This window comes from Malus domestica, chromosome 07, assembly GCF_042453785.1.
Source record: "Malus domestica chromosome 07, GDT2T_hap1".
In the NCBI taxonomy this organism is placed as follows: Eukaryota; Viridiplantae; Streptophyta; class Magnoliopsida; order Rosales; family Rosaceae; genus Malus; species Malus domestica.
Window position 1 is genome coordinate 17,578,563 of NC_091667.1, and position 54,764 is coordinate 17,633,326.

General features: G+C 38.6%; 4 protein-coding genes across 4 annotated transcripts; 2 read left to right on the forward strand and 2 right to left on the reverse strand.

Moving 5' to 3' along the window:
* The first annotated feature begins 176 nt into the window (after positions 1-176).
* LOC103439124 (UDP-galactose/UDP-glucose transporter 2-like) lies at positions 177-3,512 on the forward strand. Its single transcript, XM_008377676.4, has 7 exons — positions 177-841; positions 1,412-1,440; positions 1,560-1,761; positions 2,126-2,368; positions 2,487-2,588; positions 2,681-2,788; positions 3,012-3,512. Exons 1-7 carry the CDS (start codon positions 716-718, stop codon positions 3,267-3,269), a joined length of 1,068 nt encoding a protein of 355 aa, XP_008375898.3. The 5' UTR covers positions 177-715; the 3' UTR covers positions 3,270-3,512.
* Positions 3,513-34,675: 31,163 nt separating this feature from the next.
* Positions 34,676-35,356, reverse strand: LOC139197734 (uncharacterized). Its single transcript, XM_070825686.1, has one exon. It carries the CDS (start codon positions 35,354-35,356, stop codon positions 34,676-34,678), a length of 681 nt encoding a protein of 226 aa, XP_070681787.1.
* Positions 35,357-35,372: 16 nt separating this feature from the next.
* On the reverse strand, positions 35,373-36,680 carry LOC139197735 (uncharacterized). The gene is made up of 2 exons (XM_070825687.1): positions 35,922-36,680; positions 35,373-35,783 (listed from the first exon to the last, which is right to left on the reverse strand). Exons 1-2 carry the CDS (start codon positions 36,678-36,680, stop codon positions 35,373-35,375), a joined length of 1,170 nt encoding a protein of 389 aa, XP_070681788.1.
* A 7,587-nt stretch (positions 36,681-44,267) lies between these two features.
* On the forward strand, positions 44,268-48,068 carry LOC114826045 (flap endonuclease GEN-like 1). The gene is made up of 8 exons (XM_029105657.2): positions 44,268-44,656; positions 45,064-45,240; positions 45,595-45,765; positions 45,930-46,111; positions 46,198-46,444; positions 46,629-46,764; positions 46,949-47,424; positions 47,570-48,068. The coding sequence occupies exons 1-8, from the start codon at positions 44,462-44,464 to the stop codon at positions 47,813-47,815; spliced, it is 1,830 nt and encodes a 609-aa protein (XP_028961490.2). The 5' UTR covers positions 44,268-44,461; the 3' UTR covers positions 47,816-48,068.
* Positions 48,069-54,764: the final 6,696 nt, after the last annotated feature.

Consider the following 54,764-nt stretch of genomic DNA (forward strand, 5'->3'; position numbering starts at 1 on the left):
TATTGCTAGTTTATTATGAGGCTACCCCTCCCTGCTTAATGTAGATAATATCGTTTGTCAAGAAAAACCGTCTAAGTAATTTTTCCTATTCCCAATATCATTCCATTTTCGTATTCTTGTTTCGATTCATAAAGTTTTCCCTTACAAATAAAGATACCATAAGAGTCGAGGAAAACGTGAAAGTGAATTAGGATATAGTATATAAATAAGCCTATGGAATTAGTGTAACAGCAACAAAAACAACAATCCCCTTTCTCTCTCTCTCTCTCTCTTTCTCATTCTCAGCCAAGTTGCCGACTCGAAGAGGTAAAGAGTGCAATACAAAGAGCTCCGACCCTGAGTCTACAGAAACCCTCTCTCTCTCTCTCTGGATTTTCCTTGTATTGCATCATTCTTTACAAGTAAATAATAAATAGTTACCCTAATCAACCCGATACCAATTTCCTTATATATATATATATATATATATATATATTCATATACACAAATCAGTTTCCTCTCTCCTTTTTTTCTTTGTGTTGGGATAATCAACATGCAAGTGCATCACCAACTGTAATGAATTCCATATATTCCCGCATTGAGTTTTGGTAAAAATACACCATTTTTCTCTCCCCAATTTCTCCTTTATTTTGAAATTTCTGGGCGTTTTATTGGGTACCCAATACCCGATACAGCCAGTACGCAGCTGGGTCGGTGAGAAAACCGATTGAAATCGATGAAGAACGAAGAGCAAGCTCGGTTCCTTTTTGGGATTTCGCTCTCTGACAGACCCAAATGGCAGCAATTCCTCCTTTGCTCTTCTGGGTTCTTCTTTGGCTACCTTGTTAATGGTATTTGCGAGGTATTTTCTTTCACTCTGTTATATTATTATTATTATTGGTATTCGGTGCCTGTTTGGTTGCCGAGAAACTGAGCCTGGAATGAAGGAAAATTCGTGGCTTAAAGCCTTTTCTTCTGTTCGGTTAGTGGGAAAATTTTATGGACGACATTTTTTTTGGTCACTGGTTATCCCCTTTTTCTGTTTGGTGTCTTAGCAACCAAGCAAAGGATTAACCATTCTCTTCTGAGCAAGGAATTACATTAAAAAAAAAAAAAAGGAATTACTTTCGTTCATAGCAGATTTATGATTTTGGTTTAATAATATTTTACTGTTTTTATCTCTTGTTTGGTTGGTGAGAAAGGTTGAGAAAACAAATATAAAATGAAAACCTTAATCGTCCGTTTGGTTTTGGGACCATTGGGTCTCTTTATTTTATGAGTTTACTTTTTGAGGAATCAAAAGATCAATTTTGAAATAATTTTGGTCTGTGTTTTTTAAAATTTGGAACAGTGTATCTCTAAAGTAATCGAATTTTCGAAATTTTCAACTTTTAATTGCTAGCTGAATCATATTTTTTTGGCTAATTTTCAGGAATATGTGTATAACAGGCTACAATTCAGGTAAGGGAATCAAATGGGATTTTTTTTTTTTTTTTTTTTTTTAATTTTGTAAGTGTTTGAATTCGGGTTTTTCAATTAGGACCTGTTTGTTTATGTTTATTGTGTATTTCTTGTTGCAGCTATGGTTGGTACTTCACATTTGTGCAAGGATTTGTGTATCTATTTCTGATTTACCTGCAAGGCTTCACCACCAAGCAAATGGTGAATCCGTGGAAGACTTATGTGAAGCTTTCTGCTGTTCTTATGGGGTCCCATGGACTTACAAAAGGCTCCTTGGCTTTTCTCAACTATCCAGCGCAGCTCATGTTCAAATCGACAAAGGTAAACGCTAAATTCCATGATATTTAATATGGTAATTTGGTTTTTCAGTTCAAGCAGCTAATTCAGTGTGGATAAAATTTGAGTGTGAAAAAGAGAGGTAAAAACTTTCACTTGTTTAGAGGGGCAGATTTGAGACGATTCTTCTTCTTTTTTTTCGCGGGAGTGGGGTGTGCAGAGTTAAAGAGTTTGATTTGAGTTTTTAGCCAACTACGTAAAACATGTCATTTTTTTAAAGCTAGTTTATACTTTGAGTAATACAATAGTGAAATTTGCCTATAGTCGATTGCTATCAACGGGAATTGGAAGTGCCGTCTACTGTTGCTGTCGATTTTCTGATGTTAGGTTCATGATTTTGGTATTTCAGGTTCTGCCTGTGATGGTAATGGGAGCCTTCATACCAGGTTTGAGACGAAAATACCCACCTCACGAATACGTTTCTGCACTCCTTTTGGTGGTTGGCTTGATCCTATTCACCTTAGCGGATGCGCAAACATCTCCAAACTTCAGCGTGATCGGTGTTGTGATGGTATCGGGTGCTCTAATCATGGATTCCTTTTTGGGTAACTTGCAAGAAGCTATCTTTACCATGAATCCCGAAACCACACAGGTGACATTCATTTCCTTAGATTCTATTTGTGGGTGTTCAAACGTGAACTCGAAACTTGTTCCTAAAAAAAGTGTGACTGCTCATATACTTTTGTGCTTGCTTTTATCCTTATCCATAGATGGAGATGCTGTTTTGCTCAACAGTGGTCGGTCTGCCATTCTTGATTCCACCAATGCTTTTGACAGGGGAATTATTCAGAGCATGGAGCTCATGTTGGCAGGTAACTTACAATCCGAAAATCCTTAGATTCCACCATGTTACACGCCTCATAGAAGCCTCACAGTTTCTAACAAATCTTTTGGTATTGTGCAGCATCCATACGTGTATGGCGTGTTAGTCTTCGAAGCCATGGCCACATTTATCGGCCAAGTCTCCGTCCTTTCCCTCATTGCTCTTTTTGGTGCCGCCACGACAGCCATGGTAAATTCTTGTCTCACGTCTATTTTCACCTAGATGTGTCAATGTATTGTGGTGTACCATGAAATCACATTTATTTTTTAAAATGGCATTTTCAAAGCAAGAGTCTCGTTTCTTAGGCAACATTAAATATCATATGCACAAATACGAACAAACATATGGTACAACGTGAGTTATATAAATTCCTTTTTAAGTATTTTCATTGAATCCCTTGTTTTTATGACAGATCACAACGGCTAGAAAGGCCGTCACGTTACTGCTGTCATACTTGATATTCACAAAGCCATTAACGGAAGAACACGGGACCGGACTTCTGCTCATAGGTATGGGGATCACACTGAAACTCTTGCCTGAAAATCAACCATACCAGAGAGTTTCAACCTCATCTTCCAAGACCAACACTTCAAAACCCGCTCCGACCGAAAACGAAAGAATCCGACTAGAAATTGCCGGAGAAAATGAAGAAAAGAGTCAATTGGTCTGAAATAACAACCTGCTTCATTTGGCTCCTCATTTATCAGCAGCTATTTAGCAAATGTTAATTATGCCAAATAAGAACACTAGGGATTTTTATTTTTAATCGTCATTTTAATTCTTTATATTGTGTCCTTTTTCTTTTTCTTTTTAATTTCTTTATATTTTTGTGTATTAGTTCTTTTCGTGAATGTTTTGGACTCTCAAGCTGAATTTCGTGAATGTTTTCGTCAATTAAGATTTTTAGAAAGTCCACACATGTCTAAGTGTAGTGAAAATGGTAAAGATGTATTAGGATTTTAACGAATGTGAATTCAAGAATTCAACCCTCCCCTCTGACGTCTTTTCACGTCACACTAGAAGATGAACAGTCCATAAGACAGTGGCGATCCCCTCCCGGGCGGGGGCGGGGACTATAGTGCTGTTGCAATTTTATGGACGGTGACCTCGGCCTCCACTAAATGCCATATCAAGCCATGGAAAGTGCCTTTCCAGTCCATACAAATTCATATAAATTTATATAAATCTGTCAAAATTCATACAGAATTGTAAGCCTATTAAAATCTTTTAAAATCAATCACTCAAAAAAGTTAATTAAAATCTTTTGAAATCTAAATTGACTACAGCCAGCCTAGATTAAGGCCTTTCAGATCTTGTTTACTAATTTATGTTGAAAAGTATAATTTCATTTTGCTGCTAGTGACGCAGAAAGTATATTGTATGCTTATACTCTGGGGTTTTTTACTGTTACAGTGATTTAAATCTAACAGTTACAAAACTATGGAGTATAGGATGCCTTTAGAGTATAATAGAATTTTTGCTTTGCTCAACGTTGAAGGAAGGGACAATTTTTTTTTTATTAAATTGATGCTTAGCACAAATGAGAAAAAAAACCATGTAACTATACTTTAGAGTTTTTTTTTTTTCTTTTCAGCAAAACCAAAAATATATTATTGATTAAAATCAAACAAGGACAAAGGATGAAAAATTGAAAGTCAAAAACATACAAATGGAGAAAATTTGAAAAAATAAACGAGTCAAACTACACAAAAGGCTAAATATTTTAGAAAAACGGATGCATCTTTTAAATTTTTTTGAAGAATTAAACAAATCGAACTACACAAAGGCATGAGCTCGTAAGTCATAAGTCGATGTTTGGTACAATTTAGAATCATATAGATTACAGCATAACTTGTTATAGAATAGAAGACCCCTCCCTAATGGTTGACCAGAGAAATTATTCCCACTCATTGTCTATGTAGATTGGGCCCGTTTGGGCCGTTGCCATTAGATTAGGGCACTTCGGACCAAATTTCGATATGATAACTTCTGAAACCTTTTTTTTTTATACAATAACATTGGAGGGTGGGTGTCACAGCCAGTCCCGAAATTTCATATATCGCGAATGTGAAATGATGGAATTGCCCTTAACGGTTGCTAAGGTACATGTGACATGTTATTTGAATATTGCATACTCTCCTAAATTCTTGGAAAATTTTAAGTGGATTAAAAGTTGTATACAATTTGTGTGGCTAGGGACTTCAAGAATTTTGGATTGTGGTTTGTTTTGGGTGGACCACACACACACACACGGGACACGCACACTCACCCTGTGCCCTTTCTCTCCTCCCTCTCAGTTCACTCTCTCTCTCTCTCCCTTTCGAACTTGTACGGACAAGAACCAAACCCCTCAAAACTTCACAGATCGACGTCAAAAAGGTGAGTTCCTTCATCCTTGCAACCTCCTGAATCGATTGGTACTATTTTTAGAACTGGAAACCCTCGAAATCACGTCGAAACCATAACCCAGTTTGATGTCACTGTTCATGCACACGTGAAATGTTGGTTTTCAGGGAATTCTAAGCCTACAGGGAGCTTAGTGAGGTCCCAAGGAAGCTCGGAGTACTTAGTTTGAAGGTTTTGGATGTTGGGATCGTAGGGTTCGAAGTTGGCCGTTTTTTTTTAGCCTTAAATTAGTACATTGTGATTCTACATGCTTAGGGCTTCATTTTGGTGTAAATTGCATAAAAATGGTTGAGAATTGACGGAGAATAAGAAGTTTGAAAAATCCCCAGTTTTCCTGCGCCAGCGAGATTTTCCGGCGTCTGGAGGTAGAAGATGACGCGCGTGGGGGCACGTGCGGCATTGGAAATTTTTTCTAAAAATTTGGTGATGATCCTGGGGTTGTATAGATCACAGTGGTATATTTATATACCCAAATTGAGCATCGTATGAGAAGTTATTACGTATTGTTGGTTGTGTGCTTTAAAATAACGTTTTTATAGTTGTTTCGCATATAGGTGAGACCTATCCCGAGGACAAGCGCGTTCAAGGGCGTCATGGGGGTTACGACCCTTCGACATACCAGTGAGTGGGCAGTTATTTTCTGTTTATACCTATATACTACTAATTTTTCCCAAAAATTGAATTTAAATGGAAGTATGTTTTAAAATGCCATGCATACATAATATATGAATTATATGAATTAGTATTTCATGCATATATGTTAAATGGTGCTGTGGACGCACAGGTGAGTATCAGGTGAGTTTTATGTTGTTCATGTAGTTTATTGTTTGATGTGATTTATGTTGAGAACTCATAACTTGCACCCCTGGTGTTAGTGCTTATATTATTCACCTCGCACCACACGCTCACCTTGGATCCAAGTAGGTGCATGTCGAACAGACCATTAGAGGTGGTTTCGACTTGTAGGTGATTTTATATTATTATACAGCTGTTGATGAGAGAAGCACTAGAGCGTATTCTTACACCATTCTTGTCGTACAGACTACTTCAGGTAGTTTCGATTTATGTGCAGAGTAGTGTCGTACAGGTCATAGTGGTGACTCCGGTTGGGTTGGATATTGAGCTATAGAATTAACCATACAGGACAACTGCAAGGTCTCCGGTTGATTCATTATTTCACCTGTTATATTGATGCATCCTTATCATGTTTGAAGCATTGCATGGCATATTTCTTGAAAAGTGTTAAAGACTTGTGATTTGAGTTTTGCTGTTATATATGGTTATATATATACTATTTTTTTTGGAAAGTATACAGGTTTTACAGTGAGGGGTTAGAAGTGTTGTTAAATGAAATATTTTCAAAAAGCTTTGTTTTACTGACCCACTCAATCTTGTTTTGTGCCCCTCCAGGTTCTAGTTAGCAGTGTTGGTGGCCCACGAGGATTCCCACGACGTACTGACAGACTACTTAAATGTAGGACTCACCTTCGGGTGTTGTAATTTAGTAATGGTCCTACTTGACTGCACTTAGTACTTATGCTCTGAATGTGTGTGTTTCACACTTAAACTCACTCTAGCATGTTAGTTGGATATTATTGCTAGTAGTTGGTTTTTATTCCTTCGTATTTCTTTTATCTTTTGCTTCCGCATCGCACTTTTGGTTACGTCACGCCCACGTGACGACCAGCACACCTTGATTCTAGTATCAGGGTGTGTCAGTGGGGATCAACTTAAATCTTGCAATGAAATAGCAAAAATTGTACTCAAAACTCGTCATTTATGCAAATCAACTTAAACTTACTTATGATAAAAAAAATGAATATTATTAGATCATAGCACTAATAAAGATCGTTTTTTGTTCTTTAAATATTCAAAATTTCGCATACATGAGTTTGGCAAAATTAGCTAGATATGAATTTAGCAAAATTATGGGTGGGCCCAGATTTGGATTGCTTGGTGGTGAAAAGGGTTGGAATTTATGATTATTTTGTTGTTTGAATTTTGGGCTTAGCCTACTAAATTAGGGATTCATTTTCTTCCCTATTAAGATTAGGTTAGTTCTTTATACATATGATGCTTTGTAACTTGTAGAATGATAATGGTCACGATGTAGTCTTTTATAGTCGTTTCAGCATTCATATTTATTTAATAATTTTATTATTATTATATAGTCTTGTTCATCGCACACTCTGATATTCAACTAAGGAGGTGAAGAGATTAGTGTTCAGATTTTTGACTTAAGGAACATAAATAAGTAGGTGAGTATGAGTAAAAAAAAAAAAAAAAAAGAGTTTGCAAAAACCATTTCCATACACACACACATGCTAGTGTGTTTTCTTTTAGTTTCCTGATGATCAAAGATACATGATAACTCATCGTTAAAATTTGATATTAAAAATTAAAAATTAAAAATACATTCAAATATTATTCACTTTTAGTTGATAATGCAACCTAGTGATGGATGCATATTTTCATATATTAGTATCATATATTTCCTTTGGATTTTGTCTATATGAATGGGTCAAATGCACTAATTATTCGTTAGGCAAAGATAAGGGATATTTTGCATATTCGATTCCTTCGATGATTATTGCAGTCTCCGAAATTAACTTCAACACTCAAATTGTCAATGTAGTTGGTATATACTCAAAGATGGCATATGCCAAAAATCACCAATATGCAAGGTTTCGGGATTAGGTAACGAGACAAAATCCTTCGACGGTTAGAAATGTGTCATCACAATTTAACGATTATTTTATTGATTTTTTACAATAACACTCCTCGACCCTAGAAGAATACAATGAATGGACCCAATCATCAATTAAAATATTTACACTAGTGGTTATTGTGGTAACAAAAATCCATTGTCTTCAGCCTTGATGAATTTATACCTACAAAACAATTAAACACCTTTGATCAAAGACTAAAGCCACAAGCCTATGGAATTTTGGGGGGGGGGGGGGGGAGTTTGGCCAATGGATTTTCTATGCTTAAGTCAACTCTTCTGAAAAGAGAAAGAGTTTAGGGCTTAATTGTGTAGCCATCTTGCTCCATGAAAATTGAAAAGACTAAAGTTGTGTCATTCTAGACAGCTTTAGTTTTCATATTTTCATGCTTGACGAGGTTGGCTTCATTTTGATGACGATTATGATAGTGATCAACAACATCGGCATGTGCACTACAGGTGCGAGCCCATTGATCAATTCTACCACATTGGATGAAGATTCGGCTTGTTCTTTGGTTTAGGATGACTGGCCTTATCGTTGTTCCTAGACTTCTTGAGAGGTTGGGATCCTTGGTTCAAACTTTGCTTGTGTCTCCCCTTGTTATTTTTCAGACCTTAGGGCGACTAGCGCTTCTCATTGACTCAATTCCTTTTCTTCCCTTCGAAACATTCATTTTGACTTCTGGAAATGGAATAGCAGTGGAACTAGTAAGTCGAGACTCGAGAGTTAGGTCTTCTCCAACAAGTCAAAATCAGTGAGTTTCTGACCACAAAACTTTAGAATCGACTAGATTTGACGTACTTTGATGACATACTCATCGATAGTCTTAAAGTTTTGGAAGCAAAGATTGTGCCAATAAGCTTCTGGTGATTAAAGTAGTCCACTAGAGCTTCCCATAAAGGATTTCGAGACTACTTCAGCTAGAAATTCAGTTTGCAGGACTTTCGCCATGTGCTTTCCGAATGAAAATGAGGGCCTTAGCTTTCTGGGACTCATTGGTGACAAATAGCTCACTCGCCAGAGATATCAAGCGTAGTGAAACTTGTTCAAGTTTGATATCCTTTCTACATGAAAAGAGGTAGAAAAAGAGGTGGATTAAAACTTCAGGTTTAATCAAAATGAATGTAAAAACCAAATTAAAGATTTGTTTTGCAAGAAAACTTTGGGTTTCTATTTGGTGAGTAAGAGCTTATAAGTGTGAGCTTGGACCAAAGATGCAAACTCATAGTGAGGCATGGTTAGTGTTTCCAATTGGTCTCAGGTTTTGTTGCTTCTTGACTTAGAATTTCTAAAGTCAAGTGAGCTTGAAACTCAAAACTAAACTATTCAATTCATGCCACTTGAATGAATTGTTTGAGCTCTTATTTGTACATTGAACTGGAATATGGAATTGGGCTTTGACTGGAAGCAAATTTAGCTTTCGCCTGGAAAGCAAATTGTGCATTCGACTGGAATATAAGTTTTGTATTCAACTAGAACAGGGGTTAGGCTTGTCAACTGGAAAGCTAATTTGAGCATTCAACTGGAATGCACATGGACATTTCTGGGTGTTGGGTTGGGCTTATTTTTGGTAGCCTAGTAACAACAAAATTGCTAGGGTTTTGCCAATGGGGATTAAGGCATCACTTTAGCCTCTATATGATATAAACATGTTTATAATGAAAACTCACAAACAATCGTTTTCGGTTTAATATGCATAAAATTAGATTAAAAGGGAACATGCATCATGGTGATTTTTTATATCGTGAGGATTTTGCAAAATTGTAAAAATGAAATGATACATGAAAAACAAAAGAAATATCACATAAGCAATAATAAAATATGATAATCAAGTTTATGCTTCATGAGGTTTTTAACCATGTAATTACGGGTTTGGCATGAACTTGAAATCATGAAACGAAATACTTACTTCAAAAATAAAAACTGATTCTACTTCAAAATTGTGGAGCCAAAAATAATCACAAGGCGACACGTGGATTCTTGGGTAAAAGAAGACAAAAATACCCTTGAGGCATACTGGGATTCCTACGCGCGAGCAACAGACAATCATCCCTAAACCAAGTCAAAAGTGCCCAAAGGAAGGTAACAAATTCATAGTTATCTCATCCATCCACATTTTAGGTAGTTACTTCATAACCTACCAATTATTCCACATAAATTGAGATAATTAACAAATTAATGGGATTATTACCTAATAAACTCATTAATTTGTCAATTTAAATTAGCAATTAAACCAAAAAACCAACCCTAATGGCCGGTTATCCTCATCCATAAAGGGGGCCGGCCATTTCCTTTATTTTTTCCACCTTTTCCTTACTCCTTTTTTCCCTTTTTAAGCCAATTATTTAATTATTCATTATAACATTTTCATAACCACAAAAAACATTCCCCTTTGGTTTAATTAGTCAAATAAATGGGCTAATTAAACCAAATTCAAGCCAAAAACCCTAGCTATGGCCGGCCACCTTTGATCCCTATAAATGGGATCCCATTCTCACCAAAAAACGAATTCCAACACTTTGGCAAAAATCCCAAAATTCTCTAAACACTATTTCTCTCTAAATTCTAACTTTGGCATCGGAGGTTCTTCGGCCAAAGCCCCCTCCATTCATCGTGGGCGCGTGAGGCTCTTGGCCTTAACCTAAGGTGTTAATTGTTTTGTAGGTGAAAAATTATCCAAGATCAAGGAGGAAGAAATTTGCATCCACAAATTGGTGCTTTCATTGAGAGTTGAAATCCATACTCGTAGAAGACTCTCGCACAAAAAGGTTTTTTCTTTATTTTCTAGTCCATTTGAATATTTTTCATACGTTCTTATTATTAGAATTTTTTACTTGCAAAGGTTCTTTGATAAAATGTATAAGCAAAATATAATGGCTAGAAATTTAGAAAATTCCACAAGTGAAAATTCTAATGTTCAAGAAATGGGATTGCGGAGATCCGTGAGGCTAAATGCGACAATAAGTGGAGCAGCACCACCACCACGAGTTTCCACCATGGGAACCACCACGGTGGCTACCTCGGTAGCCACCCGTGGCGAGGTCCATGGTGCCTTCACCACGGCTCAAGCCGTGCCATCCAAGGCTCACGACACCAAGGCCATGGCCCAAGTCGTGCCATCCAAGTTTGCACGGGCCCGGGCCCAAGCCTCGCATTCGCTTGCATCACATTCTAAGCAGCCTGCTCCCGCCAAGCAACCTGCTCTCGCGGCCCAGCCTGCTTCCGCCAAGCAACCTGCTCTCGCGGCCCAGCCTGCTCCTGCCAAGCAGCCTGCTCTCGTGACCCAGCCTGCTCCCGACGAGCAGCCCACTCCCGTGGCCCAGCCTGCTCCCGCCAAGCAACCTGCTCTCACGGCCCAGCCTGCTCCTCCCAAGCAGCCTGCTCTCATGACCCAGCCTGCTCTCGACAAGCAGCCCACTCCAGTGGTCCAGCCTGCTTCCGTCGAGCAGCCCACTCCCGTGGCCCAACCTGCTCCTCCCAAGCAGCCTGCTCTCGTGACCCAGCTTGCTCCCGACGAGCAGCCCACTCCCGTTGTCCAGCCAACTCCAGTCGAGCAGCCCACTCCCGTGGCCCAGCCAGCTCTAGTCGAGCAGCCCACTCTCACGGCCCAGCCTGCTCTCGTGGCTTTCCAAGCAGCCCAAGTCGGCCCAAGACTATCTCAACCATCTGGACCTAGCATCGATCCGGGGGCATTCTCACCACATTTTTTTGCGGATTTGACATTTCCCAACTCAAATCTTGCGCCCGGAGTCTACCACTCTTCCACTGCCCAAGGAGGCGCATTCCTTCCAAGCTCTTCCAATCCAAATGGCGAACAACACTTGTCTCGATAAGTCATAAAGTTGACGAGCGCCTTTGCACAACAGACAACCTTGGTGAATCAACTTTTGCAACGCATCGGGATCCAACGTGCCCCGGACGAGGTCTCCCGAAGTAGGACAAGGGCAGACAGACCTTTCCAGTAGCGTCCCGGCAAGCAGCCACTCAACCAGCCACGAGCCGAACGTTTGGGCAGTGTACATTCCCGTCTTAGCACGCGGAGGCGCATGCACTCTCGACTAGGGCGACGGATGAGCATACATTCACGGTTGGGGTCATACTCTGATAGTCAACATGAGCAACCTTCCGGGCAAAGTGTCCATTCGCGGCTAAGCCCACAAGGAGCATCCTCCACCTCACATCAGAGTAGGCAGCACGACGGATGGAGAGAAGCAGTCACTCAATCCCGCTCAAGTTCAACCAGCAGCCTGCGAAGAACTCGCTTGCCTGCTAGGAACACACCACATGCACTGCATCCGCGATATAGACGAGCCAAACACATGGAAGAACAGCCTAGACCAGCAAGTCATGGCTGGGGGCAGCCGAGAGCTCCGCTACCCTAACAAAGGCAAATTCAGGAAGAAGTAGAGAGACTATTGACCAAGCGATTGCATGATTTCGAACGCAACGAGGTCACCGACAAGGCACTACGATGAAACATGACCAACATAAGCAGGTCACCCTTCACGGACGAGATCGAGCAGGCAGAGCCTCCACGCGAGTTCAGCATGCCACATTTCACATCTTTCAAAGGGGATGAAGACCCGGAGAGACATTTAAAGTGTTATCGAACCGCAATGATCCTTTATCGAAACAACGATGATTTCATGTGCAAGATATTCGCCACCACTCTACAAGGCGAAGCGCAAGATTGGTTCTACACCCTGCCGCCACAATCCATCCGAAATTTTTACGAACTTTCTTTTCTTTTCACCAAAGAATATTCATCTTATCGCTCGATCAAAAAAAAGTCTGACTATTTGTTCGACGTCAAGAAGAACCCAAAGGAGTCGCTTCGCGACTATGTGAGGAGGTTCAAAGTAGAGAAGGCAAAAATAGTCGGATGCAATGACTCGATAGCTAGAGGAGCCTTCCAAAAAGGACTTCCAGCAGACCACCCGCTATTCGGAAAATTGATCATGAAAGAAGATCTAACTCTGGCAGACTCTTTTGCTTTGGCAAAGAAGCATGCACTTTGGGATGAGGCTCGCCAATGCACATTCAAGGACTTGAAAAAGTACCCGACATCACCTCCCTAGAAGCAGCGGAGGACTTATTCGCATGTTTAACGGTATCTAAAGTAGCAATAAGCTCTACCATCATGCGAAAAGAGATGGGGGCCCGACTACCTATATTCTACAGTTCATAAGCTCTCCTCGATGCTATTAAAAATTCAAAAGCTAACTTTGGCAATAATTGTTGTAACCCAAAAGCTTAAGTTTTACCTTCAAACGCAAGCAATCATCATCATGACACACTATTCCACCGAATCCAAATCGACGACGATAAAGGCATAGACCCTGGCAGATGCAAAGTTTTCTGACGAATGCAACAACTTGGCCCAACGATGCCCCGAAGGCAGCCGAGCACACTTTAGCCACACCTGCTCCCTTAATGGAGATTTCTGGCGTTTGCATGTCAACGGCGCATCCAACTACGAAGGCTCGTGAGTAGCCGTGGTTCTTGCCACCCCAGACGTTTCAATGCTCAAGCAGGCGATCATTCTAAGCTTCAAAGCATCTAACAACGAAGCAGAGTACGAAGCCCCCACTAGTAGGCCTTTGAATGACAAAAGACTTGGTGGTGAAAAAGCTTTCCATTCATTCCGAGTCCTAGCTAATCACCAGCCAGACTACCATGGGCAAAGGCATGATGATCATGGCAACCGACTACTTCACCAAATAAGTAGAAGCAGAGCCCATGACGATCATGGTTCAGACGGACATAGAGCGCTTCATATGAAGAAGTATCATTTGCTGATTTGGCATCCCTTAATCCATTGTCACCGACAACAACTCGCAATTCGTGGGCAAAGATTTGGCGAAGTTCTTCCAAAAATATGGCATCAAGCAGCACATGTCTACGCCAAGATATCCTCAAGGAAATAGGTGGGCCAAAGCATCCACTAAGATGATCATCGACTGCCGCAAGAAATCCCCCACCAATAAGAAAAGAAAATGGCTAGACGAACTCCAAGGATGTCTATGGGTATATCACACAATCAAAAGACGAGCAACCAAAAGGAGATGGCCACAAGCTTAAATCTAGCAGAAGAGAGGCGCGAACAGACTATCACTCACATTGCAGCCTATTAGCATCAACTCCTCTCAAGCTATAACAAAAGGGCCAAGATCCAGCAGTTCCAGCCCGGAGATCTGGTCATAAGAAAAACCTTCATCACTGCCAGCAAAAAAGGCTCCAAAAATATGGATCCCATATAGGAAAGTCCGTACAAGATCAGCAGAGTATGTGGCAAGAACAATTACACCCTCGCCACCATAAAACGACAAAAAGATCGAAAAACAGTGGAACGCCTACAATATGAGGAAGTACCATGTGTGACATCTAGCTACATCAAAGCCCAAAGACTCAAGCAGCTCAACGGGCACTACCTCACCAGCCGAGGATTATCCAGTTGTTATGCAGTTCTTACCATACATCTAAGTTCTCGTTCGTTTAACTCGTTTTTCAATGAGGAATTCAGAAGTAATCACGACTTGGCTTAGCTGCATGCTTACAACAACTGATCACTCCTGCACTTCAAAAGAAGATCGCGCCCTTCTTAGGGACTTACCGCAGGAATTGCGCCCCCCGAGGGACCAACCATGCTCTCCAGTGCGAGAGGGTAAACTAATTGCTCTCCAACGCGAGAGGGTAAACCAATTCCCCAACACCCACATGGGTCAGCTCTCCAAGAACGGGAGGATAAACTCTACACTCTGAATATCCAGACGTGGATGAGCTGGGCTGCCCTAGTATAACTAGATGCACGATGGCTTGCGCCGGGATTCCTAGAAGTAGCCACATTGGTCTTTTTCAAGGCTTAGCTAACTGAAGGATTTTGGGTCTCTTGGCCTAATCCGTGGGGAACCGGGCCCTAGAGACGGAGAGGGCACATTACGCAGTACATCCGATGCACGGCTGCCCTGGAATCCTAAAGCTGCTACCGAGTGCACTAAGGTAGCCTACGGATTCCGGAAGACTGCCTACGGCTTGCCCTTCAAGCAATAAAGCCGCACTAGACTTATACAACTGCACATTCTTGTGAAAGGTTAAACAAGCTAGCACGCATATACGAAGTTTTATTCACTGCCGACATGTTACGTAGTTGATAAGCTTCACTTCTGCCAAGCGCAGAACAACCTACACCAAGTCCTAAAGTGTTGTGATACTTGCTACGCAACCTACGGAATTGGAGAAAGTCAAGGTCAACAGCCTAGTGGTTACGCGGACTTGTCTACTTCTGTAAGTAAGGCATCCGGCTACCAACCCAATGGCTAACAACTTTGCAAAGTTCTACACCAACACCTACGGCTGCATAGGCTACACGAGCTTGTCTGTTTATAAAAAATAGCATGCTTGCCACTGGTCTATCAAGTCTAAAGGTTAGGGCATGAACAAAAGAAGCAAAAATGAAGAAAAGCTAAGGAAAACATGTTTATAAACGACTAGCAAAGGCCAAAGGAGTTTAAGCAAAACAAGAGCTACAAGGAAAAACAAAGAAAATCTTAAAGGCTACCTAGATGACTACACTTTAGCAGCTTGGTGTTGGAAATGTGCCCTAAAGCCAATCATATGATGATACTTTACGGACATTTCACATGTTAAACTAATCTAGTTTAAATATAAAGGGCAAATATTATTGTTTGAGCCGTCTCATATAAATGTTATATGCTTAAACGATAAAGTCCAAGGAATATGTGATTGGGAGAATGCAATCTAATGAAGTTAGATTCATGAGACCATTCTTTCGTAGACACATCCTAAATGTTCCTGATCATAGGATTGTCAATTGGGCATTGACAGTCCGTCAAGATCGGTACGTGCTATGTCTTCTCTCAGGGAGAGTGACTAGTCTCGAGTCATTGGTGTGTGTGACATCAAGACAAGTAAGTAGGTGCTCAGTAGAGAATGAGTTCACTGAACGCGATCAACGAAGAGTTCTCATACTCATGTCACATGAGAACTCATGGTTGGGATAATGCAAAGTAGTCCTTTGACCTGAGGCATCACAGTTGTCTTGTGGTTAAGTCCTTGATCTTTGATTATGTCAAACGTCATTCCATTGGAGTGTCCACGGCATCGTTGGGGTTAAGCCACTTAGCCATGGAGGCAAGTGAATGCGCAATAAGGGATCTCTAACCTTCAAACCGTTGGGGGAGAATACTCTATGATATGATTTAGAATCTCTGGCCAGAGTATGAATGAGATTTAGGAATGCGTTCCAAATCACATTCAAGGTAATCATATAATCACACGAATCACATTGGATAGTAGACATGAATAAATAAACTATCAAACCAAACAATGTGGTCAAGAGTATTGTATTAGAGAAAGACCGTATTGCATTTGTAATCCCAAACTGAATAGGTTTTCTCTACCTCTTCTGATTAGCTTGGGTAACCATGATATGCTGCAAGGTGTCACTCATGGTTTGTGGAAGCCCTAAACGTGTGTAATCGCTAAAGGGAGAATTGAAATTAAGTTTCAATTCACAATCGATGTAAAATGGTTTTAATCGCCCACTGCCTCGCTAAAAGGAACCTAATGGATCGCACATCGTGTAAGGAGGAGATTGAAGAAACAATGGAGATGAGTAAGAATGATTAAATGGTTTAATCATTTATTTATGGCAAGAATTAATTAATATGTTAATTAATCAAACGAATAAGTTCATTAAAGCCCTCGGGATAGTTTTGGACCTTAAGGCCCAATGGGCTTCGAACGTCAAGCCCATTAACTTAAGTTGTATGACAACTTAATGAATAATGATTCACAAAGGCCCAATTAGTCCAAAATATCCTAATGGCCGGCCATATTGTTTAGGGTAGTGAACTTGGACTTATTTACAAGTTTGCCACTCAAATGAATAAAGGTATAAATATGACTTTATAGCCAAAATTCATTAAGGATTTTTCTTTTGGAGAAAATTGGTGAGAACTTGTCTCTCCATTTCTCTCTAAAGAGGCCGGCCACCTTGGGGGGTGCATCTTGCAATCCCACTACTCCAAGGTCACTCATTTCTTCTCCAATCTCTCCTTGGTGAAGAGACTTAGAGGTTCTCAATTTTGGGAACTTGGAGAAACCTATTCTTCCATCCAAATCCATAGATTTAAGATGCAAGGAATGAAGGCCCTCTCTTTGGGTGATTAGCCTTTGCTTATGCAAAGAGGAATCTACAAAGGTATAAATTTCAACCACTATGTTTTGAGTTGAGTTTTGGTTCACCAATCTACTAGGCTTTGAATTTCATGGTTAAAGTTTTGTTTTTAAGTGCATGCAAGCATGATTCCGCCTTTAATTGTTAATTGCATGCTTGTAGATGTTGCTTAAATGAACATGTTTTCACAAAATCGTCCTTCACTTGGACATCCCACGACTATTCGGTCGCAACATCTTCAGCAACCACGAAGCTCTTAGCAGCGGCATCACCCCCGACTGCTCCAGCCTGGGCACCAACTTTTCCAACTACTTCACCAATACCAACATGGACGCGCTGCAGCTCATCCACTTCTTTCTTCAAACTTTCGTTGATCTTCAGTACACCTTGAAGTTCAAACACTTGGGGTTCAAGCCTATCAACGATTCTCTTGAAGTGGATCACTTGATTATAAGCAGCAATCAACTTTTCATCCTTTGCATAAACAGTGAAAGAAATCTTTGGTTTTTTTTTTCTCAGCCGGCATCTCTTGAGCAAGCAGGGAAGATCTCTTTTCCCATCTTCACTTGTAGCAGGATCCACAACTGTGATTGGACGAGCCAATGCATCCGCCTTGATCTTATTCACCTCTTATTTTGGGAGCAGCCCACGTTTCTCCTGACGAAGAGAGTTAAAGTAGCCAACGCCATTCGTGGTACCCAGCAGGGGAGTTCAACCCAACATTCCAGCAGCCAATGAGACCCACAATCTCCTCATTTATCTCAATCGCCAGCCTGGTCCGAGTCAGGTCCAAGAGCCCAAAGGACATGAGCCATGCGGCTCGCCTAACACTGCGCCCCAACGCCACAATCCGCAACCCCAGCCACACAAATTGCCCTTGGCTCAAGCCAAGCCAAGCTGCCCAAGCAGTGGTCCCTGCCACAACATCTCATTGGCCCATGCCAAGCCAACTCCTGGCTCTTGCCAGCCGACGTGCCGCACCATGATAGGATTAAATGCACACCACAAAGTAGCACATCCTATTAATTTTCCTTATTAACACTAGGATTTGTCAATTGTAGCATATGAAAATAAGGGTCTTTCCCGCAGAAGATTGTTTTATCTAACTACTTAAAATGTCACAAAAACTAGTTGTTGTCCCTACTGACCAGCCACCAAAATATAATTATTAGACTGACTTACACTGGTCTAAAGTCTATGACATTTTATATGCAAATACTAGACACACAATACGACAGTCTCACAAATTTTTGGGTTTTTTGGAGTTGATTTACTATTTAAATTAAATCGTACAAAAACAGTACAGAAACAGATTTTGAGTAGATCACAAGTTTGAGAAAAACGAGTTAGGGGAATTGTTATCCACCACCAAATAATCATGTAAACATGTTATGTTTCATTCAAATTCCTTTTATTTCCGGATGAAGATGCTCAAGTTGGCTCAATGTTAGAACACAACCTATTACTCTTTCTTACGTAATATGTTAAGAGAATGACGTTTTCAACTTAACGTAGTCCCTAGCATGCAATCTAGAATGGCGTGTTCATAGATTTAACAAGTAGAAATCATTAAGAATGAAAAGAGTTTGAGTCATCACAAGGCATGGTAAGTACTGGCATTGTCTTACTTATCCTAGAAATTGGTTCACATGTTAATCGCAATTAACAAGTACTACTCTAGAACATATGTAGGTTCTCATTCAACAAGGGCAGGCATACATATATTCATAGCATTTGAATCCTAAATATGCTTACTAAGTATGCATCCATAGAAAACATATAAAGAATTCATCACTGACATAAGTAGTAAACCAATTTTCATCCATTCATAAAAGCAATTCAATGAAATGTCATAACAAACTTGCAATCATATTCGGGGCTTCAAAACAGCCCCTAACTACTTAAAATTTAGTTACACATAATTCTCAAATTAAACCAAAAGTAAAACATGGGTTGAGAAGATGAAACCAAGAAAAATAGAGTGAAGCCTCTTCTTCTTTCCTTCCTTGCTCTCTTCCGTGCCTCTTGCTCTCTTCTGTTTTTCTGCTCGTCCCTCTACCCTCTGTTTTTTGGGATTTTTCTTTCTCCGCACAGTACCGCTCTGCCTTCCGTCTCTTCTTCTTTTATTCTTTTTGTCAGTGTGCACTCCACTTCCTTCCCACTGCTTCTCTTCTTTTCTTATTTTATTTCTATTTTCTTTTCTTTCTGCCATCCTCGTCAGTCTCTCCACTCCCTGCCTATTTTATTTCAGTCTGTCCTCCACTCTCTTTGTTTTCTGCGCACTGTCTTCCTTTCCGTCCCATTTATTTTCTGTTGCTCAGTGTCTCCCCCACTGCTTTTACGCACTCCACTTCCTTTCTTTTCTTTTATTTTCTTTTCAGTTTTTTTTTTTTATTTCTTTTCTTCATTTTGCTTGAAATTGATCCTAAAACAAAATTAACTGCACATTAACACAAGGTAAGGTAAAATGCCACAATTTTAACACAAAAACATCACAAAGACTTTAGAAATGGATGGTATAAATGCATGAAATATATGAGTGATCAAATACCCCCAAACTTGCATTTTTGCTAGTCCTCTAGTAAAACAAAACAAAACAAAACCACTCAAATAAAACTAGACTCAATAACTTAGTAGACAACTTCTCAATTTCGATTTCAGAGATAAGTGCTAATCATGAAACAAACAACCAAAAACTAAGCAAGAGCTCAAAACATCATCCAATAGTTAACCAAATTTCCTTCAAACAAAACGTTGAAATGCCATGTGTGAGCTAGCCATGTCAATGCAATTCCAAACTCCTTTAAATCATCATATGCAAACATGTGAGCTTCTCACAAGACATACGCTCATTCACTCATAAGTTTTGGTTAATGTGTTTCACTCAAGTGATCTCATTGTACATGCCGCCATATGCTTGCTTGTCCACCTAACTCGCTTATCAATATTTAAGTAATACCTTGGATCAATAGGACTTTATTACGGTTGTAATGGGGCTAAAGGTGATAGGCTAATGAAATAAAGGATATGGAAATAAAAATTTTTGAGAAAGTACACTTTGGTAGTTTTCCAACACCTCAATATCACACCACCTCAAATTGAAAGCAAAATAATAAAACCTCGAGCACCTGTTACTCCCCAAATTTAACTTCAAAAGGAAATTTATACTCTACCGACATATTTTCAACAAATCAACACTCTCCAATTTTCATATATTTTGTTTTTTTGTTTTTTGTTTTATTTTTTATTTTTTTTTTATTTTCTGGAAGAAACAAATCTGCAAAAGCTACATCACCCATCAAATTCACATTTCATTGTAATACACATGCTTCATCCATCTTTCTACATAAATGAAACCCCCAAAAGCACAACCCATGTAATACTTTCTCAAAACAATAAGGAATCGATTTTTGTGTATGGGCTAACAAAGAAATGGCTTAGTTAAAGGTCAATGGCTACTACAAATAAACATAGCATATAAGGTAGGCATGAAATGCTCAAACGATCCAAAGATGGCCTATATCACTTCCAAGTTATTACATGAATTGATTAATGAATCGAGTAGTATAAAGCAAGTTCTAGAGATACATGTACAGTGAGATCACACGCACAAGAAGGAATGAGATTGATGCATAATGGTTCAATCATGTATAGGCTCAAAAACTCACAAGGGTTACATAATCTCACATGATTCACATATGAAACGCTAAATCATGCTCAAGTTTCACATTGACAAGACTAAGCACATTTATTTTTCAAGTTGACTTCTGGAAATCACAGTTAACACAAAGACAACGAAAAGAACTTAGACTTCTTGAAAGTAAGAAGGAAATTAAGATCAAATCTCATCATTGAATTGAGAAGTAGCTACAAACAACAATAAAAATGCAAAAACTTTTTTTTTTATTTAATAAATAAACTAACGAAATATATTTCCACCCCCAAACTTAATTAGAGCTTTGTCCCCAATGATAATAAAAGAAATTTTTGAACAATAAGACATAAAAATGGAAGGAAAGAAATATAAAATGAAATAAAGACACATAAAGAAAAGGAAAGAACACACCAATTTGTGTAGGCGAATCTCGAACTGGTTTGGAATCCTGAGCGAGGAATATCAGAGTTCCTTGGTTTCAAATCAGACTCCTTCTGCTGGGTTGATTTGATTGTGCACTCTGCATTCTTCTCTGCTTGTTTCTTCTGCACGGCAGGCACAAGGTAGCTGTGTTGGTCTGTTTCTTTCTTCAATCTTTCCAAGTGCCCACCTCTTGCTTTCTTTCTCCTTGTCCCTAGCTGAGGATGAATTGGCAAATTGTCTCCACATGCTTCGAGGTATCATTTTCACTTCCCTTATCTGTTCCCCAGGCAGATGTGGTAGACGAAGAGGAAGCATAAGATGATGAAGATGAGTACTCGAGAGCAAGGCTAGGTAAGCAATCAGGAAGGGGTTCCAAGCAGTTGGTTCTAGATCGGAAGATTGATACCAAGTGCTGGCTGATTGCTCTCTTTCTCCTTGTCCTAAAACAACGACAAGGAGAAGGACAGGGAGAAAGCATGATATGAGATACTCTTGCTTTCAACCTTCATGATATGAAATACTTTTGCTTTGGATGAGTTGTTTGCAGAGGTACCCCAAGGAATAAGGAACACTGAGTGACTCGAGAGGGTTTGTTGGAAAGGCATTCTCGGAGATGATGGAAGGTTATGTATGTCTGCCTTGCCATGGAGGGTGAAAGTCGACATTTATAGGAAATAATAACCGGTACTGTTCTTTCACTCTTGTCGGCAACCGTTGGATGATTGAACAGTAAACTTCACGTGCTTTCTACTTTACTAGAAATCGTCGACAGATTGCCCGTGATTTCCGTAAGCTGTGTGCATGTGACAGATGCTGACACGTCTGGAAAAGCAGATGCCTCTCCGATTTCTGAGCTTGCCTTTTCGAAATCTGAGCTCCGTCGAGTGCAGAGGTTGCATGTGACGAGTGAGGACAAATATGGAACAAAGGATGGCCCGTGGTTTCTGAGCAAGCCCAACTTTTGAGAAAACGAACGCCTCTTTGATTTTTTTAGTTGGCCTCTTCGATATCTGGAATTGCCTCTTCAATCTTTGAAATCTCATCGCGTGCTGATTTTTATAGAGGTATGCAGGACGTTCAAAGCACACTTGAATTTCTGCCTGTAAAAACTCCCTCTTTGCATTTCTACGATCTTGACTTGTCCGACCTCTTCTTTCTTTAACACCTCTGAAAAATGTTTGGCCCTTCCGACCGTCGTTTTGACTTGAACCTTGGTGAAGAGGCAGCTCCGCCTTCTCCAGACAACATATGGCGCCCATCCTTCATATCCCCTACTGGTCCCCTTACCGTTGGGGATTCGGTGATGAAGAATGATATGACAGCTACGGTGGTGGCCAGGAACCTTGTCACTCCCAAAGATAACATACTACTCGCCAAACGGTCTGATGAGTTGGCTGTTAAGGAATCTCTGGCTCTCAGTGTGCAGTGTGCAGGTTCTGTGTCCAATATGGCCCAACGCCTATTTGCCCGAACCCGTCAAGTTGAATCATTGGCGGCTGAAGTGATGAGTCTCAAGCAGGAGATTAGAGGGCTTAAGCATGAAAATAAACAATTGCACATGCTCGCACATAATTATGTTACAAACATGAAGAGGAAGATTAACCAGATGCAGGAATCTGATGGTCAGATTTTACTTGATCATCAGCGGTTTGTAGGTTTGTTCCAACAGCATTTGCCTTCGTCTTCTGGGGCTGTACCGCGTAATGAAGCTCCAAATGATCAACCCCTGATGCCTCTTCCTTCTGGGGCTCCGCCGACTGCTGAAGCTCCGCCGACTACTGAGACTTCTCCTAAGCAGCCTTTGTGAAGGCTCCCTCTTGTATTTATATGCTTAATGTTCCTTTCGTTTTTATGAATGTAAAAATACCTTGCAATAAGTTGTGGTAGAGATTGCAAAATCATTACCTGCATAAAGGAACAAAAGTAGGACTTAAACATAAAAACCAGAAAACAAGAGAAAAACAGAACAAAAACATTTAAAATTATTCAAAATAAAGATGAAAGATAGAAAGCTTGGGTTGCCTCCCAAGAAGCGCTTTCTTTAACGTCTTGCAGCCGGACGATGCCTCCAGTCACACTCCCCTAGGTTCCATGGCATGGAAGTGAACTTCGAATGGAAGGTGATACTTGAAGTGATCTGGCAATGGTGATACTGGAAGGTGATACTTAAAGTGATCCGGCATTTGGACTAAAAACTTCCCCAATTTGCAGTAAAATCAAATGATGACCCCAAAACTTTAATTCTACAATCAACTCCAAGGGTGGACATAACCCAAATACAAAGAAAAGAAATAATTCAGTTTAGCACGCAAGAAAATTGAAAATGACAGAAAAAGGCAATAAATAGAAATATTGGGTTGCCTCCCAATAAGCGCTTGCTTTTACGTCCGCAGCCAGACGGTACCAAGAGTAATCATCCAAAGGGAACTGGTTCTTGGAGAGGTACAACCTCCACATCATGCTCCGCAAAAGACTCGTAATATAGCTTGAGTCTATGCCCATTCACTTTGAACATGTATCCGGTCTTTGCACTTTGGATTTCCACTGCACCATGAGGAAAAATATTTGTTATAACAAATGGACCAACCCATCGAGAACAAAGCTTACCTGGAAATAACCGAAGGCGAGAATTAAATAGAAGAACTTTCTGTCCAATGACAAAGCTATTCCTTAAGATCATCTTGTCATGAAATGCCTTTGATTTCTCCTTGTATATTCGACTAGACTCGTATGCATCATTCCGGATTTCGTCTAACTCATTTAATTGAAGCTTCCTTTGCTTTCCGGCAACACTCATGTCCATGTTATAGGCTTTGATCGCCCAATAAGCTTTGTGCTCTAACTCTACTGGAAGCCGGCATGGTTTCCCATAAATTAACCGAAATGGGGACATTCCAATAGGAGTCTTATAGGCAGTCCTATAAGCCCACAATGCATTGTTCAAGCGCATGCTTCAATCCTTCCTACTAGGACTCACAGTTTTCTCCAAAATTTGCTTCACCTCACGATTTGATACTTCTGCTTGACCGCTAGTTTGCGGATGATAAGGTGTAGACACCTTATGTGTGACATTGTACTTCCTAAGCAACGCTTCAAATGTTTGATTGCAAAAATGACTCCCTCCATCGCTAATGATTGCTCTAGGTATTCCAAATCTTGCAAAGATGTTACTCTTAATAAAATCTGAAACAACTTTTGAATCATTAGTTTTGGTGGCTTTTGCTTCCACCCATTTAGAAACATAATCCACAGCCAATAAAATGTAAAGAAAACCATTTGAAGATGGAAAAGGTCCCATGAAATCAATGCCCCACACATCAAAGATCTCAACAACCAAAATAGGGGTTTGTGGCATTTGATTTCTTGGGCCCAAGTTACCTGTTCGTTGACAACGATCACATGTTGCACAAAACTCGTACGCATCCTTAAACAAACTAGGCCAATAAAAACCACTCTCTAACACCTTCAGGGCTATCCTCTTTGCTCCAAAATGGCCACCACATGCATAAGAATGACAAAAAGTTAGAATAGATTTAAACTCAGATTCGGGGACACACCTTCTAATCAATTAATCAGTGCAATATTTCCACAAATAAGGATCATCCCACTCGTAGTATTTGGCGGCTTTGACAAGCTTATCTTTTTGAGCACGTGTAAAATCATCCGGAATCTTTTTTATGACCTTATAATTGATAATATCTGCATACCAAGGGTCAGTAATCTTTAATGAAAACAGTTGCTCATCTGGAAAACTTTCACGTAAAAGGATGAGATCTTCCTCTGTGTTTGAATGCACAAGTCGGCTAAGATGATCTGCTACAACATTCTCACTCCATTTCTTATCCTTGATCTCCAAGTCAAACTCTTGAAGCAGAAGTATCCATCGAATGAGTCGTGGTTTTGCATCTTTTTCTGTGAGTAGATACTTCAAAGCTGCATGGTCAGAAAACACAATAACTTTAGTCCTAATCAGATAAGATCTAAATTTTTCTAAAGCAAATACAACAGCTAGAAGCTCATTCTCTGTTGTTGAATAATTCAACTGTGCATCATGGAGTGTTCGAGATGCATAATAGATGACATGTGGCACTTTGTTGACACGCTGCCCTAGAACTGCACCAACAGCATAGTCTGAAGCATCGCACATTAACTTAAAAGGTAAACTCCAATCTGGTGGCATGATTACAGGAGCCGTGGATAACAACTCCTTAAGCTTATTAAATGCTACCACACACTCTTCATTTATATCAAATGTTACATCCTTTTGAAGTAAACGACACAAAGGTCTAGAAATCATTGAGAAGTCCTTCATAAACCTACGGTAGAAACCTGCATGTCCAAGAAAAGAACGAACCTCCCTGACAGTAGTAGGGATGGGTAAAGAACTAACAAGTTCTACTTTAGATTTATCAACTTCAATTCCCTTTTCAGATATGATATGCCCTAGAACTAATCCATGCGAAACCATGAAATGACATTTTTCCCAATTTAACACTAGATTAGTTTCTTGACAACGTTTTAAAACTAGGGACAGATTATGTAGACATGTATCAAAAGAATCACCATAAACTGAAAAATCATCCATGAACACTTCAATTATTTTCTCAATCATATCAGAAAAGATACTTACCATACACCTCTGAAATGTGGCAGGGGCGTTGCACAGTCCAAACGGCATCCTCCGGTATGCAAATGTGCCAAATGGACATGTGAAAGTCATTTTTTCTTGATCCTCCGGAGCAACTGCAATTTGATTATACCCAGAATAGCCATCAAGAAACAATAATGAGAATGACCAGCTAGCCTTTCTAACATTTGATCAATGAATGGGACTGGAAAGTGATCCTTGCGTGTGGTGCTATTTATCTTTCGATAGTTTGTATAGACTCTCCAACTATTTTGCACACGTGTAGGCATTAGCTCATTAGCTTCATTCTTAACAACTGTGACTCCAGATCGTTTAGGGACTACTTGAATAGGGCTTACCCACCTGCTATCCGAAATAGGATATATGATGCCAACATCAAGAAGTTTGATAACCTCTTTTTTTACGACTTCCATCATGAGTGGGTTTAAACGGCGTTGAGCTTCCCTAGTTGGTTTTGCACCTTCTTCTAGCAGAATCCTATGCATACATGTAGCTAGATTTATACCTTTGATATCTGCAATGCTCCAAGCTATGGCAGTTTTGTGATCCTTCAGTACCCGGATCAGTTTCTCCCCCTCTTCTGCTGTGAGTTGTGACGATATGATGACTGGTAATGTTTCATCCTCTCCCAAAAATGCATACTTCAAATGTTTAGGGATCGGTTTAAGCTCCAATTTAGGTGCCTGAATCACAGAAGGAAGAGTTTTTTTCGTTAGAAGTAGGAAGAGAAATAAAATAGGAAGAACACTTACCACGAATTGGTGAAAGAGACTCAAGAGAGGCCACTGTTTGGATTAATTCTTCTTCAATGTGCTCTGAATAGTTAAAATTTCCATGTGTAATGCTATGCACTAATGCCTTCTCTAAATTATCTTGTCCCACACCTTCATTAAAACAATCCTGCACAAAATAGTCAAACACATCAATAGACAAACAAGATTCTAATTCACTAGGATACCTCATAGCATTGAAGATTTTGAACTTGACGCTTTCCCCATCAATTTCCATGGTTAAGGTACCATCGTAGACATCAATCTTCGTCCGTGCTGTTCTAAGGAATGGTCTTCCCAATATAAGAGGAAGTGTAGTAGGCATGTTCCATCTCAAGAACAAAAAAATCAGCGGGAAAAATGAGTTCATTCACTTGCACAAGTACATCCTCCAATAGGCTTTCGGGATATCTATTTGAACGATCTGCCAACTGGATTATGATATAAGCATATTTATGCGACTTAATTAGCTTGTTTCCTTGCATTTACGTTGCTAGTACTTAGTAATTTTAGTATTTTAAGCTATTTTTGTGCAATTTCAGGTTTTAAGGACAAAGTATGCAAACATGTGCATTTTGGAGCCTTTTGGAGCAGTTTTGGGCATGGAATGGATAGTTTATGCTTGGAGCAAGGTGGACGGACGAAATTGAAGATCAAATGAGGCTAGGAATGAATAATGAAATGAAGAATCAAAATGAAGAACAAAGAGTTCATAATTGGAAACCAAAGTTTCTATTCTTGGAGGTTTCCATTCTTGAAAGTTTCTATTCTTGGCTTGGAAGTTTCCTAATCCTTCCTCACCTATGTTCCAGCCACAAAAGGGTTTCAAAACATGTTAGGTTGCCTAATTACATGTTTCTAGAAGTCCTAAGAACTTACCCTAGATATTGCCACACCATCCCTTTAATTTCTAGTTCTTTATTGCACAAGACACAACCTTTCTTTCCTATTTTCTACACCTAAACCACATTCCTGTTTTGTTCCATCCCTTGCTGCACAAGGGAGAGATTCTCCTTCCTATTTTATGTCCTAAAACGTATTTCCTTTTCCCTAAAACCCTATGCCGCACCCTACATCTATTCTTACCTATTTTGTGCCTCAAAACACATTCCTAAATCTGTCCTACAAATTCTGCCGAATTTCCCTTTCCTTTTCTCTTTAATTCCTGCACCTTTCTTGCCTATTTTCTGACCCAAAATCACATTCCTTTTCCTACATAAATCCTTCCCTAAAACCACTTCAAATTCGTAGCCCTTCCTTCCCCTATAAATAAAGGCCCTTGCTGACCATTCTAAGCATTCCACCCTTCACCATAACCTACCTACACCCATCCACCACCACAATTCACCATAAATCATCACCAAACACCCTTGTGTCGCAGCAAAGAAGAAAGAAGGAGACCCTTGGACGTGCTTGCCATTCAAGACGTTGGATTGTTGAAGCGTTTCTAGGTGTTTTCACTCTTTGTTTTTAATGTCTAAATTTATGTATCATTGTTTTGCGTTTATGAGGAACTAAGCCCTTCTTAGTTAGGGGGTAATTCGAAACCATGTTCATGCTTGCAATATGAATTGATTACTTTTGGTTGTGATTTCATAAGTTGTGAATTCAATTCGTTTAACTGCTTGATTGATAACGTATTCGTGTATGTTTGTTAAGAGTGCACGCTTAGTTTTCATGCATGAATATGATGCTAGAATATAAGGGAGTTTCACCTAATAGTTACAAACTTATATTTGCAAGTAGTGGAGATTGCTTATAAACGATCGTGTTAAGTGAATTCTTGGCAAAAGTTTCATGCTTTTCATAGTTACAATTGTCTTGTCAATGCTTATAGTTTTCATGAAACTTAATGACCTTTGATTGTACCTTTATTGTGCTTTTCATGTAGGGGACTTTTAGAGAATGCTTTGAATTGTTGTATGTGTTTTCCCATCCAATTCATTAACTTAAGGAGAACTTGAAGGTTAAAAAAGTGCTGTCACAGTTAACCTGGAGTATTGAGTTTCATGACTTATTGAGAGAAGCAATTGGAAATCAATTTGAATGCAAGTGTGTCATGTGTGGAGAAGAACCCTCTAGTTACCCCATATCTCATCAATTCACCTAACTTTGCTTAAGAATCTGTTTAAATTGTTCTTGTTTTAATTTACTTATTTTCGTCCAAAACCAAACCCCCTTTACTTTTTTAAGTCATATTAGTTAGAACTTGTCTTAGATTGTGTTTTTAGGTGTTTTGAGCCTTTAGAAACCCAAATTTCGTCCAAATTGTGTTTAGAGCTCAAAACTGCCCAGTTTGTGTTTTTAGGCAGTTTTGAGTGTTTTTAGCTTGTTTTGAGTCTTTTGAGTTTGTTTTGAGTCTTTTGAGTCTAGTTTAGTGTTTTAAAGCTTAGTTTTATCTATTTGAGTCAGTTTAGAGTGTTTAGCAATCCCTCCTAATCCCCGGTTTAAGAACGATCCCTACTTATACATATACTACAATTGTCAACAAGAGGGTTTAATTTGTGTGTTAAGTTAATTTACGCATCAAATTTTGGCGCCGTTGCCGGGGATTAGCAACTTTGCTAATCCCTTGGTTCTTTTCTTTTTGTTTAGTTTGTTTTTGTTTTAGTTTCTGACTTAGTTTGTTTTCCTTGTTTTGTGTTACTTTTGATATTTGATTTAGTTCTCTTTCTTTGATTTTAGGTACTAGAGAAGTAAGACATGGATTTTGCTAGCATTCAAGCTCAATTGGCAAATCTTACTTCTCAATTGTCGCAGTATACCGAAAGGACCACAATGCAAAGTGTCCCTACATTTGGTGCGTCTTATAGGCAAGGATATCAAGCCAATCAATGTCCACAAAGAGATTGGAGTGATCATTCAACTTCTATGTGGTGGGAATCTCAACAAGATCAACACGAAGGATATTGGCAGCCATATGAGGAGTTCTATTCAAGACCTATGCAATATGCTCAATCAAACTCAGGTTCGTCAATAGATTATAATCAAATTCTTAATGAATTAAATTCTTTGGTGCAGGGCTCACAAAATCAAGCCAAGGAGGCTCAACAAGATGCATATTGGCAACCATATGATGAGTTCTACACCACGCCTATGCAGCCACCACCGCCTCCCCCACAACAAATCCAATCGAATTCAAGTATGCCTATGAGTTATGATGAAATTCTTGATGTACTAACCTCTTTGACGCAGGGCTCACAACAAGAAGAATACTCACAGCCATCTGAGGAGTTCTATCAGTGGCCATATGCACCACCACAGCCTCGCCCACAATCTTTCCAAACAAATTCAGGTATGTCAATGGATAATAACCAAATTGTTCAATTACTCACCTCTTTGACACATGAAGCAGAAAATCAAGCCAACAAAATGGATGAATTAGAGAAGCAAGTTGGGCAGATTATGGAGTTCATGGCACAAATTCAAGAATAAAGTGAATTCTCCAATGCAAACATTGTAAATTCAATGGAAGATTTTGAAATTACTGGAGCCATCACTTTGGGAAGTGCCATGGAGGTTAGAGTTGAACCAAGGGCGTCCAAACAAATCCAAGGGGAAGACGAACAACTGCTAATTGAAGAGGATGAAGAAGACACACCCACGGCAAGGGTAGAACAACCCTTGCCGCATCCTCCTAGAGTCCCTATGCTATCCAATACAGGTAAGTTGGGTCCAATTTTGGTTAATTCTAACCCTATTCCACCCAATGTCCCTTTTCCTCGCAGGTTTTTGATTCCCAAGCAAGAAGAGAGTGAAAAAGACATTGTGGAAGCTCTTTCCAAGGTGCAAAGTGATATCCCAATACTTGGCACATCAAATCAAGTTCCAGATTGTTTTGAAGTATTCAAAGAACCTTGTTCACCAAGAAGAATGATTCAAGAGAAAGTAGTGGCTGGAGAATATCAAGAATTCATCAAGGAGGTTGTACATGAGACAACAAAGCCTAAAGAGGTTGAATTTTATGACACGGGACAAGTTCTAACCATCACATTCAATCTGCCCAAGTCCAATCTCCCTGAAATTTTCAAAGAAGTGGTGTTTGTCATTGAGTTCTTGTCGGACAACGCAAGTAAGTCATCCTCTCCAATTTCCATTACGTTTTATACTTACATGTTGTTAATGATTCAGGCACCCACTCTCGAATTTAAACCATTGCCGGATCACTTCAAGTATCACCTTCCATTCAAGGATCAATTCCATGCTATGGGACCCAGGGGAGTTAAAGTGAAGTATCGTCCGGCTGCAAGACGTTAAAGCAAGCGCTTCTTGGGAGGCAACCCATGCATTCAACAAAGGAAGCCCTAGGAATCACTCTGATTCCAGATTTGTGTTCCTCAAACCCTTCTCTTTGTTGTTGTTTTCTAATCTGCCCTATTTAGTTATTTAAGTTGCTGTTTGTTGGTTTCTTTGTGTTTTGTGTAACTTTATGCTTGAAACATTGAGGACAATGTTTGATTTAAGTGTGGGGGGGTAACCAAGTGTTTTTAATGCAAATTCGTGGGATTTTATCACCCATTACTTATAGACTTGTTCCTTGCTGTTTTTACGTGTTTTTAAGCAGTTTTGGTGTGTTTTAGTGTGTTTTGACTTAAAAATCCGAAAATCATATAAAAATTTGAAAAAAAAAGTGTTTTGAAAAGCCTAAAAAGAGTGTTTTGAGTCGTTTTTGTGTGTTTGTGTCTTAGGGTACCTTCCAACACAATGATGAGGATTTGGTTTTTAATTGCATGGCTGTTAAAAAGAGTTATAAACATGGATGAAAGTTTGATTGACTCTTTGTTTATGCTTGGTTGTGGTTATAACTTATGAATTCACATGTAATCATAAAGAAAAAAAATTAGTTTTTGTAACATGCTTGAAGGAAGGAACTCAAACTAACGCTACAACCTTGAGAGACTTGAGCCTAAACGTTTATTTGGAGAGTTAATAATCTGTGCATTATTGTTTTCTAAAGTCGTTGCATGATCTCATCATTCTTTGCTTGGTTGCTACTTAGAATGCGTTTCATCATTATAGATCCAAATACTAGAACTCATGCCCGTTCCATTAAAAGCATGATATTGAGTACATAACACATATTCAAGATGAAGTTGTTTAGTTAGCACCAAAGCCAAAAAGCCTATCCCTTTTGTCATATGTTTTGTAGGTTTAACCCCCTTTGAGCCTTCGTTAGTCTATTTTCTTTGTTAACCACATTATCCCTACCTAGCCTAGATTAGGACTGTCCACACCCTTGTTCTTAAAGAATAGTGAAGCATGACTTAGAGGGAATTCCTTTTGATTTTTGCAGAAAAACAAGTGTGGGGGAAGGGTTTTCAAAGTGTGTTTTGTGTGTCAAAAGAAAGAAAATGGCATAAAAAAAATTCGTGGAAAAAGAAAAAGAAAAAGAAAAGTGTGTGAAAAGAATGAAAAAGAGCTGAAAAATAAGTGAGAATGAACTCATATGTGTTGGTTGTTGAAGAAAGGGTCCAAAAGTTTGAATTTGACCCTAAGTGTTGCATGAATCTTCCATTATGTTTAAAAGTTTATTTTTGCATTCAAAAGTGAATTCTAAGTGTCAATTTCATTACTTTGCTTACTATTTCTTTAAGAACGTTTGTTTTTCCTTACCTTTCTTTGTTAGCCAATACCCTTAGCCCCGTTACAACCCTTAGACTTCTATCTTGAGTGTTGTGTATTTCAATATGTGGAGTTTGGAATTGGTATGAGCATATGATATCACTGGTTCTCGCATCTAAGTAGTAGCATTCCATTCATGAGATCATATCTAAACATGCTTATTAACTCCAGAAATTGCGTTCTTTGTAATACATATATGTGAGTGTTCGTTTTCATGTCTACATCAATCTTCTCACATATAACTAGTATAGGGTGTGTAGTTAGAAAATCTGAGTGAAAATTGAGTGCATACCCTGTAAGGAATTGAGCGAATTCTCTAAGGCATGTTACTACATTCAAAACCATGTTTTAATTGATTATATGCGAACTAGTAAATGGTGACTACGATTAAGTATGTGCTCGAGGGTAAGGATGACTAAAATCTTTGTAAGTAATGATTTTTAGCATGCCATGTGCATTAGAAATCCCTAACACAATTGTTCGAAGGTCTAGATTGTGTTTTGTTTCTTTTGTTTTGCTCGAAGACTAGCAAAAGCTAAGTGTGGGGGAATTTGATAGGAGCATATTTATGCGACTTAATTAGCTTGTTTCCTTGCATTTATGTTGCTAGTACTTAGTAATTTTAGTATTTTAAGCTATTTTCGTGCAATTTCAGGTTTTAAGGACAAAGTATGCAAACATGTGCATTTTGGAGCCTTTTGGAGTAGTTTTGGGCATGGAATGGATAGCTTATGCTTGGAGCAAGGTGGATGGACGAAATTGAAGATCAAATGAGGCTAGGAATGAATAATGAAATGAAGAATCAAAATGAAGAACAAAGAGTTCATAATTGGAAACCAAAGTTTCTATTCTTGGAGGTTTCCATTCTTGAAAGTTTCTATTCTTGGCTTGAAAGTTTCCTAATCCTTCCTCACCTATGTTCCAGCCACAAAAGGGTTTCAAAACATGTTAGGTTGCCTAATTACATGTTTCTAGAAGTCCTAAGAACTTACCCTAGATATTCCCGCACCATCCCTTTAATTTCTAGTTCTTTGTTGCACAAGACACAACCTTTCTTTCCTATTTTCTACACCTAAACCACATTCCTGTTTTGTTCCATCCCTTGCTGCACAAGGGAGAGATTCTCCTTCCTATTTTATGTCCTAAAACGTATTTCCTTTTCCCTAAAACCCTATGCCGCACCCTACATCTATTCTTACCTATTTTGTGCCTCAAAACACATTCCTAAATCTGTCCTACAAATTCTGTCGAATTTCCCTTTCCTTTTCTCTTTAATTCCTGCACCTTTCTTGCCTATTTTCTGACCCAAAATCACATTCCTTTTCCTACATAAATCCTTCCCTAAAACCACTTCAAATTCATAGCCCTTCCTTCCCCTATAAATAAAGGCCCTTGCTGACCATTCTAAGCATTCCACCCTTCACCATAACCTACCTACACCCATCCACCACCACAATTCACCACAAATCATCACCAAACACCCTTGTGTCGCAGCAAAGAAGAAAGAAGGAGACCCTTGGACGTGCTTGCCATTCAAGACGTTGGATTGTTGGAGCGTTTCTAGGTGTTTTCACTCTTTGTTTTTAATGTCTAAATTTATGTATCTTTGTTTTGCGTTTATGAGGAACTAAGCCCTTCTTAGTTAGGGGGTAATTCGAAACCATGTTCATGCTTGCAATATGAATTGATTACTTTTGGTTGTGATTTCATAAGTTGTGAATTCAATTCGTTTAACTGCTTGATTGATAACGTATTCGTGTATGTTTGTTAAGAGTGCACGCTTAGTTTTCATGCATGAATATGATGCTAGAATATAAGGGAGTTTCACCTAATAGTTACAAACTTATATTTGCAAGTAGTGGAGATTGCTTATAAACAATCGTGTTAAGTGAATTCTTGGCAAAAGTTTCATGCTTTTCATAGTTACAATTGTCTTGTCAATGCTTATAGTTTTCATGAAACTTAATGATCTTTGATTGTACCTTTATTATGCTTTTCATGTAGGGGACTTTTAGAGAATGCTTTGAATTGTTGTATATGTTTTCCCATCCAATTCATTAACTTAAGGAGAACTTGAAGGTTAAAAAAGTGCTGTCACAGTTAACCTGGAGTATTGAGTTTCATGACTTATTGAGAGAAGCAATTGGAAATCAATTTGAATGCAAGTGTGTCATGTGTGGAGAAGAACCCTCTAGTTACCCCATATCTCATCAATTCACCTAACTTTGCTTAAGAATCTGTTTAAATTGTTCTTGTTTTAATTTACTTATTTTCGTCCAAAACCAAACCCCCTTTACTTTTTTAAGTCATATTAGTTAGAACTTGTCTTAGATTGTGTTTTTAGGTGTTTTGAGCCTTTAGAAACCCAAATTTCGTCCAAATTGTGTTTAGAGCTCAAAACTGCCCAGTTTGTGTTTTTAGGCAGTTTTGAGTGTTTTTAGCTTGTTTTGAGTCTTTTGAGTCTAGTTTAGTGTTTTAAAGCTTAGTTTTATCTATTTGAGTCAGTTTAGAGTGTTTAGCAATCCCTCCTAATCCCCGGTTTAAGAACGATCCCTACTTATACATATACTACAATTGTCAACAAGAGGGTTTAATTTGTGTGTTAAGTTAATTTACGCATCAGATTACTACCTTTGTTTCCTCAAGTCTCCAAGGTTCAATGACTCATACACTGAATATGGCATCAGATTGATGGATGCCCCCAAATCACACAATGCTCTCCCAAACTCTTTGCCTCCAATTACACATGGAATGGTAAAGCTACCGGCATCTTTCAACTTCGGTGGCAGCTTTCTCTGCAAAACAGCTGATACTTCCTCGCTTAATGCCACAGTTTCTTTATCATTGAATCTCCTCTTGTTCGTACAAAGCTCTTTAAGGAACTTTGCATACTTGGGCACTTGTTTTATGGCATCTAAAAGAGGTAAGTTCACTTGGACTTTCCGGAAAGTATCCAAGATTTCCTTATCAGTTTGCTCTTTCTTAGACTTCATAAACCTACGAAGAAAAGGAATAGGGACACATGAGTTAAATGAATTTTGAACTTCTTTACTTACCTTATCAGAATCTTTTTTGTTCAATTCTGTATCTTTAGGAGACTTTTCAGTTTCTGTTGAAGCCTCATCTTGCTCAAGATTCTTGGTTTGTAGCTCCCCTTGTTCAATTGTGTCTTTTCTAGTCCTCTTTTGCATCCTCGGCTGCTCAAAAACTTCTTTTCCACTCCTTAAAGTCACAACATTCATCTGCTCCGCATTTGGATTCACCACGGTTTGGCTAGGCAACCTTTCTGGTTGGTGTTGTTGCCCCATTAAACTTGCTAACTAACTAATTTAGCTCAAGGTTTTCAATTGCTTTGTCTGTTTTCTGTTGATGAGATTGAGTAGAGTTAGCTAAAGAAGCAATTAAATCCTCAAGAAACTTACTTGGAGCTTGTTGTTGTTGAGGCTGAAATGGTGCCTGCGGTCTTGCTTGAAAGAAGCCAGGCGGACGGTTATAGTTGTTGGGAACAGATTGTTGTTCGTTGTCTTGATTGTTCCACTTTAAGTGTGGATGATCACGCCATCCTGCATTATAGTTGTTGGAATATGGATCATACTTTTGCCTTTGTTGCCCTTGAAATCCTCCTAATGCATTAGCTTGCTCAAGACCACCTTGATCCATCAACGAAGGGCACATGTCTGTGGCATGTCCCATCATTGAACATACACCACACACCTGTTTTGGAGCCACAATAACCTGTTGCACAAGATTAGTCAAGTTAGCTAATTGTAATTCAATACTAGAATTAGCACTTACCTCGTTAACTTTCTTAAGAGATAGCTCATCTCTCCCTCCAAATTGTCATGTATTGCCAGCAATGTTCTTTAATAATGCCTTAGCATTTATTGGTGTCTTGTCCATGAATGCTCCTCCACTTGCTGCATCAAGCATTACACGATCAGTACCACATAATCCTTCATAAAAATACTGTATTAAAAGATGCTCTGAAATTTGATGATTAGGACAAGATGCAACCAAATGTGTGAATCGCTCATAGTAATCTCCAAAAGGCTCTCCATGTTGTTGTCGGATTGCACATATGTCCTTCCTTATGCTTGCAGCTTTTGTGGCCAGAAAATATTGCTCCAAAAATGCGTGCTTCACCTGGTTCCATGTGTTCATTGATCCCGGAGGTAAATTGTAAAGCCACTCCTTTGCCTTGGTTTCTAATGTAAATAGGAATGCCCTCAACTTGACTTGCTCCTCATCCACATTTGCTGGTCTCATTCCTGAGCATACCACGTGAAACTCCATGAGATGCTTGTTGGCATCCTCTGTTGAGAAGCCATGGAACTTAGGCAAGTAGTGAATCATGCCGGACTTAAGCTCAAATCCTCCTTCTGCATTTGGATATGTGATGCACAATGGTTGTTGATCCGTATTTGGCATTGCCAACTCCCTCAATGTACGGTTATCAGCCATGCCTTCTTGTGGTTCCTCCTCCTCTTCCGAACTTAAATGTGGTGGAGAAGATGGTGGTAAAGACACCGATGCACACTTTTGCTTGATTTTTCTCTGAAGCTTTCGAAGTGTTCGTTCAATCTCTGCATTGTAGGAAGCTAGATCAATGCTCTTAGACTTTCGAGTATGCATGTACTACAAAGAGTACCTGAAATAAAAACAAAAACACTAATTGGACAAGAAAAGAAAACAATAGAAAAATAAGTAATTTAGAAATAACAATCCCCGGCGACACGGCGCCAAAAATTTGATAGGATTAAATGCACACCACAAAGTAGCACACAAATATCCTATTAATTTTCCTTATTAACACTATTTGCTGTCCCTACTGACCAGCCACCAAAAAATAATTATTAGACTGACTTACACTGGTCTAAAGTCTATGAAATTTATATGCAAATACTAGACACACAATACGACAGTCTCACAAAGTTTTGGGATTTTTGGAGTTGATTTGCTATTTAAATTAAATCGTACAAAAACAGTACAGAAACAGATTTTGAGTAGATCACAAGTTTGAGAAAAACGAGTTAGGGGAATTGTTATCCACCACCAAATAATCATGTAAACATGTTATGTTTCATTCAAATTCCTTTTATTTCCGGATGAAGATGCTCAAGTTGGCTCAATGTTAGAACACAACCTATTACTCTTTCTTACGTAATATGTTAAGAGAATGACGTTTTCAACTTAACGTAGTCCCTAGCATGCAATCTAGAATGGCGTGTTCATAGATTTAACAAGTAGAAATCATTAAGAATGAAAAGAGTTTGAGTCATCACAAGGCATGGTAAGTACTGGCATTGTCTTACTTATCCTAGAAATTGGTTCACATGTTAATCGCAATTAACAAGTACTACTCTAGAACATATGTAGGTCCTCGTTCAACAAGGGCAGGCATACATATTCTCATAGCATTTGAATCCTAAATCCTCTTCTTCTTTCCTTCCTTGCTCTCTTCCGTGCCTCTTGCTCTCTTCTGTTTTTCTGCTCGTCCCTCTACCCTCTGTTTTTTGGGATTTTTCTTTCTCCGCACAGTACCGCTCTGCCTTCCGTCTCTTCTTCTTTTATTCTTTTTGTCAGTGTGCACTCCACTTCCTTCCCACTGCTTCTCTTCTTTTCTTATTTTATTTCTATTTTCTTTTCTTTCTGCCATCCCCGTCAGTCTCTCCACTCCCTGCCTATTTTATTTCAGTTTGTCCTCCACTCTCTTTGTTTTCTGCTCAGTGTCTTCCTTTCCGTCCCATTTATTTTCTGTTGCTCAGTGTCTCCCCCACTGCTTTTGCGCACTCCACTTCCTTTCTTTTCTTTTATTTTCTTTTCAGTTTTTTTTTTTATTTCTTTTCTTCATTTTGCTTGAAATTGATCCTAAAACAAAATTAACTGCACATTAACACAAGGTAAGGTAAAATGCCACAATTTTAACACAAAAACATCACAAAGACTTTAGAAATGGATGGTATAAATGCATGAAATATATGAGTGATCACACCATCCCGACGGCTGCCCTGCAATATCACTATCCAAGAATAAGGCAAGAAAAATTAAATTTTTCTTACATCGGTGCGGCACGAAGAAGACGAAGAAATCAACGAAAGACGGTCCTTTGCACGGGCAAGATGTAGAAGATTGCTAGAGGAGGGGGAACAAATATCCTCTAACTTTCTCTCTCTTGTTGGGTAGAATAAATCGCTCTCCAAAGTTGATTTAATAACCCACTTAAGATGGACTTAAATAGGCTTTGAGAGAAATTTATTTCCCTTTCCTAGAAGGATCTAATTTCCTATTAAAGAGAGAATCAACATCAAAATAGGAAGCAGTCTTAAGTTTCCTAAAGCAAGAAGATCTCTACACCTGCTGCCCTTTCTTGCGAGCAGCCCAACAGGTGTGGGGGCATTTGTGGAGCCAAAAATAATCACAAGGCGACACGTGGATTCTTGGGTAAAAGAGGACAAAAATACCCTTGAGGCATATTGGGATTCCTACGCGCGAGCAACAGACAATCATCCCTAAACCAAGTCAAAAGTGCCCAAAGGAAGGTAACAAATTCATAGTTATCTCATCCATCCACATTTTAGGTAGTTACTTCATAACCTACCAATTATTCCACATAAATTGAGATAATTAACAAATTAATGGGATTATTACCTAATAAACTCATTAATTTGTCAATTAAATTAGCAATTAAACCAAAAAACCAACCCTAATGGCCGGTTATCCTCCTCCATAAAGGGGGCCGGCCATTTCCTTTATTTTTTCCACCTTTTCCTTACTCCTTTTTTCCCTTTTTAAGCCAATTATTTAATTATTCATTATAACATTTTCATAACCACAAAAAACATTCCCCTTTGGTTTATTTAGTCATATAAATGGGATACTTAAACCAAATTCAAGCCAAAAACCCTAGCTATGGCCGGCCACCTTTGATCCCTATAAATGGGATCCCATTTTCACCAGAAAACGAATTCCAACACTTTGGCAAAAATCCCAAAATTCTCTAAACACTATTTCTCTCTAAATTCTAACTTTGGCATCAGAGGTTCTTCGGCCAAAGCCCCCCCATTCATCGTGGGCGCGTGAGGCTCTTGGCCTTAACCTAAGGTGTTAATTGTTTTGTAGGTGCAAAATTGCCCAAGATCAAGGAGGAAGAAATTTGCATCCACAAAAATTTTGAGAAACTGAAAATTTGAGGCCAAAAGGTGAGAAAAACCAAATTGTAGGTTTTGATTCGGTTAAGAGTAAAAGTACTGATAACGTGTTGTAGAGGAACATAATTTGAGAAATGATGAGAGAATTCTATTAGAAAATTTCTTTACTATGTTACAATGTGAGGCAACCACCTTTATATAGTGGAGTGACTATCCTAGCAAACTACGCAAATTCTCCTAATTGAATAATGAGAATCTATTACCTAATCAATTGAGGAATCAATGGTCTAACGGTTACACCAATTAATAAACGGACATAAATATCTTGCATTATCCATGTAATGAGAGTTTACATTTGAATTTTTTTTAACAAGCGATAATATCTACACTAAGGGGGTGAAGAAGTGGGTTAAGCCTTGTCACAGTAATGTGGTTCAACTTCCCTTTTGGAGAAAATAGCACCCAAGACTTCTCACTTTTTAATTTGTTGCATAAAATCCATGACTTATATTGAGAGTTTGAGTTGAGTTAATGACTTTGTCAGTTTAAATTGTTAAATAAAAATTATTAATTTATTCCACTTCGCAAATGAATGGGCCATGTTCCTGCACATCATCTTAACAATCAAATTGATAGAAAATTTAACGTATGTGTTGAGATATGATGTATGCTCATCATCTTATTTAAGTCGTCAGATGAGTTTGAATGTAGTAGATATGTATAAATCTCAAAATTCAAACTCATTAAACGATGATAAATAGTGTGATGAACATTACCATCACTTGAGGGTAGAGCAAAAATGCACCTCCAGTTTGACTACATTTAACAATTTGTACAAGCTACTAGCTAGCACATCCTAAAAAACTCTTGGTTCCTCTCTTCTTATTTATAATTTGTTAACCTTGAAAGTTGCAAAACCATGGAATTTTGGAAGGCATTGTATTTGTTCCGGAATGAGGATCCTCGCCGGATTCTTGTTGTGAAGATTTCGAGAATCTTTAAATTACATCCATTTATTGTACATCGTAGGGTCAGAAATTATTGTAATTTTTTTATTTAAAATTGAATATAAACAGTATCTGACAAAAACTATACGATGAGCATATATAATTGAAGGATTCTCGAACATCCTCTCTATCTATTCTGCTTCTATGATTTGTGTAGGACACGGACTCCTACACAGTGAATGTCACGCAAATAAAGATGTCGTTAACGTTAGTCAACGACACTAAAATTTATAATTGCATTTAATTAACTAATGTATGTAATAAATTTCTATTGAACTAAAATGAAATACACATGAGGGGATAGCTCAGTTTGGAGAGCGTCAGACTGAAGATCTGAAGGTCAGGTGTTCGATCCACCTTCACCGCATTAGAATTTCTGTTTTTATTAAATTCCAACCTTTCCTTTTTTCCCCTCCGTTTTCTTTCCATTTGTTTGATTAATATTAATCTACACTCCCACTATTTTTTACAAAGCGATTTTAATCTCAACTATTCTATGGGAAACGGGAATCAAACTTGAGTTTAAGTGGGCAACCACATTGTCATAATTAACTAGCTTAATCCACGTTTGCTCGTCAATTCTTACTTCATTTTTGAGATAGTAGTTTTACTTCATTCTATACATTCATTTGACAAAAGGAATGAATAACAAACGAGGGAAGATTACAACAAAAAATATGGATTGCATCCCACTGATCGCATGATGCGAAAATTAACTTAACACACAAATTAAACTCTCTTTTGACAATTGTAGTATATGTATAAGTAGGGATCGTTCTAGGCCGGGGATTAGGAGGGATTGCTAATTGATTCTAAACTGACTTAAAGACACAAAAACAAACTTAAAAACAATAGGATAGATTCAAAAGACTCAAAACTAGTTCACAAGACTCAAAATAAGATAAAAATACTCAAAACTACCTAAAAACACCAACTAGGCAGTTTCTGACACCAAACACAATTTTGGACGAAAATAAGGTTTGGGCTTGACTCAAAACACTTAGAACACAAACAAAACAAGTTTAAAACAATTTGAAACAAGAAAGTAAAGGGGGGGGGGTTGTGTTTTGGACGAACTTAGAATAACAAAACAAATTGTAACTTAAAAATAGGTTTGAAAACAAATTTAGGAAATTAAATGGATGATGGGATAGCTAGAGGCTTTTTCTCCACACATGACATGTATGCAACCAACTCGATTTCCAGTTACTACTTCATTGAATTATGAACGACAATGCTCCAAATTAACCGTGACATTACTAGTTAACTCTAAGATTTTCCTTGTTTTATTGGATTGGATGACATCATTCGACAACCCAAAACATTCTTCAAAAGTTCCCTACATGACATCATAATAGAGATACAATCAAAGATCATTACGTTTAATGAAAATCATAAGCATTGACAAAGCACTTGCAATTATGACATCATGTCACTCATGCTAGGAATTAAACTTAATGCGATCGTTTATAAGCGACATTCACTACATGTGAATTTAAGTTTGTAACAATTATGAGAAACTTCCTTATATTCTAGCAACGAATTTATGCATGCCAATTAAGTGTCGACCCTTAATTAACAAATACAAATAAGTTATCAATCAAATAGTTAAGCCAATTGCATTCACGATTCAAGAATTCAAAACTGGAATTTATCAAATCATATTGCATACATAATCATGGCTTTGAAATCACCCCTAGCCAAGAGGGGTTTAGTCACTCATGTTCATAACAAAATGAAAGAAAATGAATTTAAACATTGGAAACAAAAGAAAGAAAACACCTAAACGCTCCAACGATCCAAGTTGATCAACAAGCACGTCCAAGCACTTTCCTTCCCTTCCTTTGCTACGGCATAAGGTGTTGGTGAGTGTTTGAAGGTTTGTTTGTATGGAGGAATGGATGTGAAGATGAATGGATGTGTTTGGATGAAGGTTGTGTTGAAATGGTGGTGAATGCTCTAACAAAATCTGAACTCCCATGGCTGCACACACACACTCCTTTTATAGAGGTAATGCACGACATTTGGAGGGGAAATGGAGTGGTGTGCAGCAATGAGTGCATAAAGTGGTGCTGAAATGATTCAAAGGTGAAAGTGAAGTGATAATGCAAAGCATGGGGGGTAAAATGGAGTGATGGTGCAGCAATGAGTGCAAGTAGGGGACATGAATGATTGTCATATGGTAGAGAAAGGAAATGGAGGTGGAATGGTGCAGAAATGAGTCAAGGGTGAAGCAAGAGTCATGATGCACGACATGGGAATCCAAAATGAGTGCAATGGTGCATTAATGAGTGCAATGATTCAATGTAATGATGCATGAAATCAGATATGATGGAGGGAACAATGAATGTTGCAGCAATGAGTGCATGGAATGGACAAGGAATGTTGTGCACAGCTAGGGAAAGGAAAAGTAAAGGAGTGGTGCATCAATGAGTGCAAGGAGTGGAGGTTAAAGTGATGAAATGATGCATGAAATCTGAAATGATGGAGGGAACAAGGAATGGTGTAGCAATTGAGTGCAAGGAGGGAACATGGATGATGATGCACGACATGGGAGGTGAATGGTGGAGTGACACCATTTTGTGGCTGAGATTAAGGCTTCTAGAATCCTTATTTAGTGTCCTAATATCTTTGGTAGCCCTCCTTATGGCTGGAACTTAGTTGGATTAGGATTAAGAAAGGTTAAATCAAGATAAGGTAATCTTGACTCATGTTTCTTCTTTGGTTGCTGAGCTCTTTGTCCTCTTTACATTAATTCTTCTTTCTCTTTAACACATTCCTAGCCTCTTTAGTCTTCAATTTCGTCCATCCACCTTGCTCCATGCATGTGCTATCCATTCCAAGCCCAAAACTGCTCCAAAATGCACCAAAATGCACTTTCTTGCCGACTTTGTTATTAAGACCTACAAACACACGAAAATAGCTTAAAATACATAATTGACAAAGAAATAACAACATAAATGCACAAGAACAAGCTAACTAAGTCGCATAAATATGCTCCTATCATCGCACTTATTGTGTTACTGCTGAAGGCAATGAATCTTAATTTGTCTATGCTCTGCTACTTGAATGCATTGAGTCCACCACTTGCCTGGTCGTGTTGCTCACCTTCTTACAGCACTCGAAATAAAACAACTCCTTAAGAAGATTGAAAAAAAAGAAATAAAACTATTATGCTAAAAGAAAGATCACCCTTTCTTTCCAAGGAGAATCAGACGCCTAACGTTGTCTTGGTGTTTGAAATCAACAACTTCTTGAATATACAACTCTCAAAATCGATGACATATTTAATTATCGAAATTGACTATGATTGTGCAACAAGAAAGAAAGTCATGTCAAGTCATGACTTTTTCACGTTACCAACATATAAGAAATAAAAAATGTATCTCACCTTTAAGGACAATAATCCAATACTTTGTACCAAAAAAAAAAAAAAAAAACTTTTTCAGCAAAAATGGTCCATGAGATTGGCATAATTCCTCACTTTGGTCATTGAAATTTGAAATCGATAGAAATGATCCTTGAGTTTATTCACTATCAATCATTTTGATCATTCTATGAAAAAAAAATGTTAAATAAGGACCATAATGAAAAAAATACCCTCAATTTAATACACAATAGGCCAAAATGGTTTGACAAAAACTAATGATATTTTCATCATTTTATCTTTATTTAATGGAGATTTTGCACAGAAATACCAAAACGATTGATGGTAGATAAACTGAATGATCACTTCTATCGATTTCAAATCTCAAGGACCAAAAAGAAGAGTTAAGCCAATCTCAATGATTATTTTGGCTAAAAAGCCAAAAGAAACCCAATACACTCATACTAGGAATGAGATGGCATAAGAGAGTAGTTGATGCCAATTTCATCTTTTAGTTTTCACATTCCTAATACGTAAAGGGTGATGCTAGAGAAATAATATATTTGAATCATATTTTCTAAACCACATAATATGGTAATTTATAGTTAAATTTCTTATTTAAATAATTAAAGAATGTATCCCAGTATCAGCGGTCACATGTGAATATGTTATTGATAAATTCATAAAACCATTGTCCAACCCAAATTCACCCCGCCCAAATTGAAACCCGACCCAACGCCAACGGTGCAGAACCAAGCGACACATATTCTTCTTCTGATTCGTCCATCTTCATCGTCCTTCTCACTCAGTAATTAGTACGATGAGATGAGTATGTAAGCCAACTCTGCGGCTTCACTTCTCTCAGACCCATATTTGCAAATTCCAAAAGCAATGGGAGTCGGGGGTAAATTCTGGGACTTGCTAAAACCCTACGCCCGAAACGAGGGTTTTGATTTCTTAAGGAACAAGCGGGTTGCTGTGGACCTCTCCTTTTGGATCGTACAGCACGAAGCCGCCATCAAGGACCGCGCACGAAGTCCCCACCTCAGGCTCACCTTCTTCCGTACCATCAATCTCTTCTCCAAGGTTCAGTATTTTGTTTGTCCGCTTGCATTTTCTGATTGCTTTCTGAAGAGAAATTCATAAACAAAAGTTGGTTTTGTTTGGAATTGGGATTTTAGTTTGTTTATATAATCTTTGATTCAAAAATTTATAAGGGTATGTTTTATTGATTGGAAATTTGGAAGCAAATGAAAAAAAAAAAATTTGGAAATTTGGTTTTAATTTTTTGTGTTTTGGTTTAATGGTTTGGGAAATGCGGAGGGGTTACTTCAAAATTCAAACTGAATGTTGGTTAATTGATATGAATTGTCTTAATCCCAGTAATTTTTCTTTCATTTTTGACGATGTCGATTTTTGTTGTTGCTTAGCTTATATAAAGTTGGAGGCTTTTAATTGAGAGAGAGCTTAATTATTGTTCAGTGTTTATGCAGTTTGGGGCATTTCCGGTCTTTGTGCTTGACGGAACTCCATCGCCTCTAAAGTCTCAGGCGAGGATTGCAAGGTTCTTTCGTTCTTCTGGTATTGATTCATCGAGTTTGCCAGTGGCTGAAAATGGTGTTTCAGCTGAGAGGAATAGCACATTTACGAAGTATATTCAAGAATGTGTGGTCAGTTGTTTCTGATGTTGTGATTATGTTATCAATTAAAAACTGTGGTTTGTATTTTTTAGTACTGTTTTGGAACTTTGGTGCAATGTGTTGTTTGTACCAAATGGCAACCTTTCGTTTGCTCATGGTATAGTACTTGAATGAGTATCCATGCTTATCGATACTTTAATTGTTTTTTTTTCAACATCTGTTCATCTTTTTGAAATTCTGTGCTCATTTTTTTCCCTGAAGTTTTACGATCTGTTTAATTGTGTTAGAATATGTAATATTTCTTTGTGCAAAATAGACAAATTTTGGCTAGTTGGTGAGGCATTTGAAATGCTTATCAGTTATTTACTAAAGGTGGTTGTATAGGAACTACTTGAACTTCTTGGGATGCCTGTTTTAAAAGCAAAAGGAGAGGCTGAAGCACTGTGTGCCCAGTTAAATGGTGATGGTCATGTAGATGCTTGCATTACATCTGACAGTGATGCGTTCCTCTTTGGGGCAAAATGTGTTATAAAAACTTTTCGATCTAATTCCAAAGTAAGTATTAATGTTTCAGTAAGTTTTAACTGTCCCCTGCTTGAGCAATTGTTTCTGCTTTTTCATATGTAATTTTTATGCTTTTGAACTCATATCTTTTCTCTTGCCAGTTCTTGTGCCTTATTATCTTTTTACGCACTAAGAGAATCTCATTGTGTATGTAGGAACCATTTGAATGTTTCTATATGTCAGATATTGAAGCTGGTCTTGGTTTGAAGCGGAACCACTTGATTGCTCTCTCTCTTTTGGCTGGAAATGACCACGATTTAAATGGGGTTCAAGGCATTGGGCTTGATACAGCTCTTCTTTTTGCCCAAACATTTAGTGAAGATGAGATATTAAATAGGTATGATACTAATTGGATTTATACATGGTTTCCTTTTTGCTTAAACTGTTTCATGAAAAAAAAATTAAAGATCACATGTCATGCAGGTTATGTGAAATAGGCAATGGTGATGCTTCTCTCTTTCAAGGTGGTATGAAATCTGTGGATGATAGTGTACCCAGTTTTGATGAGAGCTCATCAAAGACAAAATGTTCTCATTGTTCTTTTTGTGGGCATCCCGGCAGCAAAAGAGCTCATTTCAAGTCTTCCTGTGAATTTTGTAGCAATGCAGTTGGTGAGGGTTGCATGAAAAGGTCAGAGGGGTTCAAATGCAGTTGCTCTACCTGTGATATGGTACATTGATTTTCCCCTCTGATACTTAGGTATCACCATGAGTATATTATTCTTTCTTGTATGTTATATCATATATCAACATAGTGGGCCCCATCACAAGTTCAGTACAGATAGTGTCTGTTACAATACTTAGCAATGTTTTCTGGATCTGTCCTGAAGTATAAGCATTTTATGGTAATGGTAGGATCGTAAAGAAAAGAAGCTGAAGAAGTACGAGAATTGGCGATTGAAAGTTCTTAGCAAGATTGCACTGGAGCCAAATTTCCCCAATGATGAGATTATTGAAATGTACTTGTGCAACAACCATGGTTGCTTCAATGGTATTTTTGGACATTCTTCCCATACTTTCTACAAATGTATAACAATTTCTTTTTCAAGCATGGATCCAGTAGGGCTCAAGAAAACATTTGTTTTTCAGAAAGGAGTTTCTCTCTTGCATATGTTGTTTTGTGAATGTATCTTGCCAATTTCAGTGTGCAATCATGATTTAAAATTTTTGCACAGAAAGTGACGGTCCTAGCATATTGTGGGAAAGTCCAAAGACTGAGATGCTGGTTGAGTTCTTGACTTATCATCAGCGGTGGGAACCGTCTTATATTCGCCAGAGGATGCTGCCCATGTTGTCAACCATTTTTTTGAGGGAAATGGCTAAAAATCCTGTGAAAAAATTGTTATATGGGCAGTATGAGTTCAATTCCATAAATCGTTTGAAAATAAGATATGGGCACCAGTATTATGTGGTCAAGTGGAAAAAAACTGCACCTACATTGTGTTGTGTCAGTTACCCAATCCCTCCGGAGGAGTCGGATATACAACAAGATGATGTTATGGTGGTTGATGAATCCTTTAGTTCATTGGATGAGTCTGATGTTCCTACAATAGATATGAGTGGTGGGTGCTGCTTTTTGTTGACCGATGAAAATATGGACCTTGTCCATGCTGCTTTCCCGGAGGAAGTTGGCAGATTTTTGCTGGAGAAGGTGTAATCTCTCTCCCTTTTATTGTTTTTTTTTTTTCTTACATTTGGTTTGTTTCCATCTCTCACCAGGGTTTTTTTTATGGGCACTAAATTATGATTGTGCCGTGCTATGAATTAGCAAAATCTTACAGACCTGAAACTTGCAGGAACTGAAAGAAATGAAAAGAAGAAAAGCAACCGGTGGAAAGCCAGAAACAGCAGGATCAAAAGGCGTTCAGCTAAATATCACAGAATTCTTCCGGTCTGCTAAAAAACAATATGAGACAGAACCGGGAGAAGACCTAACGCAGAATACGGATAGTCAGATAGCTGCTGAAACTGGCAAAGAAAAGAGAAGTCCATCGAGTTCAAATCTTCCCAAGTCTGTGAGACGCCGTCTTTTGTTTGACTAAGGCATTTTCAGATTTGAGGCCCTTTGCTGCAGCTATTTAGGAATATTAATTTAAGTTCGATCCCTCATGAGCTCAGCATGTGTATTTTTTTGTTGTAAAGATTTAGGGTTCAGGTTAACATAGGGTTTAAGGTTTTTGCATCTTCATTAAGTGAGCAAAGCAAGATTTCTGGTGTGTTTATTTGGAGTTTTGTAAAGCTACCTCACTTTGTTTTGCTATAGTGCTATCTCAAGTCCGATGGTTTATTATCCTACATTGATGTAAATTCCGAGTTCCAATTGACATCTAGTCAAATCAAATCTCAAACGACTTGTAGTTTGATATGGAAAAAATGTTGCAATTGGCACTGCATGGTCAAGTGTTTAGGGCACATGTTATGTTTTAACTAGACAATGCTTGCCACTAAGCCTGTCGCGCTCTCCTTTTTCAACTTTTTCTCTAGGTTTTTGTGTGCGCAGTGCACTCCTTATTTTCTTGCCTTCTTCTTATAGAATTTTGGGTTTCCGTTAGTCCGTTGTGAGCGGCGCCTATTTCGGTTTTTTGCTTAAACTATTGTGTGCGCTGCCTATTTTTAGGTTTTCGTGCAACATAACACAACTATACACTAAAGATGCGTTACGCCGAAATTCTTAATCATGTTGTTAATGACATGTTTATTTACTTAAATAGATGATGAAATTGTTCTGATTCCTGACTCATGATTTCTCTAATTCATACAAAATCATGACTCCACCTTAGAACACCCAAATTATTAATTATGCTGTTAATGACATGTTTATTTACTTGAAATAAATATTAAAATAGTTTTAATTCTTGACAAACGCACATAGAATCACAACTGTACGCTACAACTCATTTTATTGCACCGCAATTCTCATGTATGCTGCTAATGACATGTTTATTTACTGAAATAGATGTTGTTTTGATTCCTGACTCCCCATGCGTAGGGATGGGCAACGGTTATGGCGGACAGGTAATTGCGGTTATTTACCCATAACAGTTTATGTTCATACCCGCATAACCGTTTACCCGTTGGGTAATTGCATAAACGGTTATACCCATACCCATAACCGTGTACCTATTTAACCATAATCGTTTACCCATTTAACCATAACCATACCCGTTTACTCGTTTTTGAACCCATTTATCCTTTTTTTACCCATTTACTCATTTTTTCACCCGTCTACATGTTTGTTTTTTTAACAACTTGAAAATTACAAAATTATATATCATCATATCAACTATCAAGATGGCAAGTCGCAGATATTCTATTGATAGCACATACATACATGGTGACTAGATCAACTAGATAATTGTGTGTATTTTAATTGATTAATTATATTGTGTAATCTGTATTAATATATATATATATATATATATATATATATATATATATATATATATATATATATGTTGTTATTGCATTTGCACTTTGCAGGAAAGAGTTCATGGCCGGAGCCTACACCATGAACCTGTACTTAGAGTTTTAGCATACCCAAAATTTGACACAGAACCAAACTGAAAGCTGCAGAACCAAATGCGAGAGATGGGAAATAGATTGTTCCCAAATAGTCAGTCAAATTTTGTAATGCAAAAGCAAGAAATTAAATGGGTAAATGGATACCCGTTATAACTGCGGGCCGTTATAACCTTAGGTAATACCCATAACCAATGGATACCCGTTATAACCTCAGGTAATACCCATAACCGCCCATTTAAATTTCATGGATAAACGGTTATACCCATAACCTTTTGTTCGTCTAAACGTTTACCCATAACCGTAACCGTGAACTTTAAATAGGTGGAAACTACGGTTACCCAAATTCATGGGTATTTTGCCCATCCCTACCCATGCGCCCATGCGTTTACTAAAGCATACAAAATCTAAAGTTTGTTGTTTTCATGTTACAATTCATAATTTAATACCGAAAAAATTAGGAATAAGAGCAATAAGAAGGTAGTTCATTTCATATTCTGTTCTTAACTTGCCTCATTCTAAGTAAGTAAATATGCCATAAAAGGAATCGATATGTACATGACCTTGTGGTCAAAACAAATCCTTAAAAGGAGGGTAACTGAAAGAAAAAAAAAACACATGTATGTTAAAGAATTTACAATCTTCAAACTTGGAAATTCATTAGTTGCCCTTGACCTTCTTCTTCTTGTTCTATAAATGGCAGTTGTTCCTAAAGATGATTATCATGCTAATTTTACATTTGACTTTGTTATAGTAATTAATGATTATTGTTACAATATCTTTTAAATTTGGTCTCCATATATAGCTACTTGTACAAAATATTTGAAAACTTGTGGTTATGGATGCTCATATCTATTCCCAACTTACCTGATTTGCTGAACAAAATAAAGTGTTTATCTCCTCGGCATTGTAATTAATAATACTTCTTATTTGTACCATACTTGACAAATCCCGAAACTACTGAGCACCGGTCAACATTATACCGTCAAGGACCCAGAAGAGTTTCCCTCCAACCAGGAGGCCAATCACAATGCGACATGTGTTGACATCAGAAGCCAATCACAGCGCGACACGTGTCAACATCAGAAGCCAATCATAACACAACATGTGTCAATGTCAGAACAAAGTTAGAAACTCTTCTATAAAAGGAGATCATTTTCCCACAATATGGCATAATGTCATTTGTACTAAATCATTAACTAGTACTCACTAAAGGAGAGCTTGAACCTATGTACTTGTGTAAACCCTCCACAATTAATGAGAACTCCTCTACTCCGTGGACGTAGCCAATTTGGGAGAACCACGTACATCTTATGTTTGCTTCCCGGTCTCTATCCATTTGCATACTTATCCACACTAGTGACCAGAGCAATCTAGCGAAGGTCACAAACTTAACACTTTCTGTTATACCAAAGTCCTCACTGATTTTGTGCATCAACATTTGGTGCCGTCTATGGCAACGACACTTATTCCCACTCTCTTCAACTTTGCCAAGCTGGTTTCCACCATTCATACACTCTCTTTTGACCAGGCATCCCTCTCCAACATGGGGAGCGAAGGAAGCCACAACACACAGAATGACACCCATCTTGCACCTAGTGCAAAGCAACGAAAGAATGAAGGAAATAGGGTTGCTCTTCAAGCTAAAGTCGATGAGCTAGAAGCTCAGAACAACAAGATAGCAATGAAGAATGAGGTCCTCCAAGAGTAGTATGAGAAGCTCTTTGAGACGCTCCACGAAACTAGGCGTACTCAAACACGCGAGCTCATTGCCTCTATGGACATCAACCATCATCTGGGTGCCCTCCAACACGGAGGGTCACCTTCCTTCGACATGGGCATCCCTGATGAGGAGCGAGCTAATCATCAAAACATTGATCAACATGAGACTTCTCTCAACCTAGATGCTTCGACCCAAAGCAGAAGAAGTGGAGGAAAACACCTCATTGCAGAAGGGTTGGAAGGATCGAAAGCCGTTTATCGTGACTGCCGAGACTTCCTAAAGAAACGTCGAGAGAATCCCCTCCACATATGCTCGAAGATCAATGACCCAAGGGTTTCTGAAAGACTCGGTCCCCTCCCACGACCTAGGCCAGCTGCCAATCTAGGGAAGGAACGATAGGTCCTAGAGGAACATGAAGGTACAGGGGACTCTGAGGTATTCCGACAGACTCGCCCTAGAAGTTAGTACGACGAGTCCAAGAAAAAACCACATGCCATTGCTCAAACTTTCCTACTTCTAAGAGGCAGTGGAGACTTACAAAAGAAAATTCCAATGGTACATGACTCCACTCAGGACCCCCTTGTCCTACAGCTCCTTGAGGAAGTAAACAAGTTGAAGGCCGAACGTTAGGCCGAGATACCTGACTGGAACCAACTCAGGCCTGGCCCTCTCACAAGAAGGATCCTCGACAACCCTTTCAAGCGAAGACAAAATAAAAGCTTGGTTTACAACTCTATACTGGAAGAGATAACCCAATTGAACACCTTAACCTCTTTGAGTTCACCATGGCATATCAGATGCACACCGATGAAGAACGATGTCTTCTCTTCCCCTCCACCCTTTCTGGCGAAGCTCTAAACTGATGACTTGTACACTATTCGCCAGAAGCCGGATGAGTCACTACGAGAGTATGCCGGTCACTTCAGCCATGAGTATTCTCGCTACGCTGAAGCAGATGACAAGATTGCCTTCAAGGCCTTCACGGCAGGCCTACGTCATTGTTTCTTCAAGTACATGATCAATGCCAACACTTGGAAGACTTACTCTGAGGTGATGGCACAGCCTTACAACCACGCATTTGCCAAAGCAAGGACATACCAGGGGAACCCCCATATGGTTAACCCCTATCAACAAGTGGGAAGTGGAAGTCAAGTTCTATCAAGTGAGGAGATATTGGCCATTCAGACACCCATTGCATCATCTTTTGCCTCATTTAGCTACTCGCTAAGTCATCAAACGTATCTGTCTCTTGGTAAAAGGAAGGATTTTTACTCTCAGCAAGCCCATTACAACAAGAGGGATAAAAGTTCGTATCAAGATAACCAGGGGTGAACGTACCATTGACTATTATGACTATGGGGCCAAGCCTCACTCTTTCAAAGAGGAGGACTAGGTACTGAAAGAAATGCTATTATAAGAAGGCATACACATTACAAATGTTTTGACTCTCAACCGCTTGAGATCTTTTGTCACACAAGCCATTCGGCAAATATTTAAAGAAGAGGGAATTCAGACAACTTATTCTGAGTCTCTTGCGTTCCTAGCACTGAAACACTTGGTCTACGTTGACCTACCCTTATACTCCAACTCAGAGTTTCAACATGCGTACTTTGACACAAAATATGTGATACTAAGTGTTACAACCAACATGGTTCACATATCAAAAGCATGGATCCCTTCATGCATAGCAAAACATTCATAAGCATCACTCATATCAATCAACATAAACATCATACATTCCAACACATTCATACATAAACATCATACATTCCAACACATCCATACATAAGCCAATTGTGCTTCGAAAGGGTTCAACATACTTCGTGTCTTTGACACTTGCTACAATGTGCCTCGACACCTTGCCCTTATTCTCACCAACTAGGTGATGAATGTGAAGAAGAAACTCATCTTCATGCCACCAACCAGGTGATGAAATGTACAATCCGTACTCTCCTTCATGCCACCAACCAGGTGATGAAATGTACAACCCGTACTCTCCTTCATGCCACCAACCATGTGATGAAATGTACAACCCATACTCTAATATCATTTGGCAACTTGCCACTTATGCCACCAACCAGGTAAAGAAGGAACTCATCTTCGTGCCACTAACCAGGTGATGAAATGCACAACTCTACTCTCCTTTATGCCACCAACCAGATGATGAAATGTACAACCTGTACTCTAATATCATTTGGCAACTTGCCACTCATGCCACCAACCAGGTGAAGAAGGAACTCATCTTCGTGCCACTAGCCAGGTGATGAAATGTACAACCCTTACTCTCTTTCATGCCACTAACCAGGTGATGAAATGTACAACCCATACTCTAATATCATTTGACAACTTGCCACTCATGCCACCAACCAGGTGAAGAAGGAACTCATCTTCGTGCCACCAACCAGATGATGAAATGTGATGAAAGGTGATGAAGGAACTCACATTCGTACCACCAACCAAGTGATGAAAGCAACTCACCATTCATTCCACCAACCAGAAAACGAGTGGTACAACTTATACATGTGAACTCCTAGCATTCACAAATAATAAAAAACCCTCAAGTTTTACAACTCAACTAAGGGAGCACTTATGCCCAACAAGAGTTATAGTCACCAACAAAGTCTTATTGCAAGCCAACAACAACTTCAGTGCATGGCATACGAAGATCAAGCTATTTAGCCCTCTTGTATTTGCTTCAGACATTTCTCCTTTATAAAAATGCAAACACTACAACTTGTTGAAAGCTTCACACACTCTTGATCAAGATAGTGTGAAGCAAAACCAATTTATGGTGCCAACAAGAGCTTCATCAATGGAAGGCAACCACAATTCTCAAAAGCTTCACACACTCTTGATCAAGACAGTGTGAAGCAAAACCAATTTATGGTGCCAACAAGAGCTTCATCAAAGGAGTTCAACTATAATTCTCAAAAGTTTCACACACTCTTGATCAAGACAATGTGAAGCAAAGCTAGTTTATGGTGTCAATAAGAGCTTCATCAAAGGAGTTCAACCACAATTCTCAAAAGCTTCACATACTTTTGATCAAGACAGTGTGAAGCAAAACCAATTTATGGTGCCAACGAAAGCTTCATCAATGAAGGGCACTCGTAGAAAGCTTCACACACTCTTGATCAAGACTGTTCGAAGCAAATTCAATTTATATGGCTCATCTAAACCTTCGACTACTACAAGGTGTGGCTTGCATCACAATCTCTTGCTCAACAGTGTGGAAGTAAAATTTGTATATGTTGTCTCTCCCACATTTTCAAATTTCTAATTTTCCCAAAAAAAAAAAGAAAAAAAAAAGGAAATTGCGAAATTCAACAAAGCTTCATCAATGGAGGACAACTACAAATTCTCAAAAGCTTCACACTATCTTGATCAAGATAGTGTGAAACAAAATCAATTCATGGTATCCAACAAAGCTTCACCACAAAAGCTTCACCAACAAAAGCTTCATCAATGGAGGACAACTACAAATTCTCAAAAGCTTCACACTATCTTGATCAAAATAGTGTGAAGCAAAATCAATTCATGATACCCAACAAAAGCTTCAACTCCAAAGCTTCACCTACAAAGCTTCAACTTCAAAACTTCACCTACAAAGCTTCAACTCCAAAGCTTTACCTACAAAGCTTCAACTTCAAAACTTCACCTATAAAGCTTCAACTTCAAAGCTTCAACACAAAAGTTTCACCAACAAAAGCTTCATCAATGGAGGACAACTACAAATTCTCAAAAACTTC

What these genes read in the sequence shown, in the direction of transcription:
- LOC139197735 (XM_070825687.1), bottom strand. Translation starts at nt 36,680, where the DNA reads ATGCATACTCGAAAGTCTAAGAGCATTGATCTAGCTTCCTACAATGCA. An exon ending in AGACACCAATAAATGCTAAG is followed by an intron (nt 35,784 to 35,921) that starts GCATTATTAAAG and finishes CTTGTGCAACAG; the next exon opens with GTTATTGTGGCTCCAAAACA.
- LOC114826045 (XM_029105657.2), top strand. Translation starts at nt 44,462, where the DNA reads ATGGGAGTCGGGGGTAAATTCTGGGACTTGCTAAAACCCTACGCCCGA. An exon ending in AGTATATTCAAGAATGTGTG is followed by an intron (nt 45,241 to 45,594) that starts GTCAGTTGTTTC and finishes GTGGTTGTATAG; the next exon opens with GAACTACTTGAACTTCTTGG. An exon ending in GCAGATTTTTGCTGGAGAAG is followed by an intron (nt 47,425 to 47,569) that starts GTGTAATCTCTC and finishes TGAAACTTGCAG; the next exon opens with GAACTGAAAGAAATGAAAAG.
- LOC139197734 (XM_070825686.1), bottom strand. Translation starts at nt 35,356, where the DNA reads ATGGGGCAACAACACCAACCAGAAAGGTTGCCTAGCCAAACCGTGGTG.
- LOC103439124 (XM_008377676.4), top strand. Translation starts at nt 716, where the DNA reads ATGAAGAACGAAGAGCAAGCTCGGTTCCTTTTTGGGATTTCGCTCTCT. An exon ending in CATGGAGCTCATGTTGGCAG is followed by an intron (nt 2,589 to 2,680) that starts GTAACTTACAAT and finishes GGTATTGTGCAG; the next exon opens with CATCCATACGTGTATGGCGT. An exon ending in GTGCCGCCACGACAGCCATG is followed by an intron (nt 2,789 to 3,011) that starts GTAAATTCTTGT and finishes TTTTTATGACAG; the next exon opens with ATCACAACGGCTAGAAAGGC.